This window comes from Glycine max, chromosome 3 (assembly GCF_000004515.6).
Source record: "Glycine max cultivar Williams 82 chromosome 3, Glycine_max_v4.0, whole genome shotgun sequence".
NCBI lineage: Eukaryota > Viridiplantae > Streptophyta > Magnoliopsida > Fabales > Fabaceae > Glycine > Glycine max.
In genome coordinates, this window is record NC_016090.4 from 7,753,391 (window position 1) to 7,825,479 (window position 72,089).

Sequence of the window (72,089 nt, forward strand, 5' to 3'; positions counted from 1 at the left end):
GAAGAAAGAGATGATGAAAGCCCCTTCATGCAATGTACATAGTGTTCATATAAATCAAATGGGTAAAATAGAAATTGTTTTTAGACAAACATTTATTTTGTAATAACAGTTAGGTCATTCAATTAGCATGTCTAACATAATCTGCATTTGGCCACTCGTAATGTTTTTTTTCCTAAATTCAAACTAAATGTGCATGTCTTTGTGTCATTGTTCACATTGTTTTGATTATCGAAATATAATATCCTCCGATAACCAAACAAAGTGCATGCATAAAACATTAAGCCTAATATGATGTTGGGTCTGTGAGTGACAATACAAAATCATTCAGTACAACATAGGAGTTTGAACATTCTTACCAGGCGTGGTGGCTTGACGTGTGGCTAGTGGTTGGTTGAAGCTGCCAAACAGTGACGATGGTGGAACAGAGCGTTGTGGTTGCACGTTAGACGGACCGACTTCGTCTTTCAACCCTGGCTCGATCTTCATCTTTGCTAGAAAGTCATGCATTCTTCACTGGTCAGTGCAGGAGGTCTCTTTGGCTTTGGAAATAAAAAGAAGCAAATGATACTGCGTACGGAGTTTGCGGTTTTAAGAACGAAGCATTCATCACAGTACCAAATTTTCTTCCTACCCCCACCAATATACTTGGACGCCCAAGCCATTGTGGACAATTACAAAATTGTCCTTTGTTGAATCTGATACATATTATGAATCCGTAAAGTCATTATAGATTTGCAATTCGTATGGGTCAATGGTGATTTTGTGTTGATTGTGCATTATTTGAGTGTGTAAAAAATTAATTTGTACATAAGTTCAGACCAACGTAGGACATTAATATGATACTTTTACATAACTTCTGCTTTATTTGGAAAACTACTTAATTGAAGACTTTGATATTTAAAAAGAAAAGTTACAATTTATTTCAAGTGGTTATAGAAAAAAACATGACTCGAGGTAGCATGAATGTATGGAAATTATAGTACATGTGTTAATTCTTTCTTTATAAATCAATCAATTTTGTACTTGGAAGTGTTTTCATATCAGCACAAATGGTCATTATATACACAACAGAGGAAAAGACATGCTAATTTATTGGGTTGCATGAAGCTTGCCATTTTTAAAATATCATAATTGCAAATTGATGATACCTTGCAGATAATAGCCTCAGAAGTTGATTATCATGACTCAAAATAAAAAGATGCACCATTACAGCGCCATACCATTCAACCATAAAAAATGATTTAATACAAAGTCACACTAACTTTGACTTACACCACACGTGCTTAAGATTCTAAGTATAAACATTGCATAAAGTATACATGCATTTAGTGTAAAGCTGAAATCTCGTGGTTGAATGATCTTGTTGCATCAAAACATTAGTTGATTTTAATTAGTCATACAACAGTGATGTTATAATTCAATGAGCAACAACAAACTTTTACACTGTCAGTAATTAATAAACACATGTAGTTTGCACACAATAATTAATAAACACATGTAGTCTTAAATTGAAACCAAGTAATTAAATAAACCATATCTAAAGAACTCATGTTGCAAGCTTAGGATAAGGAAGCTATTACAAATTTTGTCTTGAATGAAATTGTGCAAAAAGAAGATGTCATGAAGCTGTTACAATATATAATGTAGTTAATAACCCTGCAATTAACTTTAGATAATCTTAATCTGATTGCTTTGGAAATGTATTGATATCAAGACAAATGGTCATTACATACTCAACAGACGTATAACCATCCTAATTTACTCGGTTACATGAAGCTTGTCATGTTCAAAATATCACATATGCAAATTGATGATACCTTGCAGATGATAGCCTCAAAAGTTGATTATCATGACTGAAAATGAAGGGTTGCACCATTACATTGTCATACCATTTAACCACAACAGAAAATTTGATACAAAGTCACACTAAACTTGAGTTACACTACATCTACTTAAGACACTAAGTATAAACATTGCATGAAGTATACATGCATTCAGTGTAAAACTGAAACCTTGTGGTTGATAAGCATTGATGCATCAAAATATTAGTTAAATTTACTTAGTCATACAACACTCAAGTATTTATTCAATGAGTAACACCAAACTCTTACATTGTCAATATAATTTTGCACACAATAACTAACAAACACATGTAGTCTTAAACTAAAGCTGCAATAAATAAACCATATCTAAAGAACTCATGTTACAAGCTTAACTGGATGAAACTGAGGTGAATTTTGTTGTGTATGAAATTGTGCAAAAAGTAGATGTCATGAAGCTGTTTCAACTTGCAGATTTGTTAATAACTGTATAGTTAATTGCAGATGATCTTAATCTGATTGCTTTGCAAATGTATTGATATAAGCACAATTGGTCATCATATATGCAACAGAGGTATCACCATGCTAATTTACTGGGTTACTTGAAGTTTTTCATGTTCAAAATATCACATATGCAAATTGATGATACATTGTAGATAATAGCCTCGGAAGTTGATTATCATGACTCAAATTAAAAGTTGCACCATTACACTATCATACCATTTAACCATAATAGAGGATTTAATACAAAGTCACACTAAACTTGACTTACACCACATCTGCTTAAGGCATTAAGTATCTATTGCATGAATACATGCATTCAGTGTAAAACTAAAACCTGGTGGCGGATAAGCATTGCTGCATCCAAATATCAATTGAATTTACTTAGGCATACAACAATGATATTTTTATTCAACGAGTAATGCCAAACTCTTACACTGTCAATACAATATTGCACATAGTAACTAACAAACACATGTAGTCTTAAACTAAAACCAACTAAATAAACCATGTCTATAGAACTCATGTTGCAAGCTTAGGAGGATGAAGCTGAGGTGAATGTTGTCTTGGTGAAATTGTGCAAAAAGTAGATGTCATGAAGCTGTTACAACTTATAATGCAGTTAATAACCCTGCATTTAACTACAAATTTTGTAGTACTTCCTTGGAAATCAAATTGGTTGTTGTATTTAGTGGTTTTGCTTCTTTATCATGAATAAGAATTTTCAATCAACTTTTGCTTTGAACTCTTGAGAATGCCACATAAAGCTGACCATAACTGAAAACTGGTTGAGGAAGATATAATCCAACACTTTGAAGAGATTGGCCTTGAGATTTATTGATTGTCATGGAAAAGGCATGGTTGGATAATCCTTTAACGATTTTTTGTTGGATTGTAATAACTCTTCAATCTCAAACATTGCTAAATTCTGTAACTCCTTTGTTTCCAACAGTAAATCTTTGGACACAAAAAATAAATTGAATTTTTAAGTTCTAAACAATAATTGTAACTGCAAAAGGAAGTAATGGTTTGATATATGTTACTTGGTATGTTTCTTTCTCTAATGATGAATGATACCATCAATTATGCACTCCCATGTTTCAGACCATACATGATTTGGTCTTTCAATGTTATTTGATATGAGCATTGTTACAAACAATTTTCTGAGGAATTGGCTAGAACCCCAATGGTATGCTTCTCTTAAAGCCTCAATATATTCCTTGTCATCAACCAAAAAGCCCATAGCAAAGCAAGCTTCTCTAAATGTAGAATACAATTGACCATTGATTGTACAAATTTGTTCATAAGTGGTTGGTCCTTTAACCATAGCCAACATCATCCTAATATAATACAATTCTCCAGTACTTGGAGGCACCCAATTAAGCCTTCCAATTGCATAGCCTCTTTTACATGGCTTCCAACATCTTTTATTGGAGACGTATGTAAATTTTCTTATGAATTATAGATATGTAAGATCTTTTGCTTGCTGGAAAATGATGTTAGCTTGCATCCAAGAGGTAAACATGTACTCTTTAACAGTTGACTTGGACAACAAAGCATCAATGTCATCACCATCTTCAAATATTATAGATTTTTTGTCAGGAAAATGAAAGTACAACCTTGTGGGAGAAAAAAGTGTTTAAAACACACATTGCAAAATAAAAGGATCTATTTTGTATTTAAACTATATTATAAACAGATGACGTATTAAAAAGTGTACCTTTTGATGAGCTCTTGAAGCATCTACGTGTATCCACACCGAGACTAAATTCTTCAATAGTGTGAAGACTCTACGTGTATCCACACCGAGACTAACCTTTATTCGTCAACAACTTTGACTAGTGGAAAAATAAGAATAGAGAAGTGATATTGGGATTATCTCAACGTGCAGCCTAAGGCTCTATTTATAGCATGCTAAGGATACCAAATTTTTTATCAAATCAAAATCATTATTGATAGTATCCTTTTTTAAGCTATATTATTTCTTGTTACCTTTTATTGCTAATCATTTAGCAATTAAAATTGAAATAATAATTGACCAAGTCAATGATTGGCTGATAGTATCAAAAGTTTGTCTAGGTCTTTGATTTAAAAATGATGGTATTAATGGTCATTGCGGAATCGACTTTAGAAACATTAGTCTTGATTAGAGATTTAGAATGAACAATAGTGAAGCAGGTGGACTCCAAGAAGGTAATTGCTGCAAATACCAAGTATGGCCTGAGATTAATAGAGAGCAACAATACCATTTTTTGGGAGTGAGAGTGGCCAATATATGTACACATAAAGGATGTAGTCTAGTTTAGAAGTTTAAGGGTGAAAGTGCAAATGTAAAATTGAATATATGAGGGGTAGGGAAGTGTGGATGAGAGGGAAACAAACTCTAGCAAGAAATTCTATCAATCAAAATAATAGAGGACATATGAATGTATGATTAATTAAATGAGACATCAAAGCAATGGCATCTGCCCAAACTTTTTTTGGAAATCTCATGTTGATCAAAAGTGATTTTGTTGTTTCTAAGTTATGTATATTTTTCCTTATAGTAATCTTATATTGTTAATTGATAGAAATACATGAAGACTAGTGAGATTGCCTTGTTAAGCCAAGAAATTGGAGAATGTAGAGAAGAAATATTTTTTAGTATTATTGTTTTATAAAATATGAAATAACATATTTAAGTTGTGTTGGAATTTCAGCACAAAAGGTAGGAAAGATAGGAAATTGATATTAAAAAATTTGAGAATGAATTTTTAAAAATGAGTCTAGAGAAATTGATTTTGTTTGTATGTTAAAGTAGAATCACTTTTGACGTATAAATATAGGTATATTTTTTAAAATATTATTCATCTACTCGGTGACTTTTCTCACAATAAATTTTGTTTAGTATTATTATTACTATTCAATTTTACTATCTAAAAAAAGAAAATAAATTTTATTTTTGACTTTTCTCACAATTAATTCTACTCAGTGAATTTTTTTATGGTCTGAATATTTCTTGCTACATTCATCTAATTAGTATGTTACTTTGGTAACATATATAGGAAATCTACACGAAATAATGAGTTTTCAATATTTCTCTTTTCATTGAAATCAATTAATCCTATAAATTTGTGAATGACGAGACCGTTATTAATGCTTCAACATTAGTGTACATTTGATTTTAACATAATATGGCAATGGTCTTAAGTGGAAAATCAAAACTCTTGAGATTAAAAATATTTAAATGTCAAGGTTTGTCATACTAGATTAGATGTTAACGTGCCTGGATTGGATTGGTAGGTTCATACTAGATTAGTATTTCATACGTAGGATTGTAAAGGCTTGTCTTTAGTTTTTTGTATTCACATGTTCATTAGCACTTGAGTACTTGTATTATTATAAGCATTAAGTTAATTTTATTTTAGTATGATTTATGAGAATGAAGTGGTTGGAGATGATGTGATTGAGATCCCACATACAAAAAAGATATATGGCCACAAAATGTTGGATCTCATTTCATAACTTTAATGGAGGAGGAAGTTAAGAAAGATAATAGATAAACAACTACTCTTACAAGGTTGGCATGACAACACATCAAGGAAGAGATGGATTTTTTTTGGCAATGAATACACAAAATATCAGTTTAAGAACAAGTTTAATCAACTGAGAGGAAAGTGGAAAGATTTCACTAATTTGATTAAAATGGAGATTGGATTAGGGTACAATTCAACTACTGGACAAATTATTGCCACAAATGACAAATGGAAGAAGCTATGTGAGTTATGTTTCAATTCAATTTTATGTCTTTATGATATATTATTATGTTATTTTTTTGCAATATATTAATAATTGAAATTTTGATATTGCAGAAATATAACACAACAAAGCAATTTAAGAAGAAAAGTTGTCTTCGTTATGATAAGTTGTCTACCATATTTGGGGACACAATTGCTTCTGGTGCAAATCAACATCCTTCTACAAAGAGTCCTTCAATAAGTGACAATGATGATGGTGAAGAACATGATGATGATCAAGACGAACATAGCTCTCAGCCAAAAAGAAGGCATTTGTTAGTCTTGATACGAAGAAAAGAAAATCAAGAGAAAACTTTCAAATGACATTTTTTAAGGCTTTAACAGTTATGAGTAAAACTTCTAAAAGAAAAGTTGATATTATGGAAAATATCAACACAAGTTAGGATGTAGGGTCATCCTCTAATGCTACGGTGGGGAAGTAGTTGGACAAAACGATGAGGATAGTAACAAATTGTTGACTATAGGAAAAAGGGTATTCAAAAAACACACATTGCGTAATAAAATGATATATTTTGTATTTAAATTATATTATAAACAAATGACATATTAAAAAGTGTACATGTTGATGAGCTCTTGAAGCATAAAAATTCTTCAATAGTGTGAAGACTCTACGTGTATCCATACCGAGACTGACCTCTCTTTGTCAACAATTTTGACAAGTGGAAAAAATAAGAATAGAGAAGTGATATTGAGATTATTTCAATGTGCAGCCCAATGCTCTATTTATAGCATACTAAGGATACCAAATTTCTGATCAAATCAAAATCATTATTGATAGTATCATTTTTTAAGCTATATTATTTCTTATTACCTTTTATTGCTAACCATTTAGCAATTAAAATTGAAATAATAATTGACCAAGTCAAACTTGTATCTAGCCGCCTTTTCAACCCAAATTCCAAATACAAAATCATACATGTTTGTTTCTCTTCTTTCACCAAATCTTTCATATTATTTATATTTTCAGTGCTAGCCAAAATATAATAATATTCCACCTTTTTGAAATCAATTAATCATCAAATATTAAAATAATTTATTTAACAGAGATTAGAACACTCGTTTGTGTGTGACCCCGTAGGTTCAATACTAAGCCGGTAATATATTAATCAAATTAATATACTAATCAAGGTAGGCGTCTAGCAACACTCCTTAACGTCCGGATAGCATGAAGTAACATTTTACTTTCAAGAATCATTAGAAGAGTAGTGTAATAATTTCTTCCATCTTTACAGCTCTGGGTTAACTATAGAGTATGGTATTACTATCAAACTCTTTTGAGTTAACTCATAATGACTTAAGAAACTCATTTCTTCTTTCATTTAATTTTCGTGGCCAGGATATAATTTTATTCATAGAGCTCAAACTCATTACCAAGAGTTGATGGATTCCTTCTTGATTAATCATTAATTCTACAGGTATTTAATCATATCAAATATCCATTCAACAAGTGTTCTAAAGCATTAGGTGTCCGAAATCAAAATACAACAAATAACCTGTTAATTATTATGAGAATCTCAGGTCAAAGAAAACTATTATACCTCTTCTTGAGAATTTTCTATTGACAGTTTATGGTAAATTTTAACCATTAGAAAATTTCAATTGAGTCCGTTCAATGATCACATCAACATGTGACTCATCTATATATGCAAATTAATAAATGAGATCTATTAATATTTATCTAATAAATACTATCACATAGTATAGATGGTACAATTGTTAGAATATAAAATTTGAATTAGTGGAAGACTTTGTACTCTTGATTGCTATGCTTTCGTTGGTAACAACACCTTTTTGGTAGCTGGTAGACTTAGTATAGTTTAAACTACCTTGTAGCCACCTGTTGGCACATTGTGACTCTATTTTTTTATTGCCTAGAAAATACTATAATCACAACATAGCGAATTCTAGACATATTCGATCCAATTGGTAATAGGCTGCCAACACACTTAAAAGCAAACCTTCTTTTGTTTTTGATAATAACCTCTCATGAGTCAACTCCCAACTCTTCCATGATTTATGTTGGACACTTATCTGCTTTGCTGTGATTTGTTTAAGACCATTAAGTTGAAATTGATTTGGTTTTGTCCAGAAGTTACTTCATACAACAAATGATTTTTTTTTTATGATTCTGAAAGGTCTGTAACACATGTTTTACAACACAAGCTAAAATGTACAGGCTACAAATAATTGGAAAATATTGCTTTTTTTTATTTTTGTGGAATTGACAAAGTTAAGTTTAAAGGCATGCTTTGTTGGCCTAAAATGTTCAGTATTCTTCTCAACATTCCACTTTAACAACATTCCATTTACCAGGATCAACATTTTTAATTTGAGCAACAATCTTATGAGCCTATGTAAATATCAAAAACTGTCATATCAGATGGAAATTATTTGACAATGATCACATTTTGAACATACCAAAGATGTTGATTCATCATTATAATTTTTTGTAGCCTGGGCTGCATCGTTCCTACTTCTGCCAAAACCTTGATATCTTAGGTCCTCCCTTTGCTTTTTAATCCATTCAATTAAAACCGCAGGTGGAGCCGACTGTGCAATAATCATCTTAGCATTTTCAATTGATGATCTTTATCCAACTGTCTTTGCACCTAACTGGTAATACCAATGGGTTTAATTATCATTAATAAGTCTCAGTTTTGACACAATTACATCATGATAACACTGAATTTTTGACATACCTCTTGTGCCACAGTTAAGAACTCCTTGGCATGAAACATCGTTAGCACTTGCTTGTCATGACATATTTGATGCACCATATATCCATTAGGATAATTAACAATATCTTGAAGACATCTTCCTTCAACACTTTCTCTTTCTATTAAAAATAGTATATGTTTGCTAATAAGCGAAATCACCTGTGGTGGATACACTTTTGGATTAGGATCCTGAAAAAGTCAAAAAAGTAGGTTATACAACATTGGTTAAAGTATTGAAGCAATCAGAGGTCTATGAAAAATCTATAAGTACCTCAGTTGACAAAATAAGATTTTGGCAGTCCTCATTGAGTAAGTTTGCTACATCAGCATTTGGTAATTTAAACCATGCAGTTTCAGAATTATAAACTTGAGCTATTAATGAGTAGTTGCAATGCCATAATAAACTTATTTTTTAATTCACTATCATAGGAATGATTTGTGTGCAGAACAAAATGTATGAATTACGTATGTTTACCTGGGAATTAGTGGAACACTGACTTCAGTTTGGTAATGTCTTGTGTCATTATATTCTACCAATTGATGATCATTTTCAAACTCCCACCAAGGTGTATTATCCATGGATCCAACGATTTTGGCCCAAACTGCACACAAATCATCCTTCACAGTGAAAATATCATATGTAAATATTAGTGAAGACCATATTAACAACTTCAACAATCCAACTAAACGGTTGTATATGAAGGATTAAAAACACTGACCTATCCAAATAATTGCAGATCTATAATCCTTTTATAGGCATTAAGAATTAGGAATTTGAAATAAACGTCTTTTTGAATTGGTCCAAGATTAATCACATACACTTTTTCAGGCCTGACTTTGTTATGGCACACGTAATATTAATCTTAAATGAATGCATATTTGACCAATGACAAAAGCAATATACATTTTGCCAAAATTGCAACTATAGTAGGAACACATTACATGAATGTATATACCTTATTCCAGAATTAGACATGGTTGGCAAGTTTGGATTCAATATTATGTTAGTGACATTAGCCACCATTTCAATATACATTTACCTTGTTTCATTGATATGTTTTTAGTTAATATATTTACAAATGTATGTTGTATCATCTAGCGAGAACGACATTCAACATTAAAATTAATGCCTATCATGAGTCAACGCACCACATACTTGCAATCTGCTATGTTGAATTACCAAAAAAGGAGCAGGAATATTGCTATCTCTCACTAAGTTTATTATAACTTTGACATATTCATCACAGAAAACACACTCAATAGTATACCTGCACAATAATACAAAATTGAATATTAGACACTGTGTAGTATACAAAACGTAATTTGAAAAAAAAGTGAATCATACTCTCCGTTAGTGACGTTAACAAATATTCTTTGAATAGTGGTGCCATTTTTTACAAAGTTTTGCACTAAAGATATTGCTAAAATCCACCTAGCTATGTCTTCATTACATAAAATATCCAACAAATTAAATCACAAACTTGCTCATAACATTATAACTAAATCCTATTAGAATAAGACAACTACTATACCTATGCAATATGCAGGAATTTCAAAAAGGTTCAGTAATGGCTTCTAATGGAACTGGTTTCAGGCAAAGAATCTTGTTATTTCAAGCTTATATTCATGATTTGTCAAGCTTAATTTAGCACCATTCCTTAGTTTACTAACATTATGCAAAATATAGAGCTTTCCTTCTTCCATATTTAAACTCAGGAGATTCCAAACATCTTCTCTTATAGATGTTTCAATTTGATCACCCTTATTCCATATGAAAATAAAACTTGGTTTAAGACACAAACAGTTTTCCATAAGTATCAAACAAATAAGATATAAACATAATAACTTCATATCTGACTATCAAACAAAATCATTTCAAACCTCCCAATTGCACTTTCATTAACGTTGTCAATTGTTTTCCATAACATACTGACTTGAGCCTTCATAGCCTAATAGGTAATAGAAGAAGTAATAGCCTTCACTAGGATTAACATGTATCCTGAAATTGCCATCACCTTAGGACAACGATATCACGAATACATGTGTGTTGGATTTGTAATGAAATAAACTACTATTACTGGCAGTGTATGAGCAAAGCACCTCTGCTAGGCCTTCACTGCTCTGTGCTTTTTGAATTTGAATTTCTTTCGGCCAAACGCTATGTAATGCCGAGAGTATTAACCTGTCATTTCATGTGCACAAAAATTAGTAGGCTCTACTATTAGCAACTATGTGCAATTTACACCCATCTCGCTAAAATATCTTTGTATGCAACTATGTAGTGCACAAATCAATAACTTTGACTGCAATGTGACTTAAACCATAACGTATATCATTGTTACTGCACAATTCTTGTTTGTTGTAAATAAAAGGAACAACATCTATGTGACAGTCAACCAATAGCTCAAATATTAACATATCAATTACCAACTCAAATACATTTGGTTTGGTTACATTATTATATTCATGTATGTACCATGAACAAACACATTTTGACTATGTTATATGTCAAGAGACTGCCTAAAAATTACTGAATTTATAGCACTATTTTAATTAATAATCCGAACACAGGTGACAACCTTATAATAATACCAAATTGTGTTATATTTTAATGATTCCGTAACGTGTGCAATACATGTTTTAGAATAATGGATAAAATGTAGTGGGTGAATTAACACTAAATATACTTATAACACTAATGACTTTTATTTTTAATTGATCATAACACAACTCTGGTGTATGAGGAAGACACCTCTGTTGTATTAGAAAGTGGTATACAGGAGGAGAAATACATAAGCTCACGTCCAATATGAAACATTTCATAGTCAAGAAAACATAATTTATATCTTAATTTAAGCATGCTACATAGAGCATAAGTGTTAACATATTACAACACCCAAAATAGAGCAGTTTTGGTGAACCATCACCCCTAATATTGACATATTACAACACACATAGGGCAACATTTAACAACCCAAAAAATAAGCAAGCTTCAAAATCTTTTTATCCAACTATGTTTTACTCAGACTTGATATGCTTGGATAGTCTGGAACAGGATAACTAAATTCTCTCTTTGTAGGAGTTACTGACTTAGATGATTCATGATCAAAATCTCCACTGGCTAATAAGGATTGTTGTTGTGGCAGTATATAAATACAACAAATGTGTTGGACAAGTGGCCTCAAATATCTTAAGAAGGGGGGGGGGGGTTGAATTAAGATATTACAAACTATTTCTCAATTAAAATTCTACTTTGATTTTAACGTAAGTTCCAAGTTCCCTTAAAGATGAAATTCTAAATAATGATTCAAATTAAACAATCTGAGTATAAATGTAAAACAACAATAAATAAAAGAGTTTAAGGGAAGAGAAAGTGCAAACTCAGATTTATACTGGTTCGGCCACACCCTTGTGCCTATGTCCAGTCCCCAAGCAACCCGCTTGAGAGTTCCACTATCTTGTAAATTCCTTTTACAAGTTTTGAACCACACAAGGACAACCCTTCCTTTGTGTTCAAATTTCTTTACAACAAGAGACCCTCGACCTCTTAATTCCTTTTTGAGAATTAAAGTGAAGAGAAGAAGAAATCTCTCTTGAAAGAGATAGATTGAACAATTTGAGCACTCAGATAATTCCTTATTGAATTGCAAGTGTATTGGCCAAGGAATTTTTAAGAAGATAAGATGATTTTTCTTTTTGAAAGGATAAAACCTTTTTGTTCTGAAAAACTCTAAGCAAATTCGTATTCCAAGTCACATATAAATAGACCTTTGATGACCATGTAAAAACCATTTGAAAAGTTGTGACTCTTGGAAATAATTTTCTGAAAATCTCCTCTGGTAATCGATTATAAGACTTGTGTAATCGATTACAGGCTTTAAAATTTGAATCATAATGTTTAGTAACTACTGGTAATCGATTACCATCCATGTGTAATCGATTACACAGTGTAAAGTTTAAATTCAAATTTGTAATGGCTGTTGTAAATCATTTTTTGCCACTGGTAATCGATTACATCCTCTGGTAATCGATTACCAGAGAGTAAATCTCTTGAAAAAAAACTTTTTAACTTAAATTTCTTGGCCAAACCTTTTGCTATTTCAATTTGGAATTCCCTTCCTAAAATACTAGACATCTTCTTGATGTTGTATCTTGTATTCTCGGATTGTTCTCTTGAATTCAACTTGAGAAGCGCATTTCCATAAGACATCAAATCATCACGATCATATGGCATCATCAAAACATCAAAGGCAAAGTCTTTGCTTCTACAATCTCCCCCTTTTTGATAATGACAATTTAATTCCTGAAATCAAGATACAAGCAATGTATATGCATGATATATTGCGTTCACTCATTTCATACTCCCCCTATATTTTGGAATTGATGATCACTTGATTTCTAAGCTTCTATACCACCTTATTTCTCTCCCCCTTTGGCAACATCAAAAAGCCAAAGTGCATGGCAATCAACACAAGATAATATAATAAAGTGGACATAATCAATCATAAGTCACAACCAAACATAAGCCAAGCATAAATAAGTCATAACCAAACATAATCGAAGCATTCAGAAGTGAAATATAATCCAAACAGTCATGATTTAAAACCACATAGAATCCAAGCATAAAAGACTAAAGTCCAAATACCGAAGAATAATTTAAAGTTTAGAAAATGATAATGCAAAGAGCATAGCCAAATACACGGCTTATAAGAAAAGATAATAATAATCTAAACACTAAGAGGGTGGTGGTGGTGGTGGAAGATCGAAGCTCTGACGAATATAACTCACATCCTCTTCAAGCTGCGTGAGACGGATATCCATTCCTACTAAGCGACCATCCAAAGAATCAAATCGTTCACCAACATAAGTGCGAAGACCCCGTAACTCTGAAAGAACTTCAGTCATAAGGGCTGAATCATCTCACTGAGGAGCAGGAGAAGGAGTACGCTCGTCTTGTGGAGGGAGTGCATCTTTCTTCAGCCATTGACCATTACGATCCTTACGGTAACCAAATGAAGTGATTGCACCAGCACCTATAGCAAAGGAACGCTTGACTTGAACAAAAGGTTCATCATCAAGAGGAATTTGAAAATGATGGAGAAAGAGGGTGACCAATTGAGGATATGGAAGAGGTGCATTGACCCGTAATGCCTTATGCATTCGGTACCGAACCAAGTGAGCCCAGTCGATCTGACGACCGGTAAGGAAAGCCCATATCAAAATCAAGTCCTCCTCAGAGGCTTGAGCCAAATTTGAAGACCGGGGAAGCAAAATTCTAACAATAATATAATGCATGATGCGATTATCAAAGGTCAATGATCCGACCAGCAATCTACCGGTCATTTCAGTCTGGTCATTACAAACCATACGACGAGCATCATGACTAGAATAATCGAATTTCTAGTCATCAACAATGGTGCCCTCAAAAGGTGCACCTTGACTGGGTAATTTTGTCAATGAAAAGAACAAAGATTGATCAATGATCATAGAAATAGCATGCACCTCAGAAGAAATAATACCATCCTGAATTTTTAAATTGCTGTAAAAGACTTTAACAAGTTCAGGATAGTAAGGCAATTTTAAAGACATAAAATCAATCAATCCAGAGTTTTGAAACACTTGATAACAGTCAAATGTCTCATCATTAAAGAAATCTGTGTCTAGGTACTTAGGATCTAGAATGATCCTAGAAAAAAATTGAGAAATGTAACGTAGAAATCTTTGATGTTCGGAGGTCGAATGTGAACCCAAAAGTTATTCATTTAATTCATGGACTGCATTAAAATTGCAGGCTTTGTGGTTAGGCCTAAAACGACCATACTAACCCGTATACTTAGGCCTAATTAAAACTGAAAATTTAACCATGAAATTCAATAATTCAATGCATGTTAAATTTAAATAAAAAAAATTGTTTATGGTAAATTCAGGAAGAGAATACTAATAGTCATATCTTTCCTGATTAGCTTTTAAGAAAATCTTATGAAAATTATTTGTTTGACATGATAAATTTATATTTTTCTTTTACTAAAAAAATATTTTTTTTATCTATACAACAACAACAACAACAACAACGCCTTATCCCACTAGGTGGGGTCGGCTACATGGATCAACTTCTGCCATAATGTTCTATCAAGTACCATACTTCTATCCAAATCATTAAGTTCAAGATCCTTTTTGATAACCTCTCTTATAGTCTTTTTGGGTCTTCCTCTGCCTCGAATTGTTTGTCTTCTCTCCATCTGGTCTACTCTCCTCACTACAGAGTCTACCGGTCTTCTCTCTACATGCCCAAACCACCTAAGTCTATTTTCCACCATCTTCTCTACAATAGGCGCTACTCCAACCCTCTCTCTAATAGCTTCGTTTCTAATTTTATCCTGTTGAGTCTTACCACACATCCACCGCAACATCCTCATCTCCGCTACACCTACTTTATTCTCATGTTGGCTCTTGACCGCCCAACATTCTGTTCCGTACAAAATCGCCGGTCTTACCGCAGTCCGATAAAACTTTCCCTTTAGCTTGATCGGTACCTTTGCATCACATAACACCCCCGATGCTTTTCTCCATTTCATCCATCCTGCTTGAATGCGATGATTCACATCCCCTTCAATTTCTCCATCATCCTGTATTACAGACCCAAGATATTTAAACCGTGTGACTTGAGGGATAATATGGTCTCCTATTTTCACCTCTGAGTTAGACACCCTCCTTCTTTTGTTGAACTTACATTCCATATACTCCGATTTGCTTCTGCTTAGGCGAAAGCCATGTGTTTCTAGAGCTCGTCTCCAAGTTTCCAACCTCTCATTCAACTCCTCCCTCGACTCTCCAAGGAGGACTATGTCATCTGCAAAAAGCATGCATCTCGGCGCTATCTCTTGGATTTGTTCCGTGAGGACATCCAGGATTAAGGTAAAAAGGTAGGGGCTAAGGGTTGACCCTTGATGCAAACCAATTGTGATGGGAAAATCATCTGACTCTCCACCCTGTGTCCTAACACTAGTCGATACCCTATCATACATATCTTGGATAGCTCGAATATATGCAATCCTAACCCTTTTCTTCTCTAGAGCTTTCCACAAAATCTCTCTAGGCACTCTATCATACGCTTTCTCCAAGTCAATAAAAATCAAGTGCAAGTCTTGTTGGTCCATGCGATATTGCTCTATCACCCGCCGTAATAAATAAATCGCTTCCATGGTCGACCTTCCCGGCATGAAACCAAATTGATTCTCAGTAACTTGAGTCTCCTTTCTTAATCTCCGTTCGATCACTCTTTCCCATAATTTCATGGTATGACTCATGAGCTTGATTCCCCTATAATTTGCACAATTTTGTATATCCCCCTTGTTCTTATAGATTGGCACTAACGTGCTTCTCCTCCATTCCTCCGGCATGCGTTTTGACCTTATAATTTCATTAAAGAGTTTGGTGAACCACTCAAGACCTCTATCTCCAAGAGTTTTCCACACTTCAATAGGTATGTTGTCTGGCCCCACCGCCTTACCGTTACTCATTCTTTTCAACGCTTCCTTTACTTCCTGTTTCTGAATCCGACGATAGTACTTATAGTTCCGGTCCTCTTCTCTTGTGTCTAGACTGCTAGAGTCATATCCATATCCATCATTAAATAAGTTGTGGAAATACGTCTTCCACCTTTCCTTGATATCTTTTTCATGTACTAAGACTTTGCCTTCTTCATCCTTAACACACTTTACTTGATCCAAATCTCTAGTCTTCCTCTCTCTACCCTTAGCAAGCCTATATATAGATCTTTCTCCGTCCCTGGTTCCTAGAGCTTGGTATAGTCCGTCAAAAGCTTGGACTCTTACCTCACTCACCGCCTTTTTGGTTTCATTTCTAGCTATCTTATACTTATCCCAAGTTTCAGAATTTCTACACCTAGACCACTCCTTGAAACACTCCTTTTTTACTCTAACTTTGCTCTGAACACTTTCATTCCACCACCACGATTTTTTTTATCTATAGGAATCAAATAAAAGTATTAGATAATTTACAACAATTCACACATTTTGCTAACCAATTAAGCTAGACTCTCTTTATAATTTATATCCTTTTGTTTTGCTTTTGTTTCTATTTTTTTTCTTTCAAAAAATACCTCTAATATTACTCCATCTGCTCCTTTAATTATATAAGGAACAAATAATTTATTCATCAAGACTCTCTTTATAATTTATATCCTTTTGATTTGCTTTTGTTTCTATTTTTTTTCTTTCAAAAAATACCTCTAATATTCCTCCATCTGCTCCTTTAATTATATAAGAAATAAATAATCTATTCATCAAGACTAATAAAAATAGATAACCTAGAGCACCATTGCTTAACAAATTTATACCATAAATAACATATTTTTCAAGCAAAGTAGGACTGTAAAATTAAGTTAAGCACTCATTTTAGCGATCCTAACATTGGAATGAATTTTCACATAAAGTGCTTAAAGTTACATGGAATTGAAATACTCACAAATTTAAAATAACTAACTCATCTAATCAATTATGCATTGTAGATACCCTTGGTTAATTTAAATCTTATTCCAAAAAATACTCATAGAAAGTAGTAATAATATTTAAGAATACTACACACAAAGCAAGGGATGATGATTCCCACCAATGGATGTGCTTGTATTATTAATAAGTTAATAAATATACCTACTTACGTGGAGAATGAATGAGCATCTTTCTCAATCAACTGAGAGTTTAAATGAAATTTAACAATAATACATCTTAAAATATATCAATATTTTTTATAATTAAGTTCAAAATAATAAATTTATTTGTTTGTTATAAAAAAAAAGACTAGAGAAATATGATTATTTCCTACTCTTACCATGTCAAATGCTACTCAGTTTGTGAGAATGAATATTTCAAGAAAAAAATTTAAAATCCTACTGTATGTCTTTTCCAAGGGGTCAATATAAAGATCATATGTAAAACAATATCACTCTCTCGTGATGTTGTCCTCCTTGCTGTTGCTTCAGATTGAAATATAAGTTTTAAAAAAATAATTAATGTGTGATTGACTAAAATATAAATAAATTTTAAGGTTTAAATATATTTTTGGTTTATTTAAGTTAATTTTTTTTATTTCTACAAATTTATTTTTCTAATTTTTGTTTTTGTAAATTGATGAATTTTCAATTTTCGTCCTAAGTTTTTTTTTTTTTTAGTTTTTATAAGTTTTTTTTCCAATTCTATTCCCTTTAAGATTCAAATTCTTTTATTTATAGTCTACACAAGTTTATGTTTACATGAATCAAAATTAGAAAAATACAAACTTATAGGGATTAAAATTAAAAAAAAAACTTACATTAACCAAAAACATGGACCAAAAACATTTTAAAGCCAATTTTTAACTAATTTTTGCTAATTTAAAGATACCATATCCAAAATACTCTTCATTAACTAGAGTTTTATTTCCAACAACCTTATCTCTTTTTGTGTTATGCAATTAGATGTAAATGATGTTTTAGTAAATGAATTGGGTTTGCTTTTAAGAATACCAAAATTAAATGATGTTATATAATCTTATTAATGGGTGTGAATTATTTTTATTTCTTATATTTCAGTATGAGGAAGTATAAAATCAAATTAATTTTCAGTAATGCAACTCGTCTTAATCTCCATTGAATTACCTTTTTCCATAATTCATAATGTTACTTATGAGTTTTATCTACCTATCACCTATTATGTAATTTTATATATCTTCATTTTTCTTATAAGACAACTATTCTTCCACTCGTTCGGTATTGTTTTTGGTCTGAAAAATTGTTTTAGACTACATAATCTGGTTTCATTTTTCTAAACTAACTAATATAATTACTACTTAGATACTTCTACGATTCACTGAATATATTATTTGAACTTTAATATTTTTTTATCAATAATAAATTTTTAATTTTTAAGTTTACTTCTTAATAAATTTTTATTTTACATTCTTTATTACAACAACAATTTTATTATTTGTCTTTAATATTTTATTTTAGTCTTTGATAAATTAATAAATTTTATATTTATTTCAAAATAAATTAATAAATTTTATATTTACTAGATAAATTAATAAATTTTATTTTAATTTCGACTAATAACAAATAATTTATTTATGAGAAAACAAACACAAAATTCCCTGATTTAAAATAATTAGAAAATATTAATAATAAAAAATAAAATTTTTATTTTATCAAACACTCTACACAAAACAATTTTCTTTTTAGAAATCAAAGAAAAAAATAAAATATTTATTAAGAATAAAAACTCATTTATTTAAGCCTATTATTTGATTCATTTGTCATACTCTTTTACTACTTCTTTAAGTTCAACCTCGAACTTTTTTATAACAGGTGTAATTTTGGTCTTTATCCTTTATGCTTAACCTATCCAAATGCAAAATCGTGTCATTTGGGGTTTCATTCCATGAACCAATTCATGTTGGCCAGACGAGATTTCTCACCTTAGTCCCTTCGCAAGAAAATCCTTCATCCATACCAAATTTGAGGCTATATGGTTAATCATGCAATTTTTTGAGTTTGCTGAAACACAGTTTCATGCAGCATCCTATATCTCTTAAGCAATACCCTATAGTAATTCCCCTCAATTAATTTTAATAATTATGTGGCCTCCACGTGAAGTTAACATAAACCCAACCTTGCAACATTCAGCATCCATATGACAGTGTAAAAAGCACCAAAGCCTCCATGTGTAGCTGGATTAATTTAAAGATCATACAAACGAAAAACGACCTTGAATTATTAGTTTAAAAAATTAATATATTGAAACCTTAATTCAAAATTATAATGAGAAAACACATTATACTGTAAACAATACTTCCTTGAACTTACTTATTCATTCACATGAATTGTAGAATATCAAAATACCGTTGCGTTCATCCCCAATTAAAATACTACTAGCATTTTATGACAACAAACATCCTAACAAAGACTATACAGAAAATCAATTCCTTATAATTTTAATTAGAAAAGTCAAAAGCAAAAAAACACCCAGTCACCCACAATTCAGAAATCAAGAATACTCGTTTCAAAATTCAAAGGCTGGAATCAAAGCAAATCTTAAAAAGTAAAAAAATTAATATAAGAAAAAACATGAAATTAGAATTTCAAAGCCTTGAGTAAATTCATGAAAAGGCATATTAAATATTTATACCCATAAGGCTATAACTCACAAATGTAAAAAAAAAAAAAAAAAAAAAAAAACCTCAAATCTAAATCAATAATAAAATGAATGAAGCCTCAGTGTCTTAGTGTTTGGAAGTTAATCCTTCCATTCATCTCAATATCATTACAAGCCTACGAAAGACATCATTGGCAGTGGCAACAATTTCCCGAAACAGGAAAGGAGTTGAAATACGATAAAACGATTCATTGAAAAACAAAAATTCACAATTTTTCACCTTTTTATGAAAATCAATTAGAGAACACGTCGAAAATAATTAAATTCACTAAAACAGAAGAGAAACTAAAACATCAAAAGTCAACAAATTGGGAACGAACGAAAACTATACCGAGAGCGGAAAGAGGAACGAACGAGAACAAAGGATGATCGCAAGCTTCGACGGAAGTGAAGTGAAGTGAATTGCGGGCGTTAAGGTTCTTTATATATAGGGGAATCGAAATGTAAAACGAGGGTTTCTGTTCAGTGGTAAAATCGTAATTTAAGAGTGTAGAGGCCCAAAGGTTGAATGTCAATGAGCTAGGTTGTTTGCTTTCAGACCCAATAGAAATTCAAAGGCCCATTGTTGTTGTCATCAATGATATTATTAAAACTTTTCAACCACGCCACATGTTTTTTAAATTTATTTATTTATTTTATTCAATTACTCAATTTATTTTTCATTCTTTTATTGTGTTTTTTTTTTCTTTGAAAATTTGCACAATGAATGAAATTCAATGCTAGTTGTTCAAATAACATGATAGAAGTGGAAAAAATGGAAACAATGAAAAAATATTTGAAAACTAATCCTTTTAAAGAGTAGAGATTATTAAAGTAAGTTTTTCTTTAATAATAATATTTTATACCCAACTGGAAATTAAATTTTAATTAGCATGTTGACTTTGTTAGTGAAACACAATTTCTCTTTAAATATAATAGTTACAAAAAGTCTTAATTATCATTAGTGTAACTTTGTTTATGGTTCTTCATAGTCAATCTCAAACCCGAGTTAAGGAGGAGGATTGTGCTAGGTCTTTGTTAGCCAACATAAAACTCGTCATTAAATCAAACATTGATTATTTATGATAGATTTTTTGCTAATTCAAGGTCGTTACTCCATAAGTAATGCATTGTATCTTTCGGATATGGTGTCAAATGAGCAAGGGCTACTGCTTTGGAGCCCTACATTGTTGTACTGGACATCTTTTTGCTAATGCTAGGTCGTTACTAAGATGTAATGCACAGTATCACTTAGATATAATGTGAAATGAGCAAGGGTTGTTGCATTGGTGCCTCAGATGTAGTGTTAAATGAGTGAAGGCCCTCACATTTTTTTGAACGAATGCGTGAGTAAAGAAGCTAGTCCAAAAGTGTTTGATCAAATTTGCTACTTGAAATATTGGTACTTTGACCGGTAAGTCTATACGGGGGTGGCATACACCATGATTCAGGGAATGATTAATATTATGTGCCTATAAGAGACTAAATGGGTTGGAGAAAAAAGTAAAAAATATAGATACTATAGATTTTAAGCTTTGAAACATGGGAAAAGTTAAAGGAAATAATAGAGAGGGTATTATGGTAGGTATAATTAGAAACAAATTGTGGTGGATGTAAAAAGATGTGGAGACAAAATCTTAACAATAAAATTGATGGTGACACAATAGATTATCCATATCATCGGTGCTTAGGAAGAGTTGGAGGTGCTGATTTAAGGCATTCCACTAGAGGAAAAGGTTTTCTTAGGCGGGGATCTAAATGGACATGTTGGTAGTCAGAGAAAAGACAATTTACAGGCGTGCATGGTGGTTGATTTTGGAGATTTAAACGAGGAAGGACAAACTATTATTATTTCTCTATAACCTATAATGTTAAGATTATGACCACTTATTTCGAGAAGAGGAAATTAAAGAACATCTTATAATTTATAAAAGTGGAAGCTCAAGGTCAGAAATTGATTTCTTTTTTGTTAGAAGTGCTAATAAAAGAGTATGTAAGAATTGCAAGGTGATTCTAGGAGAGAGTTTAACTACACAACATAAGGTTTTGATTCTTGATGCTCAGTTCAAAAAACATAAACAAAAATGCAAACACGTTATAAATCTAAGGATTAAGTGCTGACAATTGAATGAAGATAAACTTTTATCTTTTAAGCATAAATTATTCAAAGGTAATTGGAAATTACAAGACAGTGAGAAAAATGTTAACTATTTTCTAAATAAAAGAAAAGAAAATAACCATTTCTAATTATTGGGAGGAGAAAACAAAAGATGGGGACATGTGCTTCATAAGGGAGTTTTAAAATGCCTATTTGTTACTACTTAACAATAAGAATTTATGAAAAACAAATAAGAGAAACTTAAGTATAATTTTTAGTTTTTTAAGTATTATTCTCAACAGCAACAAGTTAGTTAGCTAGTTTGGTAGATTAGTTAAGCTTTCTATTGTAACTAACTATCAAGCTTCCTTGACAAGCTTCTCATCCACTTGTATATATAAACGATTGCTACCATTCAATAAAGCTTGAGTTGCTGTTTTGATCATCTTAAACATTTCGTTGCACGTTTATTTCTCTTGCATGGCTGCATGTATCTTCGATATGATATCAGAGCTCTCCTGATGAAGAGCTTTGTTGCGCACTCACTTCCTTTCCATTCTTCTCTCAACTTCAATCATTCATCATGAATGAAACAACACTCAGCAACACAGAAAGTTACCTGTACCTGCATCCGAGTGAGAATCCAGCCATTGCTCTCGTTTCTCCGGCCTTAGGATTCAACCAATTATCATTCATGGAGCAGGTCCATGATCACAGCGTTGAGCGCCAAGAACAAAGTGAAATTTGTAGATGGAAGCGCACCTGAACCATTGAAAACTGACAGAACGTATGGAGCATGGTGTCGATGTAACAACATGGTAGTATCTTGGATCGTTCACTCAGTAGCTACTTCTATCAAGCAAAGCATCCTATGGATGGATGAAGAGGAAGAAATCTGGCGTGATTTGAAGTCGCGATACTTGCAGGGAGATCTCTTGCAAATTTCTGATCTCCAACAGGAAGCATCGACGATGAAGCAAGGCGTACTCTCCGTTACGGAGTATTTTACCAGATTGCGTATAATTTGGGAAGAAATAAAAAATTTCAGGCCAGATCCAATTTGCTCCTACAGTATTAGATGCTCTTGTTCCGCTCTCACCATTATCGCACAACGTAAGCTTGAAGATCGAGCAATGCAGTTTTTGCGTGGACTGAACGAGCAATATGCCAATATTCGATCTCATGTGCTTCTTATGGATCCAATACCTGCAATATCAAAGATCTTTTCATATGTAGCGCAACAGGAACGCCAATTGCTAGGTAATGTTTCTTCGAATCCCAATCTCGAATCCAGAGATATTTCTATCAATGCTGTAAAGGTTGTTTGCGATTTTTGCGGACGAGTTGGCCATATGGAAAACGTTTGCTATAAGAAGCATGGGATGCCTTCCAATTATGATGGAAAGAACAAAAGTAATAATATGAGATATGGAAAAATATGCACTCATTGCAGTAAGAACGGACACACCATTGATGTTTGTTACAGGAAACATGGCTTTCCACCGGGATGCAAGACTTACAATGGAAGAACAACCGCAAATAACGTAGTGGCAGTGGATAGTAAAGCCACAGATGATCAAACTCAGCATCATGAGTCCCAAGATATCGTTCGTTTTTGTCCCGAGCAATACGAAGCACTACTTGCCTTAATCCAACAGCCATCTTCTGGAAACACAACTCCTAGCCAATCATAGATCAAACAGGTTGCCTCCATCTCCTCATGCTCCACTGATACGACTCCAAACTCAGGTATTCCTCCATCTCTCATAACTCAAACATCTACCTCCTGGATATTAGATTCAGGAGCTACAGATCATGTGACATGCTCACTGAACAATCTCCACTCCTACAGTCGTATCAGTACCATCATGGTGAAGCTTCCAAATGGTCATCATGTCTACGCCACTCATTCGGGAGTGGTGTATCTTTCCACGTCCATAACTTTGCTTGATGTTCTTTATATACCTTCATTCACATTCAACCTTATCTCTATCTCCAAGCTTGTGTCCTCCACCAACTGCACACTAATCTTTTCTTCTACATCTTGTATCTTGCAGGATACGAACAAACAAGTGAAGATTGGTACAGTTGAAGTGAGACACGACCTTTACCAACTCACACCAGATCACATAATCTCCCAAGCCATATGTCCACTATTGTTCATCCTAAGTGTAATATCATTCCTATAGACCTTTGGCATTTTCGAATGGGTTATCCATCATCTGAAAGATTACAATGCATGCAATCTTATTATCCTTTTTTACAAAATAACAAAAAATTTACATGTAACACATGACATTATGCAAAGCACAAAAAGCTGTCATTTACTTCTAGCAATTCGCATGCATCCCACAGCTTCGACTTGTTGCATATAGACATATGGGGGCCATGTTCGAAACCTTCCATGCATGGTCATCGATATTTTTTAACAATTGTTGATGATTACTCACGCTTTACATGGATTCATCTCATGCATACAAAAGCTGAAACTCGCCAGATTATCATGAACTTTATTGCATCCATTGAAACCCAATTCAATAGCAAAGTGAAAATCATAAGAAGTGACAATGGGCCTGAATTTCTCATGCATAACTTTTATGCTTTAAAAGGAATCATTCATCAGACTTCATGTGTCGAAACTCCTGAACAAAATGGCATTGTAGAACACATACACCAACATCTTTTCAATGTGACACTCGCTCTTCTTTTTCAAGCAAGCTTACCACCCAGTTTTTGGTGATATGCTTTGCCTCATGCCGCACACTTAATTAACTGCATTCCTACTCCATTTTTGCATAACATCTCGCCCTATGAAAAACTCTATGGAAGTCCATGTGATATATCTAACCTTTGAGTATTTGGTTGCTTGTGTTATACTAACACTCTTAAAGCACATCGACAAAAGCTTGATCCCAAAGCCCATCGATGCATCTTCATTGGATTTAAATCACATACTAAGGGATATCTAGTTTATGATCTTCATTCGCATAGCATTACTTCTTCACGAAACATCATATTTTATGAAGATCACTTCCCATCTTTTCATGAAACACAACATTCGAACCTCACTCCCACAGTTCCAGCTCCGGGATCATTTTCCAGCAACCACCTCGACCCACCCGTTGAAACCACACCACCACATCCCATAATTCAGGATTCTTCTAGTTACGATCCACCAGCTAACACTTCTTCCCTACAGTTATGCCGTTCCACACGAACAAAGCATGCCCCGACATACCTTCAGGACTACCATCGTGATCTCAGTTCACTCACTGCCAACACCTCTACTACTGTTTGGTATCCTCTAAACTCAGTCTTATCTTATTCTCGTCTTTCACCCTCACATCGACATTTTGTCATGTCTATCTCATCAACTACCGAACCTACTTCCTATGCTGAAGCTTCCCATCATGACTGTTGGATTAAGGTGATGCAGGTTGAGTTACAAGCTCTACAACTGAACAATACTTGGACTCTTACTACTCTTCCTCCTCATAAAACTGCCATTGGTTGTCGTTGGGTATATAAAATCAAACACCATGCTGATGGGTCTGTAGAAAGGTACAAAGCTCGTTTGGTTGAAAAGGGTTATACACAAATGGAAGGTTTGGATTATCTTGATACCTTTTCTCCAGTCGCAAAGCTCACCACCGTTCGACTTCTACTAGCATTGGCTGCTCTTCATCAATGACATTTACGACAACTTGATGTGAATAACGCTTTTCTTCACGGTGAGCTTACTGAAGAGGTTTACATGCAAGTTCCCCCGGGACTTTCAGTCGAAAATCCTCACCTCGTATGTCGTCTTCAACACTCTCTATACGGGCTCAAGCAAGCTAGTCGTCAGTGGTTCACCCGACTATCAAGCTTCCTTATTTCTCATGATTTTCGACAATCTCACTCCGATCACTCCCTTTTTCTACGATTCAATGGTAACGTCACTACAGTTCTTTTAGTTTACGTTGATGATATCATTTTGACAGGTAACAGGATCACTGAAGTTTGGAGTATCACTGCACTCCTTGATCAAACATTCAAGATAAAGGACCTCGGCAACTTGAAGTTTTTCCTTGGACTTGAAATTGCTCGATCTTCTCATGGCATTCACCTATGTCAACGAAAATACACTCTTGACATTCTCTGACCCAGGCATGCTTGGTTCTCGTCCAAATTCAACCCCTATGGATTACTCCACACGGTTACAAGCTTTATCGGGAACTCCTCTATCAGCAGATTCTTCCTCTTCGTATCCAAGGCTGGTTGATTGACTCATTTACATCACAAATACACGTCCCGACATTGCCTATGTTGTTCAGCAACTTAGTCAGTACATGGCTAACCCTACCAACACTCACCATTAGGTTGTTTTTCGTGTGTTACGCTATCTTAAGGGCAAACCAGGTTCGAGTCTCTTCTTCGCTGCTCATGGAACTCCTCAACTTCAAGCTTTCAGTGACTCGGACTGGGCAGGGTGTCGTGGCTCCTGACGATCCATCATTGGCTTCTCCGTTTACTTCGATTCATCCCTAATATCTTGGCAATCGAAGAAGCAATCGACAGTATCCCGCAGTTCTTCAGAAGCTGAGTATCGGGCTTTAGCATCCACCACTTGCGAGCTACAATGGCTCACATATGTTCTTCAAGATTTTCGTGTTCCTTTCATTCAACCAGCTACTCTTTATTGTGATAATCAATTCGCCATTCAAATCGCGTCAAATCCTGTATTCCACGAGCGTACTAAACATTTTGAAATTGATTGCCAAATTGTTCGACACAAGGTCAACTCCGGTCTAATCAAGCTCCTTCCCATTTCTTCCTCCAAGCAACTTGCTGACATTTTCACCAAAGCCTTGTCTCCAGCTGTTTTCCAAGGTCTTTGTTCCAAGCTGGGAATGATGAACATCCATTCCCAACTTGCGGAGGGCTCTCAACAGCAACAAGTTAGTTAGCTAGTTTGGTAGATTAGTTAAGCTTTCTGTTGTAACTAATTATCAAGCTTCCTTGACAAGCTTCTCATCCACTTGTATATATAAACGATTGCTACCATTCAATAAAGCTTGAGTTGCTGTTTTGATCATCTTAAACATTTCGTTGTAGGTTTATTTCTCTTGCATGGCTGCATGTATCTTTGATAATTATTGATCTATTAAAATTAGAGTTTTATCTTAATAATTAACGTTGAGTTTGAATATCAGTTTTTATTATATGAATTATCAAAATACAATTACAATTGCAATAAAGAATATCACTAAAAAAAACTAAAATTGAATTATTGAACAAATAAACAAAGGCCATTAATTTCATATCAGACAATGCGGTGCCTCTCTTTTCCTTGATTCTGTGCATAGGCATTTATTGTTCACATATATATTTATATCACACAAATGCCACTGAATGATGAAGGCACATGCCACACCAATCCACTTAGCTTTCCATACTACACATGTTCATATGTCACGAGAACACAAGGATTGAAAGAGAAAAAAGTTATATGTAAAATATACAATAGTTTTATACTATCATCTTCATCTAATCATAATTGAGGTTGACTTTTTATAATAATTAAAACAATAATTTATAATAAAATAACAGTATAAAACAATGCATCACATTAAACTCAAATTAGAATGTTTTAATTTTTATAATAATTAAAACAATAATTTATAATAAAATAACAATATAAAGCAATGCATCACATTAAACTCAAATTAGAATGTATGGGTGTATATAACATATACTTCCACTTATATTTGTTACAACATTGTCAAAAATATTTGATTCCAAGTATCTGGAACTCCAGGCAAACACCAATGAATGCAATCTGCATTTCTTGGATTGGCCTTTTCCTCCTCAGTCAATAGCTTTCCCCCAGTTTCAGTGTAAACAGAGGAATGTGCATCAATCCTATACTCTGAGATTTGTGTTATGTTGATAAATGTCACTGGAACTTTCATTTTCTTCACCACTTTTTCCACCACGCTCATCATGCCCTTGTTAGAGCCACTTCCCCAATGATTCTTTTTCCCTATTGGCTTTGTCTCGTTGAAACATTTGATACCATCTTTGTTGCCCCAGTCTAAGCTTCTGAAAACATGACACAATATTGATTTGGAATTTTTTAGAATTAATTAATTAATCATAACCATGTTTTTCAGTTTTAGTGTTTGAAATATTGCGTTAAGATACAATTGACTTGGAGGTTAAAACTTGAAGAAAGCTGAAGCTTAAAGTTTAGAGAGAGACCTTGTGTGTGTTGGGGACATAGTTGTGAAGAAGACGCTGGTTTTGTTTGGATTAATAGTTGAGTCAACCCAATTGGCCCATGTCCTTAAACCTAAGTTGTAAGCAATTTGTGCGTCTAATTCTTCATACCCTTCTTCTCCATTGGCAAATGAACCCCATCTGCAATTAAGCTATACATTAGACAACAAAATTTTCCTTTTATTTAAAGAATAAATAATATATATATATATATAGTTTAACAAATAATTTGAAATTTTTTACACCGTCTAACTACTAAGAAATTGTTATGTATGATTTTTTATTAGTTGATACTGTAAAAACAGTTTATTGTTAAAAATTAAACTATTATTTAAATTGATTATTTGGTTTTTATACCCGAAAGAAATATATTTTTTAGGTTATTATGATATTAGTGTGAAATATCTATTAATTTTACTAATGACTAATATTTGTAGTTGAACTCGATTGAATATTTTTAATGCCATCTTTTCTTCAAATCATGTTTTTTATTTATTTATAAGATTCAAATTCAAGAATTTATTTATGAGAATCAACCAATAAAGTCAAATACTATTTGAACTAACGATTTATTTATAGAAAAAAACACATTTAAAACTAAGTTTTGTATCAAAGAAAACCTATATTTTAGTCTGTATAAGAATATATGAAGCCATAATGACTAATTTTAAAATAAATGTGACTAAATAATTAATTTAACCTTTTGTTTTTGTTAAAGATCAAAAGCATAATGACTGAGTTTTGATGAATGAAAATGATCGTGAACAAAAGAGATGAATATGACAAAGACAATGATGGTCCTTTACATAGTTTATTTTAGGTGACATGTGATAGCTATCTAGGTTCAAATTGAAGAGGACTTACAGTGCTTTAACCTTAATGTCACTCATCCACCATACATAGGTATTGAAAACAAGAATATCCACTCCCGTCCAGTTCTTGGCACGATCCATGATGGCATCAACTTTTACTATTTGCTTCTTGGGATCCCTTATGGTAAAAAACTCAGTGTTGGACTCCACAAGCATTGGGGCCCAATAGAATTCTATGGTAGCATTATATTCCTATATCAAGCACAGACAGGATATAGAAAAAAAAAAAATTCAAATTCAAATTCAAAAATTATATATCATTTTAAAAAACATATAAACATATTTAAAAATACACAAGACATCATGAACAAAAAATACCAGTTTTTTATTCACAAACATTGTTAAATATGTACTTTTGCAAACGATTGACCAAGTTAAGAAATGTGTTTAACATTTAATTCACAAAAGTTAATTTTTTAAGTAATTTACTTAAGAATATCAAATATTATTTACTATTGCGACTAGGGCACTTGTTAGTCACATCATTAATTCATTAAGATATCATTGATAATAAGGTCGATTTTGAAGGTATTCAAAGTAACTGTTCCTTTAAATCAGAATCAGAGCAGCATGTGCTTAAACTATTAATGCTTAATGTGCATGTCTCACCCTGGCCCCATCTATTCATTAGATCAATACCTTGGCTTTGAAGACTGAATGAGTCCCTCGTTTCATAGATTTCTGCTTTTCAGGTATGATCCATTCAACCATACACACAAAAGATTCCCATTGGCTTTTTTGCAGTGAATCCCCTACGAATAGCAGCCTCTTTCCTTGAAGCTTTTCAAGAGCTAGCTTTGGATTAAACCTAGAAAATGTTGTCATTTTATAATTTGGGTTATGTCAGGTTAATAAACATTTCAATGACCAAAAAACCAACTACATAGACTTGTGCAGTTTAAAGGTTAGTCAGTTAGTGTAATAAAATCAATAATTTATTTCATTTTTTTTTTATAGAACAATATCAGTTGTTAATCATTAGTTTTTGTGTTAATAGGGATTCGAATCTGTAACATCTATTTTCTTTTATCACTAAGTCAACATTATAACGTCTAACTTGTTTTATATGTATATACACTTTATTTTAACATAAGTTTTTTACATGTCAACTAATTGAAAATCACTCTAAATATGTACCTCAAAAAAACTATTATAAAAGTCAACGATTTTCAATTATATAATAATTTATGATTAAATGATAAATCTCCTGTTATATATGATCATGCATCATCATGATTAGCTATGAATGTAATTTAGAAGAGGAAAATTCAAAATGCAGAAGATAAAAAAGACTAGCTCTGCAATCATAAAAATATATAGGCATGTTAATTAGAAAGTTTGAGACCTACTTGGGCAAGGTGCAATCTTCTGGCTGCCATTCCCAATAACGGTAGTCAGAATCTACCCTCCCATTGTTGACACAAGAATAAGGTCTACTTATGTATGGACAAGTTTTGTCTGAATACAAAGGCTTTATTGAACTGTTAAACACCCATTTTCCATTTGTAAAATCGCACTCCTCAGGGTCATAAACGAATCCATCATGAAACCATAGTGAATCATTAGGAACCACCTCTTGTATCTTGTTATCATCTTTTGGACAATCACAACAAAGCATGAGACATCATTAATGCATTAGAGTCAAACACTCAGTTTGGTAAACACAAGAGGTAAATAGTTACACCAAAAGAAACACTAAGTTTGTGAAATAAAAATTTAATTTTCATTTTACAATTATACCAAAGTTTTGGTGTGCAAAGGATAAATAGTTACACCAAAAGAAACAACATTGCACAGAATAGATGAGGACTTACTGGATTTAGGCTTGGTACTATTTGTAGGACATGGTTTGAAATTGAAAATGGAACCGGAAGAAAGGAACTTGAAACTCTCTGCATACAAGATAATAATGAATATAAGAACACAGATTTTGATGATAGGAAACTTTCCACTGGGAGGCTTCATCATTATTCCTGAAGTGATTCTGATGATGGGGATGAGAGAATTCAAGCTTAAATGTTGCAAGAAGAAGTGCTTTAATTGATGCAGAGGACATACCTTAGAGGAAATTGTTCATAGTCTTTTGAGTATGAGTGAAGTTGAATCATAGAGGCATTGGCTAAATAAAAAAACACTTAAGCTGAAGTATACTGGAGGTAAATAAATGACTTGAAGAGTGAAAAATCTTGTGCTTTTCATCGTTTGTGTCTGTAACCGGAAGATATGCATTTGTTCAGTTTCTGTGAATTATATGTTATTGGAAGGCTTGTTATCTCTCGCTATCCTCTAATCTCTGGCTCCATATGATATTTGCTAAATAAAAGTGCATAATAGAGAAGTTATATTTTTACATTAATTTTCTGATGTTGAGTAGTTTTAATTACTATAATATTTTGATATGAGAAACTTTGAAAATTATACTTATGAGAAATTATTATATGGTATTAGATTACTATAGTCTAAATCGATATCCTTATACATATATATAATTGAGTTTCTTTTAACTATTGTCATTAGGATTTTTGGTTTTCTAGTAAAATCTAGAGATATATTTAAATTTTTTGATCTTTTGAACAGATTACAAGATTGATTTTTTATCCCAGGTTTAATCATACTTAAAGATTTTGTCTCTACCTAAATTATAGATTTTGTATTGCATATTTAAGTTTAACTAACTCCTTCTTTGTTAATTGGAAATTCTAAATATGTATCACGTGAAAATAGTACTAAAAAATAGACTATGTAACAAATTATCCAACATTTTGCCAATCACCTGTGGATTTTTCCAATGTGATTTTCAAGGTAAAAAGAAAATAAAGAATAAAAGTGTGTTTTTTTTTTTTTTTACCAAACCTGATTTTGCTTACAAGCCCACCTAAGACCGAAATTGAAAAAAAGTAGCTTCCTAGTTAAGTTAGATATTTTACACTAAATTTTGGTATAAAATTTCTTTTGAATAAAACTTTCAAGACATTAATCAATTCATTTCGAACTCAATTTTTAACTTAAATGAATTTTGTAATTAAATTCAGGTTCACTTAAAATTAATTAAATTTACAAACATTTAGAAGTCTTAGGGTTTTGGAGAAATAGTTTATGTGTTTTTGAATTTTGAGTAAGAGTGAAGTTGAATTATAGGCATTGGTTATTAATGAACTTAGCTGAAGTATACCGGAGGTAAATGAGCAACTTGATAAAAATCTTGTACTTCTCATCTTTTGTCCCCCAAACTGCTGGAAGCTTTATATATATGTGCTTTCCATATTTCCTGCCTTATCTAAGAATCTATTTACAATATATAATTTTGAAGTATATGTGATATTGATCGAGATGTTATTTCAGTACATAAGTTAGTATTTTTTTTATCACATAATTAATGTTTAGTTGTGACAAAAAAAATTCAATTTAACTGTTTTCTCTTTCATTTTCAATTCATCATGTTATCAGAAGTAAATCTGTATGTTATTTCTTTGCTGACAAATCCTATCTTTTCATAAAAACAAAAAGATTAAAATATGTGTGATCCTAATAAATGTTCAAATTTTATATTTATTTTTTAATATATTTTTTGTTTTTGTTCTCTAGTAAAATAATAAATTTTTTTTTATCTTTGACATTTTTTAGTACCTATTAAATTAACAAAATTTATGCTCACTTGTTCTTTAATAAAAAATTTCTGTTATTAGTCAACAAACAAACACAAAATTTAAATATTTATTAAGAATCATAAACATATTTTAATCAAAACAAAACTCATAAAAGCATAATTTCTAATAACCAAACAATAAAATCATGAATTACAAAAGATATCCAAACTAAAAAAAGAATGATTTCTTGAAAAAATTCTACCTAACTCCGATATTTTCTCAATATTTAAAAAAAATCACAATAAATCACCGATAATATTTCCTATCTCTCTCCTCCTATTATCTATCTTGCTTTCATGTGCTCTTTCTTGATTTTATGACTAATCGATTATATTAGCTAATTGTTCATGATATATATAATTAATTGGTTATTCTCTATTATTATTATTATTATTATTATTATTATTATTATTATTATTTTATTATTCTCTTTTAATGATTATTAATTGGATGTTGTGATTCAGTGTTGACTCATGTAATCTTTTTTATGTAATTTATTCTCTGTAGGTTACTATATATTGTTGCTATTGTGTTCGATCCATTCTTTATAAAATTATTTCCGCATAACGATAATTGGTTCTTTTATATTCTTTCCATGAACTAACTTTGGTTAATATCATGCATTAATTACCCGATATTTACGTAAAAACGATAATTTCAAAATTTTAGATTAAAAAATTGATGGAAGGACGAAACTTGATTTAAAACTAAACGGACTTAATTGATCTATAAACAGTTAAGAAACCAAAATTACAGATAATCCAAATTAAAATAAGTAAAAGTGTAATTAAACTTAAAGATTACAAAATAACGTGTAAACTGTAAAGGGAACCGGCTAGTTACTTACTCAATTAGTTAATTAGAGTTAGTTAATTGACATGTCATCAATGCTCTGCATGACAATTATACGTTTAATTGGCGCTCTTCCTGTATAACAAAAGCAATAATGAATAGATTTTTTTAGTATTAATATTTAGGCTGTTATAATTTTAACCTTGTTTAAATTTGATTCGTGATTTTAATTGGCTGCTTTATTATTTTTCCATATTTTAGTCTTCAGATTTTACAAATTTGTAATTTTTTTTGAATCCTTAATTTTGTATACATTTTATTTATGTTATTTTGGTCCAATTAAATCATAAATCTAACATATTTATTTAAGATATCAATAAAAAAATAACTTAATTAATTAAATAGAAAAAATAAAAAAGAAATAAACATATGAAGAGTAAATCAAAATTACATATTTTTTTTAATTTAAAGACTAAAATTAAAAAAAACAAAAAATTGAAAATAAAAAATTAAAAAAACTAAAATTATAATTTAATCAAATAATTATTTAAAATTTATTGTCATGTGAGATACATCTAATTTTGAAATTTTTTACAACACAAATAACTACTTTTGATGTAGTTATATTTAATTTCTTTTGTATAATAGTTATATTTACTTTCACGTGATTAGAATATATGATTAGGGGTGTTTGTGGGTCAGTTTTAATCGATTTTGATCAAATTTAGGACTCAATCCAATCAAATTTGATCGGTTCGGTTTGGTTCGATTTTTACAATTTTTGTTGATCCAACTCATCCCATTCATGAACGGTTTGGTTCGGTTCAGACTAACAGATTATCCATTTAAATTTGGTCTTTTCTTTTTCTTAGAACTACTATTTTATATCATGATTTTCAAATATCTAATACAATTAACACAATATTATCAAATGTTTGAAAGTAGTAAAATTGATTCATTTAGCACCATCAACATAATATTCTAAAATAGACCAATACAAATTAAAATAAAATATTATTCAACGAGATTTACTATAATATCCTGAAACACAGTTATTTCCTATAAACTAATTTCTTGCAACCAGATTTGCTATAACCATATTTGTTGCAAACAGATTTGCTAAAACAAATAAACAAAATATGATTCATTAATATTATAAACTTGATAAAAAAAATATGAAAAAAAGGTGAAACAAATAATAATGTACCTAATAGTAATACTTTAAGAAGTTTCAACACTATGTAGTCCCAACACTTGAAGTCCTAATGCTCATAGTATTTGAAGCCAAACCAAACAACTCTAAAAATTTAAGCATAACCCTATTAGCACAAAAACTAATTGATATTTGATACAAATATAAAAAATGAAATAAGAGATGTGTTCAATCTTTTCCGTTTCATTTATTTCAACTTGCAAGTCATTAACATTTTGCTTAGTAGATCTAAGCCAATTTTGGATAAAATTGAGAGCTTCAACAATAGTAGGACTCAAAGAACTACTAAATGCAGATTCAGATTATACAGTAGATACAGGAATAACCAATATATCTCTAGTCATACAAGAAAAAAATATAATATTTGGATGTTTTCAATTTCCACCAATTCAAAATGTCAAACTTAGTGTGATCATCTTCAACATCATCCTCCAAATCTAACTCATTTTTTTGCACCTCACATATGCATGAACTCCCTATTTAACGAAATATGCCGATTTCAAACACTCGTTGCTCTAGCTAAATATAAAATAGTCAAGTTATTAGCACTTGCATTATCCATTGCTACACAACAAACTTTTGAAATCCCTCTTTTAAACAATTCTCTAGGGTTATCTTTATGGTTTCACCTTTGTGGTAAAAAATCAAACAAAATTTCAATATTTTTTTTTATTCAACTCCCTCCCTTCATCAATGTAATGAGCTATCAGACACATGTAATTCATATTTTGAATTGGCGTCCAAGTATTTGTAGTAAGTGAAACCATTTGTTTATTTTCAGACAACACATGCTTCAACTTCTCATTTTAATCATTAAACACATGCATGCAATGTCTAGCAATAGTGATATGAGAAGGAATTTTAAATTTAGGTTGAGCATCTTCCATGAACTTCCTAAACCCTTCATTTTCAACAAAATTAAAGGCAAGTTCATCAATAGTTATCATCTTTGCAAGTGCTATTAGAGTCTGCTCTTGATTAAAATCAACAAGTTTCATACTAACTTTATTAGGGTCACTTTCACTATCACTTCCAAAAACAATTATCTTTTGCTTTTTATCAACCTGCCTATGTGGGTTTTTCTTACATTGTTGGAACACATGTTTGCTCAAGTTAGAGGTTCCATAGATAGAACTAGATGTTGCATACGATGCATTACATTACTTACAATAAGTCGTACCATCTTCCTTCTTAATAAAATGTTCCTAAACATTAAAAGGGGTCTAGCAGCTTTTTTTTTCCTTACATCTGGTTGTGCAAATTCAGGTTGTTGTCCTTGCCCTTATTGTGGTGGAGTTTCATGCTCTTGTGGTTGTGAAAGAGCTTTTGTCCTTTGTTGTGATGGACTTTCAGTATGACATGGAGAGAGTGCTAATGGGTGGAATGGAATTAAAGATGAATCATTGACTACTTTTCTTCTCCAATTGTCTCATTTGCAAATTCTAAAGAACCTACCCACAATAAAATGTTACACGGTTTATTTAATTCCAAAAGGCTCATGCTAACCACTAATGCCTAGATCCTCGAGAAAATCATTCTAAGAATCAAACTCAAAATAAATAAAACATCCAGATAAATCAATTCTAGAGAATAAAAAATATGCTACCGATCTGGAATCTAAGATCAAAAGGTTGTCGCTCAAGATAAAATAACTACATCTTGATATAAAAAAATACTAATATGGATAAATATTCATATCAACGCAATATATTTTTCCAAAAACTAAATTAGGGTTCGTGTAAATTAGACAAAATAAGCAAATTTTATCTAGACATCGAACATATCAACAAAAATGAATCTCAATAATCTAACTATAATAGTTACTTTGATACCACATAGAGTTTTAATAATATTTGTAAAAATAAGTGACGCGCACAACACATAATAAAAAGAGTTTTTAATTATGTTGGTTAGCGAAGAAAATTCGAGAATTAGAAGTGGATGTAAAGAAGCATGAACCATGATTTGTTGTGAAGTGAAGGGATTGTTACCTGAGAAAATAAAGCGGCATGACACCATAACGCACCGAGCGCGTGTTCTCCTTACAATCAGGATTTGGATGATTTTTGTAACTATTCAAAAATTAAGTTAAATTCAATTTTTAGTCCTCTATTAGAAAAAAAGAATTTTTGATTTTATCCCAACACGAGAAAATATTTTAAAATTAATTCTTGTTATATATAAAGAAAAAGCAGGATAATTTTATGAGTTATTTTTTAACGAAAGTATTTTTATATAAAAAATCTTCGACTAATGTTTTTTTTTGGATTATTCTTATCTCTTTCTATCCTTTCCATTTTTTTAAGTTTAATTTCAATATTTTTTTAAAATAATTTATCAATTGTTAAAATTAATCTTATATCACAATATAAGTTATTTATCATAAATTTTAATTATATAAAAAACATTTATCACAACGTGTTCTTGACTTTTTACTGTGACAAGGTGAATTTATCCTCAACTTATTAAATTGTTACTATTTTATTAAAAGTACTAAAAGAAATAATGCATTACTACACCTTCCTTAATTGTCAAATTATTTTTTTAAGTTTTTAATATATATATATATATATATATATATATATATATATATATATATATAATAAAATTAATATTTTAAGTACGAGTTCACGAATCGATTCAACGAATCAATAGATCTATAAATTTAAACTTGTGACCCAACTTTATCAATCAATCAAATTTGTTTGTGGGCTTCATTGAACTACCACACGCACAGGCATTTGTGATCCATGTATATATAAATCACAAAATTACTAGCAAAGGATGAATTAGGACACATGGCTTTACAAGGTTGACATCTTTATGTCATGAAAATGAACCAAAAGATGATATAAATGCTAAATGTGGTGGACACATGATTTTACATAATTGACATCTTCATGTCACTTAAAAAACAAAAGCACAGGTCCTTGTTACAACATCGCCAAAAATATTTGATTCCAAGTATCTGGAACTCCAGGCAAACACCAATGTATGCAATCTGCATTTAGTGGGTTAGCCCTTTCCTCCTCACTCAAAATTTTCCCCCCAGTTTCAGTGTAAACTGAGGAATGAGCATCAATCCTGTACTCTGAGATTTGCGTTATGTTGATGACATTCACAGGAACTTTCATTCTCTTCACCACTTTGGCCACCACACTCATCATGTCCTTGTTAGAGCCACTTCCCCAGTGATTCTTCTTCTTTACAGGCCTTGTCTCATTGAAACATTTGATACCATCCTTGTGGCCCCAGTCTGCGCTCCTGAAAACATATGACATTTGAATTCTTAGAATCATAATAAGATTTTATAGTTTTAATGTTCACTAAACTTCAGGATTTATGTAACATGCTTTGAAAACCTACTTGACATAAAAGTTGGTGTGTTTGGGGTGAGGTTTGCAAACTTCACTTTAGATGATATTTTTTTTTTCGAGAAGCCACTTTAGATGATATTGATTTTGAGTTATTATTATTTTTTGTTAAAATTGAATTTCAAATGAAATAATTTTTATTTGGAAAATTTATGAGTAGTGAGTGATTTTAGTCCACTCCAAAATGGGGTGGATAGAGAGGAGAAAAGGTAAAGAGAGAAAGTGATAAATGATGTGAGAGATAAAAAGAAAATGAGGTGAAAATGAGATGGAAAAAGGAATTTTGATATGTAAATTTTTATACTATTCTTAATTTATTATGGAATGCCAAAACTTGAAGTTTGAGAGAGAAAGAAACAAACTTTGTGTGTGCAGGGGACATGGTTGTGAAGAAGACCCGGGTTTTGTTTGGATCAATAGTTGAGTCAACCCAATTGGCCCACGTCCTCAAACCTAGTTTGTAAGCAACTGGTGTATCCAATTCTTCAAACCCTTCTTCTCCATTGGCAAATGAACCCCATCTGCAAGCAATTAATTAAGCTAAAGGTTAGGCATCATTTTCCTAATTTTAGTTAAAGATCAAATGTTGTCATAGACTGACTTTGGTAAATGAAAATGATCATGAACCAAAAATATGTTTGACTGAGACAATGATGATCCACCAAATATTTCTGTTTTTTATGGAATGTTTGAAGTTTGATGATAGCTAAGTTCAAAGAGAACTTACAGTGCTTTTAATCTAAGACCACTCATCCACCATACATAGGTGTTGAAAACTAGTATATCCACTCCTGTCCAGTTTTTGGCACGCTCCGTGATTTGATCCACTTTTATTATTCTCTTCTTTGGGTCTCCTATGATACGAATGTCAGTGTTGGACTCCACTAGAAATGGGGCCCAATAGAACTCTATGGTAGCATTATATTCCTAAATGAAACATACATAATAAAAGAATTAGCCTTGGTTCTTTAGTGTCTTTGATATCTAACATATAGCATCTTCCAATAGTTCAATTCAAAGAAATTTCTAGGAGTCCTCTTTTGAGTTTATTTGGTAATTACATGATTCAAAACCAGAACTTATGCTACGAACTATTTAAAAAATTTACATGATGTTACATAATGAACACTCTAAGAAAATTGTTACCCAAACCATTACATGTTTATGATCTCATTTAATATTTACATGACAAATGGTCAAATTGAGTTACATGTCATGTAGAGATTGAGAGGGACCATGATGATGGTGTACTATGTAATAATTTCTTTGCCATCTATTATTAGTTCTTATTGTGTCATTACCTTAGCTTTGAAGACCGAATGAACACGCCCCCTTTTCATTGACTTTTTCTTTTCAGGTATGATACCTTGTACCATACAGACAAAAGATTCCCACTGATTTCTTTGCAGTGAATCCCCTACGAATAATAGCCTCTTTCCTTGAAGCTTTTTGAGTGCTAGCTCTGGATTAAACCTACCAAATATATTTAGTAAGTTCAAAATGTGACTTACATGAGTAACACACTTACATACACCTCAATGAGAAAAAAAAAGTAGATGAATAAAACAAAATGTTGAAGTGTGACACTTACGGAGGCAAGGTGCAATCTTCTGGTTGCCACTCCCAATGGAGGTAATCAGAATCATTCCTTCCATTCTTGACACAAGAAAACTGCCTGTCTATGTATGGACAGCTTGTGTCTGAGTACAAAGGCTTCAATGAACTGTTAAACACCCATTTTCCATTTGCAACATTGCACTCTTCTGGGTCAAAATCGAACCTATCATCGATCCACGAGGCATTTGCAAACACTTCCTCAGATTTTTTATCATCTGTTGGACAATCACATAAGACATCATTGAATTAGAGCCAAATTGGAAAGAAACAAATCATATGCAAAGATTCTATGAGATATGGTTATGACATTTGTGAAGCTAATTAACTTACTAGACTTTGATTTGTTGTGCTTTCTAGGACATGTTTTGGACTTGAAAATGGAGCTGGAGTTAAGGAAACTTAGTCTCTCAGCATACAAGACTGCTATGAAGAGAAGAACACAGATTGTGGTGATAATGATTGGCAGAGGAAGCTTTCCTCTGGGAGGCTTCATTGTTCCTGAAGGTATCATGGGAATGAGGGTTAGAGAGGCTTAAAGCTAACCAAATGGGAAGGAAGAGTGTGAACTAATACACAGCACAACAGAATGATAGTGACATTGTTGAGACTTAAGAGGGTTTTAGTTAGCTTTTGGAGTAGGAGTGAAGTTAAAGCATAGTATGCTTTGGTTGTGAATAATCTATGTTGAAGGATATTGTCATATTTGAGTTTAAGAAATGACTTGGAAGGTTAACATCTTGAGCTTGTCTTATATGTCTATACATTGATTCAATCACTTTTCTTATGTAGGCCATGAGGAACATACATGTGGTGGGAGATGTGTATTATTAGAAGGTTTGTTGAATCTCTAGATCTCAAGTTCACACTCTTTTATGGCTTGTGTTTTAGCATGATTGCATATTTGTTCATACCTACGGGTAGATGTGATGTCGACAATATAGCCTAGAGAAATAACTATTCTTGTACATTATTTCTTCTTACTCAATATTTTCACATAATCTTTTTATTAGGGTGTGTTCTTCATATGCCCCATATTATACATGGTGAGTCTCTTGGACTAAATGAATTGAACCAATTCTTATGAAGAGTTTGAATGGACAACACAAAAATGTGAGAGTTGCGGCACGGTGTGTAGCAATTTGTCTTTCTCTATGTTCTATATATATTGACCTGAAGCCAGATATTTTTCTTAGGAAGTACAAACATTTGACAACATTCCGATTGTTTCACATAATTGTTTTGAAACACATGAAAAAGAGCTTCCTTTGCACTTTCCTCCTTTGTTAGGTGTCTAGTCATTTTATCCATTTTCAAAAGAGCCTAAAGTAATATAAAATGGATGGTTTTAAAATAGGAAATGAATGTTTCTCACTCACCATGTACTCCGGGTATAATTGATTTTCTTAAATCATAACGAATCAACGAAAAGGAGTCATCAAGGATTGGATATTATTTTGGGTTTAATATAATTTATATTTTTTTTAAAAAAAAAAAGTCATCAAGGATTGGTAATAATAATAACCAAAATTTTAAAAAGAATAAGAGAGATCACATGCACAAACAAACAAAAAAAGATTTATAGAGATTCATCAAATATATCTACTTCACCGGCAGTAAAGTGATTTTTTTTTCTTATTCATAAATACTGGAATTATAATAAAATATATAATATATGTGAACATTATCTTAAATTACATTTTTCCCGTCCATAATTACATTTTAAGATGAAGTTACATTGTAATCAAGTCGTTCATCCATATAACGCACCACAGAATGCTTGATATCATACCAGATAACATTTCAGAGAATCCTCATCCGATCCTTTTTTTTTCATGTTAAAAAATATAAAATAAAAAGTTTAATTTTTATGTACCTTCAGCTTAAAAATTGTTAACCAACAAAATATCGTGTTAGCTATAACTTTTAAGATAATTATAAAATTTAACAAACTTAAAATTAATAATTTATAGTTGAATGAGCGCATTTAATTAAATTATAAAATAAATTTGTTATATGTGCTTTTTTCAGCCTTAGAATTACAACCGCGGAACTTGTAATTGAAATTATGCAAAGGCGTGCCCATTTCCATGTCCTACCTATCAATTTCTCAGTATTTTCAATGGGGTCAAATCCTCTTTGAATTACAATTTTTCACGGTCTAATCAATTATACACCCCAAGTCCCATGAACTAATGAAGTGTTTAAAAGTAGGGTGTGAGAGTGACCTTCTTTCATGGGAAAGATGAATAGCTTGATGATATAAAATCTTCAAAAGGAAATGGACTCACCCTAATGCATTGTAGCAGTAAAAATTTCATCGCTAACCACCCAAGTTCTTGTCTTTAAAGATTACATAATTTAGATATAAACATTGCAAGTTAACAGAGTGGTTAGTAACCGAACCTCACATGAGCTGAACATCCCTTAAACTGACAACCACCACATTAAATAAAATTATCGCCTCAATCAACCATACAAAAATTGATTGGGCAACTGGCATGGAAGTTGACAACTACCAAAACTATCACTAATCAAATCATTATTCAAAACAAACGTTCAACATCATCCTTCATCATCGACTCATCACCAGCATTGTTCACAATCACAACTAGTACTTAAGGATGTCAAAGGGATCCCAAATCGATGAGTCAACTTAACTCATCATGAATCTGGGTCAGATTGGAAAAAAAAATATAAGTTTCACTAACAGAAAATGGATTCAACTCACTTAATTCAAGGGTTAAGTGGGTTCGAACTAGATTGGTCCGTTAAACCCATTTAAATAATAATTGATAAATAAACTAATAAATTAATAATAGATTGTGTATGTTGTTGAAATATAACTAAGACTAATGTTTGGATTTAAGACTTTGGGGTTTTAAGACTTTTGAATGATATTCTATGTATTTGAGAATTGAGTCATTTGATTTCAATGGTTATTTTCATGATTATATTATATGCTTAAATGGTTATTTACAACATTTATCTATTATTTGTATTTGTATTGGAATCATTGGAATGTTTTTGATTTAAAAAAATGTCACTAAAAAAAGAGAAAAAATGTTTTTAATTTTTAAATTTTTTTTTTTGGATTTTTTTATTATAAAAATTTAGTGAGCTAACCCACCAACCCGTGGGATGACAAGTCGGGCTGGTATTTTCATGGCTCATTTAAAAGTGAGTTGGGATGGTTCGGCTCATTTAAGTCTTAACTCGTGGTGGGTCAATCCATGTGGGCCAGGTTGATCCATTTTGACAGTCCTACTTATACTATAACACGATTGATTCAATACCTAAGAATTAATCAGGATTTGAATACTGAACCACTTGGTTAAGGACACAAATCTCTATCAGTTGTATCAACTGTTGTTGGTTTAATAACCCGTAACTTAAAACATGGATTTAACCTAATGTCCTTACATTGATTTTTCAACTACACATTAACTTTATTCCCTTGAATTTTCTCATTTTCTTACCTGGTCATTGCTATTTGCACTCCCCTAGTTGTTAATCCACTCCCTTTTTTGTTCTTTTTCCCAAAATACCCCCCTTTTTCAAATCTTGGGCTTGGTCAGATACTACAATATCTAGACAATAGGTCGTGAATTTTAAACCAAACCACTACGATTAGTATCCACCATTTTGCCTCCTCTTGGGTATTGGTAAATCGAATTTGAAACCAAACCTCTAGCCACAACTGCAATGTTTTTTTAGTATTCACTGTCAATAACCTTATATATAGTGGTGATCTTGAGCACGGTTAAGGTGAACGACTATTTAGGAGCTCATTTTTAGAGGGGCATCAAAATTTTGTCAAGATACTCAACAAAATTTAGTTTTGCTTGAGTGTTTTGACAAGATACTTAACAAAACCACTATGACAAAATTGTGCCAAGATCATCAAAGGTTAGTTTTTATTGTATATCTTGAAATAATCCAAACTATTTTTTTTCTTATCAGGGACATGCAAAAAAAATGAAAAGTATCTAGTGAAAAATCACATGGAAAAAAGCTATAGAGGATAGCAAAGAATGATGCTTATAAAAAGAAAATGAGAAGATGTTTATGGAACTTGAGGAGGTGGGGCGGAGAGGGTGGGGGAAAGGGGGTGCTTGAAGAATGGGGAAAGGGGATGGTGAGAGAGGGGTATAACAAAAATTTCACAAAAAAGGTGGTGAGAAGATCAAAATGAAGAGTGTGTGTGTGAATAACATAGGTCAAAATTCTTTCTTTCTCTTTCATTCCTTTTCGTTGGCACCTTTCTTGTACTATATATAGAATGTGTAATGTAACATCCATGATTGTTGATTTTTCGATGATTCTCACATTATGACACTTCACACGGTGGTACTTCACTCAATTCTTTGCTAGTTAGAATCCTTTCCAAGACCTTGACAATCTGCTTCTCTTGTTTCCAAGATCAATGATTGTCCCCACAAACTAACACGAGACTTTTCAGTGGACTTTTTTCTTACTCACATGCTTTCTAATAAACTTTCCAAAAAGTTACCCATATCATAGGTAGGGGTGGATAAACGGACCCAGGTCCATGGACTGGCCTGCGGTTTGCGAGGGTTACGGACCAATTTTTTTAAACGGTCCATGGTTATGTCATATTTTTGGGTCTGCCCCGCTTAACTCGTGAACTATGCGAGTTTGGCCCGCGGGGTCCACGAGTTGCCCGCAGCCCGCATTAGGTTTGATTTGTGTGACCCTGACCCAATTATATTAGGTTTGATTTTCTCTTTTTCACTTTAAATCCTTTTAAAATAACAGAAATATATTAGATAAGATAAAGATTTAAAGATAAAAATAAAAGATTTAAATTAAAAGATAATAAAGATAAAAAAGGATAAGATAAGAAAAATAAAAGATTAAGATAAAAAAGATAAGTGATAGCATGCTAAAAATCTTCCTTTTTGATATTTTTTTTTTATCTTTTTTTCTTTTAACCTATCCTTTTCATATATGCAAGCCATAAATAATAAAAATATCAATTCTTATCATTTAAGCTAAAAATAATTGTTAAATAAATATTTTTAAAGATATTTCAATATATTTTTATTATAAAAAATGGCTCACATCATATTTAGCAATTATCATTGTAGCAGGCTAAGAACACTTTTTCTCCTCACATTTTTATCCATCACGCAGTCACGCACGCGCGCAAGTCATACGACTATTTCCCTTACAAGGAAAACAAAACACGACTCACACTCACGCAGTCACGCGACACACCACAACGGCTCAGCCTCGATCCACCACCGCGCCATCATGTTTGTACTCTTAAATGTATAGATGGAGAAGACTCAAACTACTTCAAATATGGAATCATTTGTTATTGGAAATGTTTAAATTTCATATTTTAGATTTATTGCTTGGATTTTCTTTTGTTAAGACATTATTTATTTTATTGATGTAATTGACTAATTATTGAGATTTTATTTACATCTGTATTGAACTTAATTTGATTGTATTATATTTTTATTAAAATTGAAATTCTTTTAAAACTAGGCCCGCAGACTGGCCCTTTTGACCCACGGGGTCCGCGGAGTGGGGACGGACCAATTTATTTGGTCCATGTAAGAAGCGGGGTGGACTGGCCCGGTCCGTTGCCAATGCGAGCTTATGTGGGCGGGCCTTACGCGGGACGGGCCAGCCCGCTTACCCACCCCTACTCATAAGTACTCCAAGTCAAACACACTTAATTGTGGAGTTCTTAACTGATAAGGCTACCGAAAAGTATATGCATCTTGTTGGTATATATAATACAAATTAATTCCTTTAAGTCATCATCAATTGTATAGTCTCATATCTACATAGCCTTTGGACCCCTCTCGATTTTTTGTGTGATTTGTCAGGATGTTACATGCCCACCAGCTTCCACTTGGTTAATCCTCGAACCAGACCATATTGGAAGAGATATTTTCTCTCATAAAATTTTGTAATGTCCCTAATTCTCAATTTCTTGGCGGCTCTCACACTACGACACTTCACATGTGACACTTTACTCAACTCCTTGTTTGGTTAGAACCCTCTATCAGTCAAAATCCTATGTAGGTAGCTCTTTTCGAGACCTCGACAATTTGCTTCAGTTGCTTTCAAGATCAATGATTGTTTCCATAAACCATGAAAATTAAGTTGCTTTCTAGAATTTCTTAAAAGTAAAAGTATGGAAACTATTTTCAAGACATTTACTTATATCTAAACATGAAAATGTTAACAACACTTTTTTTTTATACTCTCTTTCTAAGATTCTCCCTATAATTTGGTGAAGCGTAATGGAAGTTACCAATTTTGGTGGCCTCACTTCTAAATTAGGTGAGAAAATTATTAAATGAAAAGTGACACCTACTCAAATTAGTGATTTGCAATAAATTTTTACAAATTATAGTGTGTTAGAAAGAGAAGGTTAGAGAGAGTGTCACTGACCATCCTCCATAAACATATGTCTTCGAAATTAGTTTTCAAAAAGGATATTCTTTACAAGAAAAAAAAATACAAAAATGCAAAAAGAGAATGCAAGGAAAAAAAAGTTTGCAAATAGAATCCCAAAAAATATTGGGCTTTGGCCCAAATTGTATCTTTTTTTATTTTTGAGGCAACACTCACTCAAACAAACGCTGAAACGAAACAGATAGCTGCTTCTTTCTCTCACGCAACCGTCGTCGTTCATCAATGGCTACACTCAACCTCTCTTCGTTGCAAGCTCTCGCCTTCCATCGTTTATCCTCTTCTTTTCCCCAAAGTACCCCTACCCTTTCCTTCAATTTCCAACCAAAACCCTTCGCTAACCCGCGCCCAATTTCTCTGAAACCCTACGTTTCCGAGAAACCTCGCGCGCGCGTGGTGGCGCTGGCCGTGAAGAGCCTCGGCGAAACGGAGGCGGTGGCGGTTTCGCCGGAAGATGGCCAATCCGCCGGAGAACTGCCGTCTGGATCCGGCGTCTACGCCGTGTACGACACGAACGGCGACGTTCAGTTCATCGGTTTGTCGCGGAACATTGCCGCGAGCGTTGCCGCGCACTGGAAATCGGTGCCGGAGCTTTGCGGTTCCGTCAAGGTGAGGGCTTTTTGGTTTTATCTGGTTTTGGTTAGTGAAAAAAAAAATTATTGCTTGGAGAATGATTCGTTTTGTGTGGTGCAACCTTGGGTTGTTGGATTATTGATTTTTTTAAAACTTAAATTTACAACCTTATGTTAATATATCAATTTTTTTTAAAATTATTAGGAATGAAATCGTGGACTAAAGAAATAGAGAATCCATGCATGGTACATGTGGTTTTCTAAATCTTGCTTGTAGAAAAATTTTCACTCTGATTTACTAGTTTGGTCCTTCCACTGTTTCTATGAAGCACACTTATCTTCCCCCATCCCTTTTCACTCTTCATTTCCTTTCTTGGTTTATAATTTTAGTGCTTTGCGGTAATAAAAAGACATTTTTCATCATTGAATGGAGCATCTTCTACATGAACATGATCTTTTAAAATGTGCTAGCTCAAGATTTATTTAAACCCTCATAAAACAATGCTTGAGAATGTGGATCTTCCTTGTACAATTGGATGGCTCTACTAGAAACTATTAGTTTATACATTGTAACATTGTGCTATTCTTTTTTCCATTCTTGTGGTCGGGATGAGGTTAGTTTTGATCCAACCTTATGATAGAACTTCGATGAGGTTCTCCAATGATGTTTAGATATTTTATACCATGACCAATGCCATCTCAATATATTGTTGTACTTTTTCTCCTAATGAGTTATGTGCTTTGAGAAAGGTGATTTACTCACGTCATTACACTACTTGGGTTAAAGAAATGGAAAACCCGTCTAATGTTCAAAGTAATAATCTTAATCATAATTCACTATCCATGTGTTCTTTAAAATGATTTGAAACAATGTAGAAAAAAAGCAGTTAAAGCACTGATGACAAACAGTATAGGAAGTGATATAATCTCCTGAAAACTCCTCTTTCTTTCTTTTTTAAATACATCACAATAACTTGCTCTGTTACATGCATTGACTTTAATCTAATTAGGATCACTATTCTCCAGATTTCCAGTGATAATACTTTCCTGATGGTGTGTTTTTCTTGGTAAAATTGTCTGCTGTAGGCTGGGGTAGTGGATGAACCAGACAGAGAAACTCTAACCCAAGCATGGAAGTCTTGGATGGAAGAATACATAAAAGTTAGTGGAAAAGTTCCACCTGGCAATGAATCAGGAAATGCCACTTGGGTCAGGCAGCCACCTAAACGGAAGCCTGATCTTCGATTAACGCCCGGTCACCACATGCAATTGACCGTCCCTCTTGAGAACCTCATTGATGCGTTGGTGAAAGAGAACAAGGTAGTGGCATTCATTAAGGGCCCTAGAAGTGCACCATTATGTGGATTCTCACAGAGAGTAATAGCCATTCTTGAAAATGAAGGAGTAGATTATGAGAGTGTAAATGTGCTGGATGAAGAGTATAACTACGGATTGAGGGAAACACTTAAAAAATACAGCAATTGGCCAACATTCCCTCAGATTTTTGTGGATGGTGAACTGGTTGGGGGTTGTGATATATTGACCTCAATGTATGAGAAAGGTGAACTTGCTAGCTTGCTCAAAAAATAATTGTGCAAGTTACCTGCATTTAGGCATTCTTTTGAAGTTGGGGGATAGGAGTAGAGAATGGAGAGTGAGGGAAGGGTGTAATGCATTCAAGGTCATTTCAACTCTGTTGTATGAATTAATCTTTTAGATCCAAGGGGAGAAAAGAAACAAAAGAAAAAATTAGTTATGTATATTTGATTTTTATCATAGTACAAAATGGTTCTTTTTCATTCACGGTATGTGCATCAATCTGATTTTCATTTTATCCAGGACTTTGAAAGAGCAATGGGACCCTGGTGGGCATTAGTGATTTGCTTTCAAACTGATGTGTGCTGCTCACGTGTAGTATGTTACTAAGATAGAGAGATCTTGATCTAACATATCTGCAGATGATTAATGCTTCAAACACTATGAACTTGTTCGGATATTTTTTTGATGAGTATAGTTGTACAGGAAAAGAAAATAAGAAAACAAAATTAATTGACCTTCTCTACAAGATACCTTCAGGAGGAAAGAGTGTAAAGTAAATCACACGACACACCTAATATGTTTGTTGTAAAGCGATTATCTTTGAGTTGATGGTACGAGATTTTTAAATAACTAAAAGTTTCCATATTTTATCCTTTATAATTAATACAAAAGACAATCATTTCAATTTTTAGATTTTGGTTCTTGAAAGTGTAACGTGTTGTCGTGTTAATCCCTAAACCGAAAGAAATGGCGAAAAAGTTTCTGAAACTGAATTCTGCATGTCACATTAATTTAAAATTGTTTTCATCCTCTATGTCCTTACTTCGTCCTCATGCATAATAAGGAAATTGTCGATCCCAACACTCTTCTAAGGAATTCGAGAATGGAGTTACGAACTGTGGTGGATACTGTTCGAGTCTATGATAATATGATGCAGTGGTAGTATCTTGTTCCTTATTCAGTGAAAAATTCAGTACTTACATCTCAAGAACCTGTTGCCAAACAATCAATTCGGATTATAATACATAAAGATTATAATTTTCAAATCAAATTCCATTAGCCATCAATGATGTTTATTGTCTGTAAAGTGGCAATCTTTACAGACAATAAACAAAAAACAGTAATTAGGGGGAGTGTTTAGTGAGTTTGAAAAGCTTGTTAAGGAGGGTATCAAGAAGAATTATATTAATAAACTTTTCAGAAAAATTTAACCAGTTTAGAACTATTTTCTGTTACACAATAATAGTACGTAGTTATTATATCCTAGCACCCTCCTCAAGCCGGAGAGTGTATATATAGATAGCACTCCCCGCTTGGCAACAACTGCTGAAATGGAGAGAAGTCTAGGGGCTTTGTAAAAAGTACTGCAAGCTGATTTGATGAAGAATTTGAGAATTTAGAATAGATGAAAAGATGAGACTAAAGGTTCTCATGAACTATATGACAATTGAGGGTGGATTAACTATCACAGTAAGGAAAAGTGAGGGTGATAAGGGGAACCATGAGGTCTTGGAGAAAGTAGGTTGTGGAAGCTAGAGCTCAATATTCGGCCTCAGAGGAAGATTGCGCTACTATAGTTTGTTTCTTTAGGATTTCCAGGAAATCAAGGAGGAACCTAGAAAAATACAAAATCCTATAATGGAGCAACAAGAAACAGGACAGATGGCCCAATCAAAATCAGCCGGGAAGAATAAGGGTGTGTTTGGTTTGATGTTAGGTTGAACGGACACACATTCTCATACACGTTTTGTGAGAAGTGGAATTCCTAGTTTTTTATTCAACAGGCCTCCAAGCGGAAAATCAAACACGCACTAAACCATGTGCTGGTGGTGCTGGGTAGCTGCCTCATATTGATGAATAGTAGGAGCTTGCATAAACTGACTCAAAGTATGTACGACAAAACTGATGTGAGGCCTTGTGGTGTTGAGGTACTAGAGGCGCCCAATTAATCTTCTGAATGAAGCAAGATCATGAGAGAACGCATCAGTGACATGTAGTAGTTTATTGAAGAGAGGAAGACAACTTGGCAAATCACTGAAGACTAGGTTGTTTTAAGCCATGCAATGATTTGGCACGTAGAAGTGAGGCCCAGAGGCAGCTCCAAACTTCCTCATGTAAATCACCGTGAAGAAAAGAAAGGCATTATCCACATCTAACTATTGTAAATGCCAATTCTGAATGGCAGAAAGAGCAAGGAGAAGGCGCACAAGTTATAAGCTTTGCCACAGGGAGAAAGATGTCCAAAAAATGAAAAAATAAAAAATAAAAAATAAAAAATCAACTCCCTCTTGTTGTGTGTAACCCTTGGCCACAAGCCTAGCTTTGTAACTTTCGATGGCGCCATTAACACAATGTTTGATGTGATAAACCCACCTATAACCAATTGAAACTTAGCTTGGGGAAAATCAGTTAGATACGAAGTATGATTTGCTTCAAGAGTATGTAATTCATCCTTCATAGCTTTTATTAATACAGTTTCATACTTAACAGCTTATGCATATGTTTTGGGTTCAGAAATTTTTGAAATGGCTAAGGTATATATTTGAGATGACTAGGAGACAAATGATGATAGGACAGAACAGTGGATAAAGAATATAAAGCAGTACCTGAAGTAGAAGAAAGGAACCTGCTGAGTTGAGAAGATTGCATGTAGTGAAAAATGAAAATCCTTGAGTAGATGGACTCACGGGTGCCCACGAACTCCCATTTTTGCCAAGGCATTATTTTCTGTAGGCTAAAATTAATAACAAATTAAACCCTTTTTGCTGATGGAAACTTGAGAGTATATATTGTCAACAATTATATTTCTTTTCATTTTTCCTGGGCTAACATTTTTCTTAGCTTTAAGTTTTACTGTCTTTAAATTTATAAGAGATAGTGAATGCCAGTGTCGTCCAGGGGCTTCTTTAATGCTTTCTAAAAAGGGAATCAAGTTAAGCATATGAAAGTATCATGACAGCTCTCGTCCTTGTTAATCTTGTATATACACTAGTATTCAATCTGTGCATTGAGAAATATAACTTTGACATCTTAAAATAATACCATTGCATATTTGTAAGTTCAATAAAAAGAAAATCTTCGTTCAAACACGGTTAAGAGCCAGGTTGATTGTGGCTTGCTTCCCCTACATTGACGGAGACATGGAAATAAATTCTTTTTAGTCGACCGTTCAAGAGATTAGGATATTGATATCATATACGCTTGTTTTTCTCTTTTGGTGCACAGTGAAAACATCATATACGTCTTATAATTTCTATAGCACAATGCCCCCACAACAAAGAATAGATGTAAATGTGAAAAAATATCTGGATTCAAGAACGCTAATTTTTTTCTCATTCTGTTGCCATCAACACGAGCATTTGTATAATTATTAAATTAAATGCTTCTCATTTCTCAAAATACAAAACATTAACCAATACACAGTCACAGTCACATGCCATACATTGAAGTTGCCTAATGGAGTCTACAAAAGGAGCATGTAATGTGTTTCACTTTTACAATCGACTTCTTTGAGCAACTGGCTTAAAGCTGGCAAAACCAGTAACTTCTCTACCTGTAACCAAGGTGTTAATGTCATACGTGCCTTCGTAGGTATAGATGGGTTCTAAATCACAGAATGCCTGCAACAGAAGAAAAGAAAAACAAAATTAATGTTATAAAATATGTTGGGCTAAATTAGGTTATAAATTATATATAACTGCCATGACTACAGAATAAAACAAAGATCATTAGAGCATTGTACTTAGCCCTCAATGCTAGACAATCCATACTCATCAACATACCACCAAATTACCCAGTTTTAATCTTTGATCAAATTTGAGGTTCCACAGAAGAAATCTTGAATTAAGAATTAAACATACCTTCGCCACAAGGAAATCGGCCAAAATTCCATTGCCACCTAGCAACTCTCGCCCCAAAGCAGCTGTTTCTCGTGCTCTCAAAGTGATCCATGACTGAAAGGTGATGACAAAATTCATTAGCATACATCTACCATAATGAATAGTTACAAGTAGTATTACTTGAATTTGGTTTTAAGAAAGAAAGCCGGGGTTACAACTATGACATAAGTTAGAAACTACCTTTCCCAAGCTAGCTTGACCTGGAGTCATTTTACCACTCTCATACAATTTGCAGAGGCGCCAACCAACAAGTATCATAGCTTGAATATTACCAAGCATCTGAACAAGTTTCTGCTGGCTGATTTGGAAAGCTGCTAATGGTGCTCCAAATTGTTTCCTCTCCATTAGGTACCTATTGATCAATACAGGTTCAGAAATATTTGCAGTGAAAATGTAAGTATGATAACATTCTAATTAAGCAATACCTGTGACACATATCGTAGATGCCCATCGATATACCAATGGGTTGCCAAGCAACCATTACGCGTGAAACAGCAAGTACCTGTTTTAAGAGTGTTAAACAAATAAGCAATGGTAATGATGTAAATCAAGACATGTGCATGACAGATGACAAACACATATTAAAAAATTAACTGATGCAATCAAGATTGACGCAAGGATAGTAATTGCATCTAGGTTCTTAACCAGATTTGTCCTATCTCTGCATCAAACAGAACAATGAGGACGGAAGACACAGATTGGTGGAATTTAAAGTTTCCTTGAATAAAACAAAACAGTTGTTAAAATGAGAACTGAGGACACACCAACCCAAGATTGATATATCACATATCTACTGCTTCATCAGGTAATAGAATTTTTATCAACAACGACCAACTGAAAGCAATTTTGTTGATTTCATATTGATTTATTGAAAGAACAATAAAGAAACACCACACATGGCCCTACCTTGTTTGTGTCCTGAAAAGAGTTTACTCCTGCAATTCTGTCCTCGTCAGGGACAAAAACTTTCCTCATAACAATGTCTCCATTTTGTACAATCCTGAGTCCAATTTTATTCTCTATTTTTGTGACTGTTAAACCAGGAGCATCCTTTTTAATAATAAATCTGAAATAGCAAGTACAAGGAAAATATGTAAATAGAATATTACTTATGAAGCAGGACACAATAGGATCACAGTAAATAGAAGCTTGGAGAGGAGAGAGAGAGAGAGTATGCGTGTGTATCTTAACATGTTATTATCATTACTACCTAGTACCTTAAACTTTCATTTTGACCAAAAGGCATTCTTTACTGTCTATTGTGTAACCATAAATAGAAAGAATTCACTCTTCATTGATCATTGTGTATTGTGTGAATTCTATATGCCATAGAAGGCACACATGTGGTCAGACTAAAATTTCACCACATCAAAATATATGTCAGTTATTGTATTCATTTCCCCCACTTTTTTCTTTTCCCTTTTGGGAAGCAGTGCAATGGTATAAAAAAAGTCCATAAAATTTCAATAAATAACTTGATTGCTTTGGCATTTAGATGAGCCAGTATATTACAACTAAGCTAACATTTTATATACAAGCATGCAAAGACTAAATAACAAAAGGACTCATCCCATACCCATTTATCTGATTAGCTGATGCATTCCTAGCAAAGACAACCAAAACATCAGCAAATGTACTGTTTCCTATCCACCGCTTTTGACCCTCCAGGATCCAACCTCCCTCCACCTGATCATTTCAAATCAAAGCAAGACCATAATATCAGCACTACTGAACTTTGGAACAATTGAGCACATAAAAATATGACTGATTAACAAAACAAACAAGGTAAAAAGAATCAAAGCAAATAGTAGTTAAGGTCCACATAAGTAAAGCACCTTTGTGGCAGTGGTCTTCAAAGCACTAGCATCACTTCCATAGTCAGGTTCGGTCAAAGCCTGATGTTAAGAAAATAATCCATTTCAGAAGTGGTTCTTCAGCAAAAACATAAAATAACACAATGCCTAGAAAATCAACTAACCCAACATGCTACAGTTTGCAATTGTGCCAAAGAAGGCAGATACTTTTGCTTCTGAGCTTCTGATCCACATAATGCTAAACTTGACAGTCAAAGTTATAAAATATCAGGAACTATTAACATCATATCATCTAATACAAATGGAACAAAATTTAGGGAATTATTTACAAGAAATGAAACAAGGTTATTACCAATAGTGAGCATTGCCAAGGATGAATGGACCAAAATAAAAGTTGAACAACTTGCATCAACTCTTGCAACTTCTGCCACAGCTATAGCACTTCCAGTGATAGAAAGACCAGGACAACCATAATCCTGAGAATCAGAGCTAGCTAAGAACTCCATAGACCATAAAATATCTAAACAACAGAGGAAAATATCCATAGAGAGAACCTTGATTGTGCCACCAGCAATGCGCAACGCACCAAGCTTTGGAATAACATGAAATGGAAACTTGGCCTTCTCCCAGTACTGAGAAGAAAAAAAAATTGCATGATGATGGGATTGAAAGAAAGAAAAAAGATAACATTATGGGAGAATAATTTCACATCGTAATTGTTTCCATCCAAGTAGTAACAGCATCACAAATACATGCCTCGGTCATTATTGGAGCAATTTCTTTTTCCATACACTCTCTTACTTTCTTCCTAATGGCTTGCTCCTCTGTTGTCAATAAGTTGTCCAATTGAAAATAATCTGAAGCTGTACTTTTCAAACATCAAGACATAAAAATGAAAGTGAATTCCTGAAGCATATCTTGTTTAACTCAAAATATTAAACAAATATATATATCTGCTTGCCAAGTAATGCACATGTTACTTGTAGCATGTCCTAAATAATCAAAGAAATTTCTTACCACAAGGAGGAAACGTTGATGCTGGTGTTGCTTGTGGAAATGCAGCAGAAACATCTAGTGGTGGAGAATAAAAATACGAAGGCATTGCATTTTGGACAGAACCATCTGCACAAACCAAAGCATTCATTAAAATGCACAGTACAACAGCTTAATAAAATTATTACATTTAGTAATAAGTGCTAGAAAAATTCAACCAATAATAGCACATATTAATTACCACATGTGATGATTGAATTCACAATATCAATTGCGTATTAGAAGACAAGAATAAACAAATTACTGGAGCAAATAATAACAAAATAGTAACATGTTTGACTGACTCTTTCAGTTCCAGGTAAAACAAGAACTGTGCACCCAGTGATCAAACATTGCACCAAGGACAGATCCTTGAATAAACCCATTACTAATTAAATGTTAACACTATTAATACAGTAGAGATCGTAACATCAAATAAATAAGAATTAATATTGTGTCAGTCAACCAAGCTAAGAATACTGATCAATATCTTCTAAACAACACTGATCGCTTCTAAACAACTCAAATAAATAAATAAAAACTCAAGTACTTGCAGCAAAGAACGTAATGCTTCACTAAATCACAACGACACTTCAATTTTCTCATATATTAATAGTATAGTTCAAGCAGTAAACAAAGCAATATGAAAAATACAGAAGAAGAAAAAACTAGCAATAGCTAATCCTTCTCGAATCAAAGAGGGCTTGATTATGCTTTTAGATTTCCGTTTCAAGTAGGAAATAGTGTATTCGTATATCATGGTAACAATAAAGGAACAAAATTGTACAACAACAACAAGTCAACAACAATAATACTCAATTAATCTCCTGAAGCGGATTCCTAGTGTATTCTTAACAACTGGATTCAAAAATCAAACTAGAAAATCAATCTCCGTGAAGTTTGAATTGAACGCAATGATTGAATGAAACGAACGAAATCAAAGAGTGACAGCAAATAAAATTGGGAAGGTGAAGAAAGAACGGACCTGGATTCTTGGAAGAGTTGATCGCCATGGTTGGAGAGAGGGATCGAATAAAGGGAGTGTGTGTAAATTAGGGTTCAGAGAGAAAGAGCGCTGCGAAGGTAAACGTGAAAGCCAAGTGGTAGATGGAGAAGAAACTGGGCAGTATGGTATGGTAGGAAGGAAGGAGGGTATTTTAATAAAAAGCACGACGGAAAGGCACGCAAAATAAGGTGATAACTACAAGTTTGTAGATAGTCGTAAAATAAAAAAGATTACTAGTTTCCACATCAGCAAAATAATATGATGTTGATGATTAACATGAAGATTGAGGAACGATATTTAGGAGTCGACTCAGCCTAAAAAATTAAGGGGCCAAAATATAATTCAGATTATTTTGTAATTAAAAAAATTAACTATTTTTTTTTATAAATTTTTTATACAATTTAATATTTTTTTTCAAAATTTATATAATTATGTTTAGTTTCATAAATTTAAAATTATACTTATACATTTAACGACAAAATTAGATTGGAAAGAAAAACAATGACATTAGAGAAAAAATCATTATTAGCGTGAATTAAAGTTATCAATTTTTTATCTAATGTAAGTTTATCTCAGACAAAGTAATATGAATCCAAAAAAAAAAAAACTTAGAACATCAAGATTCTTTGACATTTTTTTGACTTTGTAGATTCATATAAGAAAGATTAATTATAAATAACATTTTTTTTAATTTTTTTCAAATCAATTATAACCAAATCCATATAAAAGAAAGGATAATAAAGTCATTTGGTTACAAAGGTAAATATTTATAATCTTTGAAATAATAATAACATATTATAAAAGGAAAAACATTAAATAAATAAATAAATAAATAATATCGAATATTTTTTTAAAGAAGGAAAAATATTATTATTTCAACGATGAAAACTATAAAAGAAAATTAGTATTTATAAAAAAATAGTATATATGTCTAAAAAGAAGAAAAATCATTATTTTGTAATGAATATTAAAAAAAGAGAGTAAAATATTTTGTCAAGATATAAAATAAAATAGATAATTAATACTTAAATACCACTATTCTTATAATAAAAGTTTTCAAATAAAAATAATTAATTATTAAAATATTATATTACATATGTATTATAAAAATTAGAATTAACCCCTCTCCTCCCATACACGTACGTATGCCCCTGACTATATATTCAGAAAGAAAAACTCATGCACGCTGTGCCAGAATGAATAATTCTAACCCAATGAATTAAAGAATGATTTATTGAATTAACCACAGTCAGTGAGGGAGATTAATTTATAACACAATAGATTGGAATACTTTCGATTTTTGACTCAAAACCAAAAAACACTATATATAATTAATTCACATAAAATATAAAAAAAATAATGGGCTAGATGTTATAAGTTGAAAGTGTTTATTGGCTCATTAATAACTAATTTTTGTCTAAAAAATTTTATCTAAAAATTTGACTGACTATTTTTCAATAAAGTCGCTTTTCTTTAATCATATTTATATTCACTAAGACTTAAATTAAAATTATATTACAAGAATTTGAACTCAATTCTACTTGCACCAATGTATAATTGATATAACTACATCAATTAAAGAAACTTGATTGTAATAATAAATTTATTAATAAATTACATTTTTTTAAAATTATTAAAATTGATTATCTCACTTTTCTATTTAATTCATTAATTTGAAATGACAAAGTAGTTATTATACAATTTATCTTATTATTTTTTTATTAGTTTTCCAGAATCTTCACACGAGGAAAAAAGGTTCTTGTTAATTTATAATACTTATTATTTATTATTTATAAATTAAAAAAATTATACGATGATTAAGAGTATCCTAATAAAAATAAAATAATATAATTGATCATTTGGAGAAAATTCAGTAAAAAAAATCATTGGGAAAAATTCTATGCAAAAGAATTAACAAAATTCTGGAAAAAAAAAAATCTTATATAGAGTAACCAAGATATCCGAATCAGTGCAGCAGCGGGCTGATAAGCATATAGCAAAGGCAATCATTTGGACAAAAATTAGTACAGATCTTTGGGACATTGACATAAAAGGAAAATAGAAATTAAAAAGAATAAATATAATAGAGAATTATTCTCTGTTTTATTATATATATATATATATATATATATATATATATATATATATATATATATATATATATATATATATATATATATTCTTTTACTAAATAAGTTTTGAGAGTCGCACACAATTTGGTGGGCCATAATTTCCATCAATTCACGACCTTTCTTCTGATTATTGAGTCAATAAGATAAAGATGAACATATAAAATATATGTATAGATGTATCAAGCTGAGTAATTTCTTTTGTCGTTTTGGTGCTCAATTTAATATAAACATTTAGTTTAGCAAAGCAAATAAAATATTAATAGGATAGAATTTACTAATTCAGCGAGTTAACAGTGAAAATATTTTAGTTTTTCAATATTAATGAAAAAAATATTTATAAGCGATGTCTGATTAATTTTTTATAATTTAAAAATATTTAAAATTTAAAATGAAAAAATTAATAGGTTCTGGTAGTTTTATCTTCCAAGTATCTTTAAAATAAAAGTTGTATTTCTTTATCTCACATTAATTATTTTCGGATAAGAGGAAGGCTTATTTTTCAATTTTTTTTACTAAAAAACAATTGAAATCCCCAAAATTACTATGTCCCAAACATATTCTTAGTGTGCACTTCATTTTTTAAATTTATTTCATTTAGCTTTTTTTAAAAAATTACTTTTTCTATTTTCTTTCATAAAAAATAAGTTTCTTAATTTTTTTAAGAGTTTTTTCTCTAGGTATATTGGATGCAACTTCTCCTTTTAAATCAAAATAATCCAATGATCTTAAATTGTATTTTGTATGTATGTATTGAGAGAGGTGAACTTTTAAGTTTGGAAAAAATTGAATTGAAATATATATAAATATAAATAAAAGATCTCAAAAACCTTAAACATTTTCCTTTGTAGTAATCATCTATTTAATTTGTTCATGTTTGTAAATAGAGGAATAATATTTATGAAATTTATCTGTGATCTATCTATTACTTATAATAAAAGAAGGTTTGACCCACACACATGCCACTCTCTTATTGAATTTTTTCCCCTCTAAAGTTCCTTCTTTTTTTTGGTATAGAAATCTTCTTTCTCTTTAGCTTTCCTCTCTTTTATTTTTTATTTTTTTTTTCCTTTTTCAGTTTCTTTTTTTCTTTTCTATAATCTATATAAGAAATCTATCCATCTATTACTCTTAATAGAAGATTTTGATTGGACAAATGTCTTTTTCTGTATTTTGGAAAAGTTAAAACAGTTAATTATGTTTTCTTAAAGTATATTTAACCTTTTTATGAGACTTGGCATTTTTTTTATTGTAATAGATTGAATTTATGTTATGAATCATTGCATTTTTATAGCTTATTCAATTTAATGACATCTAAAATTAATTTTAAATTTAAAATTAGACAAAAAGTATCTGCAAATATATTAATATAAAGCATTAGCCATTTATAGTTGATGGGGACATGACAAATATACTTGATCCCGAATCGAAAAGAGATATGTACAAGTTAGAGTTTGAACTTATGTTTTAAAGAGACAAATTATTTGAATTTATGCTTTGGAATTATGCAATTAACATATTTTAAAGAATTTATTCTCATGTAGTTTTTTTTCTAGAGAAATTCTCATGGAGTTGTTGAACATTAAGTATTTTTCTTTCTTTCGCTAAACAAAATATATAATATATTGTTTTTCTTCATTTTATTAGTTTTTTAATATTCATGGATACTCATGAGTATCTAATGTTTACAAAAATTTGCGAATATTCATGAACTCACAAGGTAGACATAGAGGAATATTTTAACTCGCGGCATAGGTAGTAGTTCGACACTACCCATGCCCTGATCATGTTTGTTACCATTCCCAGGGGGATGGGGGTGGGGACCAGGAACATAATATTCATCCCCACCTTATTCCATTATCATACTTATTCGTAATCATTACTTTTATATATATATATGTTAAATAGTTAAAGATTTTGATGAGATTAAAATATCTTTTAATCTTTTAATTATTTTATGTTTTGGTTTTAATTTTATTAAGTGGGAATAAGAATGAGAAATGACATATTCATTCTTGTTTTGATCCATTGTTATGTCTATTCATAATCATCACTTATACATTTTTTGGTTTTAACTAATTACAAATTTGAGTAAGATTAAAATACATTTAGTCTCTTATTTATTTTATTTTCTAAATTAAAAAAAATACTTTAATATACTCACATGTCTTTTATTGGATGAATTTATCATATAATATTATATACAAAATAATTTGTCTTCTCTGTCTTCTTATTGTTGCTTGTATACAAATTTGAATGCCATCCATGACTAATCCTATCTTACATGATATCATATTTTTCATTATAAAAATTCACATCATATTTGCTCCTACCTAAAAGTTTTCATTTTATTATGTTCTTATTGATCACAATTAAATATAATTTATACTCGTCACATAAAACAATGATTCCTTTAACAACAACAACCTTATAATAAATTGAATGTATATTACATTATTCAGTTGTCTATAAAACGTGCAAAAGTAGCCGAGTCACCGGTATGAAGGCACGGGTATTATGCTAGTAATTAGAAAAAGAAAGGGGATTCAATAGTGAGAACCGGAGAAAAATGCTTGCTCACCTAACAGTGTACAAAACAAATTACACAAACACTAACTAAAAATTTAATTCTTTAACATCCATTTTGCAGGCTTCAATTTGTGTGATGTATCTTCTCAGGGTCTAACTAGAGCCCAACACCACCTTCAATACCACTGACAAATCTTGTATTAGCTAATCTTCTCCCAACAAGTTCCCTCAACTCAATTTCACCAGGAAATCTGTTCTCTTTCAGTTTGGAGAAAACCTATGATGTCAAAAGGAACAAGATGATCATAAAGTCATTAAAAGTATTCAAATAATAAAGGTAAACACTATTGCAATAGTATGCTCTGAAGCTGAATGCTTCAAAAGATTTACATGACTTAAGTAAGTTCCAGAGTTTCACCCTAGCAGATATACATGTAAACACCACCATCAATAAAGGACACTAACATAGTGGTTTTTTTAACAATACACTAACAGTGTATTTGGATAGAGAATTTTAACTGAGGAAAGTAATTTATAAGAGAATTTGAATTTCTGTAATTTAGAATTCATTGTTTGGATGTTTTCTTGTGAAGAATTTAAAATTTTGAAATTTTAAAACAGAATTTTAAACAACTAAAAATCTGGAATTTCAATTTCCTTCTAAAAGGTGAGAAATTGAAATTCTCTTCTTACAGTCTTCTTCAAGAAACACCTTTGAGATCGTGGAACATTGATCGGGTGTGAGTGTAGAGGAACACGTATAACTAACACACCAACCATATCTTCTCTTTTTTTCATTCATTTTTTTCCACCCTCATAATTTTAATTTTTTTTATCCAAACACAAAATTTTGAAAATAAAAAAATTTCAATTGAAGTATTTGAAATTCTTAAAATTTAAAATTTCCCCATCCAAACACACTCTAACAGTGTTTGAGAGGAAAAGTGGTTTATAATTTTAAAAATGTGATGACTAAATTTTTTGCAAATTTTTATTCTCCTCCGTTAATATTTATAAGGATATAGTAGTATATTCTTTCCCTCCTCTCCCCTTGCAAACCAAACAAGTGGACCCTTCCACTCCCTACCCGCCCATTCTCTTGAACCAAACCAAAAGAAGGGGATCCTCCCGTCCTATGACCCAGAAAGTATGTAAATAACTAGCCAGCACAGACCAAGTACTCACCAAGTCGCCATTGCAATATACTTCAAAAGCACCAGAGCTTTGTAGGAAGGATTGAAGAAAATTTGTAAGAAGCCAGGTGCTTGCAATACTTCTAAACTTATTGGCACGCAAGGAATAGTACCATGGTGGTGGTGTAATTCCCAATCTAGGGAATATTTGGTCACCAGCAACTATAGCTACAATAATTCCTGTTTGCACCACTGGAACTACTTTGCCAAGAATCCGCTTTGGAAGAGGAGGTGGATAGTTAGCCAAAACAACATTAATCCCAGGAAATTCAGATTCCAGCATGTTTTTAACTGTTACTGCATTTCCCCTGCAGAAAAAGCCATGAAAATTACACAAGATAATGGTTTGTTCTACTTGTGAATATGTGGATTCTATAAGTGAAACAAATTAAGGATGAATGCAAACAAGTAAAGTCCAGTCCAATTTCTGAAAACTTAATAGTTATAAACACTACTTAAATTTTAATACTGTCATAGATAGATTGATATTACCAATAGTCCAGTACCACCATTTTAACTCTTTGGCACCAATAGTGAAAACTTTTAGAATAAATCATACTCCCCTCCTCCTTCCCTTAAAAAGCTTAAACTAAAAATATATTGCCCTCCTCTCCAATTTTAAGGAGTACATTCCCTCCCAAGGAGATTCATATGCACTACACTAAATTCATTCTAGTGCAAACAAGATTCTTAGGTGTTAGGTTCAATTTTCTCTTATTGGCATAGCAACAATTGAGGAAAAGATGAAAGATCTCAGAAAACCTGTTAAGGTGGCTTAAACACATACAAAGAAAGCTACTGAAAGCACCAATGAGGAGAGTAGATTGCAAGGTTTTCAGTCATATGAAAAGGGGAGAGGGAGACCAAGAAGGACATAGGTGAAGTTGTTAAAAGGGATCTCGTGGATAATATTAAATAATCTCTCTGAATATTGGGTTTTTAACCGAACTAAATGGCATCGTGTGATCCATGTAACCTTGCACGGTGGGATAAGGCTTTTGATGTTGTCGGTGGTGGTAAATCTTGTTATTGGCAACTAGTTTTGAACCTCTACTGTCAGTTTTGAAACTTCAAAAATTGAAATAAAGATTATATATATGAAATTCTAAAGCATGTTGTGTGAATATTTAAATCACCATTTAGTTATCGGTAACTTTAGAAGTTGCAGAGGAAAGAAACTACTCCTAGCAGGCTTGCTCATAGTTGTTCACCACCACTAATAGACTCATTCACATTAAAATGAACTAGCACATAACTAATCTCTTAAGGAAGGTGTGAGTAATTTTAAAAGGAAGAAGCAAGGGCAGTGTAATATAAGCTTCTATCAATGGAGGGGAGTGTAAACTACTCAAATTTACACAGGACTAATGGAGGAGTTGACCATTTACAAAGTATATACAATCTCACGAAATGAAAAGCAAGAACTAGAATATACATGAATGATTCTTAAATGAAAACAAAACACAATTTCCATCTATTGGTGACTAAATAATCAGAGTCATTGATTAAATAGACCTGAATCAGAGAGGCCGAGATAATTGAATACCAATAGATGTTGTAATTATAACAAACTAGTAGAAAGTCTATCTGTATTTTTTAAAATAAAAAGTAAAAAAGAAAAAGCAGTTGAAGAAAGTAGTGACAATAATTATATTTTGAAGGTTCATGAAAGAAATATAAACAGTTATATATTGAAGAATAATTAATGAATAGGAAATGTGTACACCAAAAGGGGGCAATTGCTTTTATTAATAGTTATAGATAACTAACACTAGATAGATACAACTTAGATATGCAAGACATTTGTTAACTAAGAAGCTGCAGAAGTAACATTTTCTATCATCCAAATTTGCTTTCTAGTCCATCATTTCCTTTTCAATACCAAGAAACTAAGAGGTGTTTGGAAATGCATTCTATAGGCAAAAGCTCACGGTCATGATGTGAAAAAACGCAAAAAGTTAGAACTAGTAGTGTTCACTTTGATGTTAAAAATTACACACATGATCCGTTTCCAAACACACCCTCAAACCCAAAATAGTAACAAAAACAATACGGCACCAACTTAATACTAACAATAAGGGAGGGGAATAAAAACCTTATTGTTCCAACTAGGCACATATATATATTGAATAAGAACCCAACAACCGCAACTTAAATCAAACAATTAGATCGGAATTGAAAAAAAGCAAGGAATTGAACAAACTTGTAAGAGCAGGAAGTGCAGAAGTCAATGCTCACGGTGTTGCCAATTCCAATAAGGCCAATACCACTTTGTTTCTGTACAAAATTGAAAAGGAAAAAAACGGTCAGAAGAAACCCAGATAAAAGAACAAAAATTGGCACGAGGAAGGGATTCAAAATCGTAAATTTCGAAGAGGGTAATCGAGAAACCTGCGTGGGGAACTCGAGGGGTTGTTGAAGGTGCGGTTGAGGGTGCGGTTTGGGGTGGATGGGAGGGAGATGATGATGGGTTGGTTTGGGAGAGGGTTGAGGAGAGAAGAGGTTGAGAATGTCTGAGAAGAAGAGGAAGATTGGTAATCCAACGAGAAGGATTTGGGTTCGATCCATTGAAACTTGAAAGAAGAACAGGGTGAGAGAGAGAATATGATGTAGCGGTGCTTTTGGGGGATCAGTGTGTGAAAATTTGATGTAACTGCCAACAGGTTTACTTGCAAATTTGCAATGTCTTCTCACGATGGGGGAAAAACCAAAGCTTTGTTCGAATATGCCAATGGCCATCCAAATTCGTGGACTTTCTTTTCCCTTCCTTTTTAAAAAAAAAAAAACAAAATGCCTTTTTTTTTTTTTTAATTATACCATACTAGGGACGGGTAAAATGGACAAAATGTGTCCACACCCGATCCATATTCTTTTGGGCTGAAATTTTGTAGGCACTGGGGACCATCTGGATTATTTATATTAATTTTAAAATTAATAAAAAAAATAATTTTACATAAAAAAATGTATAAAAAATTATAAATTTAAAAAATTATTTAATATGTATTTATTCCACCTAACAAGTATGGATAAAGTCATTTAAATTATGTTTAATGAATACTCAAATTAATAATATTATTTTTGTCACTTCTTGTGGACACTTAATTTTATATTCAATAAATATGTTTTTCTCTTAAAAAATATAAATTATAATTTAAAATTATAAATTATATTAATAAGTTACTATATTTTACTTAATATTTATTAGCGAAAACAAATATGTTATCGCATTTGTGTTCGTATCTTTGTTGTGCTATTGTGTCAAAACTTAATATAGTACAATAATTTCCAATTATAATTTCTGAATTTTGTTCAATAAATGGCACACTTTAGATGAAAAAATTAAAAACAAATTGAATAGCTTACAACTAAAAATAAAAATAATTAATTTTCCATAGGAAACCACAATAATCTTGGCTTTGGAAAAAAATTTCTCCCTCCCTTTTTCCATAAATTGCTTCCTTGTTGGCAATGGCAGTTTCCAATTGCATATCCCATGAAAGGTCTCTTAAATTAATTGAAACAGTAATTAATAACAAACAAAGGAAATGAAATATAGAAAAATCTGTAAGAATGAATTGTAATAAAAAAAAATTGGGGATAAATACATAAAGTGATGAGAAGAACTAGAGGAGAAGGACCGTGAGAGAAAAAAATGTGTTACTTACCAAAATTCTTGTCATTGAAGGAAGTGTCTTTGATCAAAATTGTTGAAAGAACATAAAATATAATAACACTAAAATAATAGGAAGAAAAAAGAATACAAATATGGCTCGTGAGAGAACAAGAGTGAAAGCAATGATAAATTGATAATAGGAGCTTTGAGGAGCGGTTCAATTATGTTTATAGATAATGTGCATTACAAAGAGAGTGTGCAATTTTCCATCTTTGAAGTGATGGAAAGTTATAGTTGGGCAACTTCTGATAGCGAAAAAATGGGTAGATGAGCAAAATTGGCTAGATGAAAGTAGAGACCATATTAAAGATTTTTTTTTTAATTTTCCATTTGTACATGATTGTTGTTATTTTTGTTTTAAACATGTAAAGAAAATGGGCAAATAAAAGTGGAGACCAAGGAGCAGTTACAACAATCTATGTCGCCTTTATCTACCTGGATCGAGTCTGTTTGGCCCATTAGGCTAAATGGGCCGGGCAAAAAAAACTTATTTCTATTCGGGTGGACTCTTTTTTAGCCTAGCCTAACCCTAATTGTGGGTCGACCCATTGGGACAAGTTCATTTTGTCAACCCTATACTATACTATTAATAGTGTGAAATGTTAATTGGATTTATCAATGACTAATATCTAATGAGTTCGATCCTTGTAGAATATTACACATTTAGGCCCACCAATAATTTTTTTTTATTATTAGTATTTATAAAGTAAAAAAGACCTTGTACAATGATAAAAAAAAGTTACATATGTTAACATAAAGATCCAACATATTTAAAGCAAAAAATTCTTTTAAAATTTATTTTAGGTGTCACTTATCATTGAGTCATCCTGTACTATACTCTTGGGGAGGGGCTTGAAGAGGGACAATGAACTTTAAGTCTAACTAAATTCCGACCGAAAATTAGTCTCATAATCAGTCGAAAGGACCAAAACTTATGGAGATGTCTTGGGTATATCTAGGGAGCCTAAGACCCTAATTGTAGTGACACTAAATAATAAAAACAAGAGTTTTGGTAAAAAAAAATAGTTTTACAAAAAAATAAAGTTGGAAATATTTGTTTTCATGTTTAGTTTATTTAAGAAATAAATAAAAAATATTTCTAGAAAACAATGTTTCTCAATGGTGCTTTTCTAGCTATGTTTCTCATTGGAGATGTATGAATATATTTTTTCAGAGTTAGAAAAAAAAAATTACTATGAAAAAATATCATATTACTCTTATTATACTATTTAACATAATAAATAATAATTTTTTTAATGAAAAATATTATGTAATTTTTTTATTCCTAAGAAACTTAAGGAGTGTATTCAATTAGGAAGTGTATTGAATTAGGATTTTAAATAATTTGTAGTATTTGGTAAAAGCTTTTAAATGATTTAGACAAAATTTTGCATATTCAATCAAAATTGTAAGGATTTTTTTTATAAAGAGCAACAAATATGGGTGGTATTTATTTAAAATTATAAGGGTTATTTTCGCTCTCCTTTGCTCTCTGCCCTTTCTCTCATTTAAAAAATATATATTGAATTAGATTTATTTGCAATATATATTTGATGCCTTTTCAAATAATAATATATTTGAGTAAGAAACAATGGGGTGGGGATGGGTTTATGGTTTCCCATCCTTATATCCGATTCTCCAAGGTCATCCTCATCCTTGTCTTCGATAGGTATGAAATCTCTTTCCCATTCCAATTTCCGATGGGGATCGGGTATACCCTCCCCAATCTATCCCCACCCAATAATTTTAAAAAATATATATTTTTTACAAAAAAATCATAAAAATTAATTTTAGAAAAATAGAACAAGTTAAATATATCAAGTTAGTCAAGTTTAACGACTATCTTGTTATAATCAAATATAAAATTATATCCTAGGAAAATTTTTCCTATGAAAATCATATTCCCATCATTTAAAAACTATCCTAAGACTTGAGACTTGACAAAGAGAGAGCATAATTCCTTATAACTTATGTTTGTCTTTAGAGTTTTAGTTTCCGTCTTCAAAAAGAATAGAAATAATAGACAAAATATAGTGAGTATAAAAGTCTAACAAAAGTAATTAAGTAATATACATAAAAATCGAATATTCCCCATACCCGTACTTATACCTGGTTAAAGTGGAAATTATCAATCAAAATCAGGGTAAGTATGAGATGATACCCACCGATTCAAATTTAATTGTCATATCTTGATCAAAACACTTGATTTTTACGACACTCTTAATAAACCAAAATTATGTCATCAATGGTGTAAATACCAACAAGATTCTATATCCTATATTATAAAAGAGAAGTATAGGAAAATTACTGGTGTGCCCCTGCTTAGAAAATTGGCACTTGTCCCTTTTGCTGGGTTTATTGTCATTTTGTTGGCTTTTTGGTTTTTGCTGGAGGTTCTACACGTGTGTGGTTTACGTGTTTGTTTTTTCATCAAAAAGGAATTGTTGTGCCATGTGTCTGATGACTAAGCTAGCTTGCACTCTTTGATTGGGCACGTGGTTTGGGTGTTTTGTAGAATGTCATTGGTTGTTGTTGTGTCATTTTCGTTTGTTTCATTTTCAAGTTTGAAAGCAAAACTGGATTTGAAGGTGTGAGGCTCTGCCTTTGTCGTTTCTTTTCTAACTTTTATGTTGTGCATGGCTGTGATTTTCCTTTTTGTTTTCCAGTTTGGTTTTGTTCTGTTGTTCGGCTTGGCTGTGAGAAGAAAAGGTAATGTTTTTTTGTTTAATGTCTTTGCATTCGGTTTGGTTTCAGTTTGTATGTGTGTTAGCTTTTCCAGGTGATTTTAGAACTCTTTTTCGGTGTTTTTCTTCTTTGGTGCTTTGTTTACTAACTTTTATATTGTGCATGGCTGTGATTTTACAATTTTTCTTTGGTTGAGAAGTTTCTTTTGGAGTTTTCTTTTGCTCCGTTGCTGGGTTTGACTGTGAGAAGAAAAGGTAATGTTTATGTTGTGCATGTCTGTTTTAGCTTTTGTTTTTTGGTTTTTAATGAGTTACGTTTGTTTTACAGTTTGCCTTTTGTTGGGTTTGTTGTCATTTTGTTGTCCTTTTGGTTTCTTTTTCAGCTACAACACGTGTGTGGTTTACGTGTTTGTTTTTCCCCTCAGAAAGCAACTGTTGTGCCATGTGTCTGATGGATAAGCTAGCTTGCATTGTTTGGTTGGACACGTGGTTTGGGTGTTTCGCAGAATGCCGTTGGTCGTTGTTGTATCATTTTCGTTTGTTTGATTTTTAGTTTGAGAGAAAAACTGTTTCTTTGCTTGCTTCTAGATTTCAAGGTGTGAGGCTATGCGTTGGTCGTTTGTTTTCTAACTTTTATGTTGTGCATGGCTGTGATTTTCCTTTTTGTTTCCCAGTTTGGTTTAGCTCTGTTGTTCGGTTGGTTGTGAGAAGAAAATGTAATGTTTTTTTTATTGAATGTCTTTGTATTCGGTTTGTTTTCAGTTTGTATGTGTGTTACCTTTTCTGGGTGATTTTAGAACTCTTTTTCAGGCTTTTTCTGATTTTGATGCTTTGTTTTCTAATTTTTCTATTGTGCATGGCTGTGATTTTACAGTTTTTCTTTGGTTGAGAAGTTTGTTTTGCCGTTTAGTTTTGTTGCCTTGCTGAGCTTGATTGTGAGAAGCTAAGGTAATGTTTATGTTGTGCATTCTTTGGTTGAGAAGTTTGTTTTACAGTTTTCCTTTGTTCAGTTGTTAGTCTTGAGTGCGACAAATGAAAATTATACTTTTGTACCCATGTTTGGGTTTGGCTGAGAGAAGTTGAGCTTTAACTTGAGGATGATTGTTTTTTCTATGGTTTGTTAAGTTTGGTGTTAATGCATTCTTATATGTTTGTCGCCTCTTTTGTTAATTCTGTTTACTCACATGACCAAGTGTTTATTTTTACTTATTCATATGCAGTTTATTGTGGTCTTATGTGTGTTTTGTGAGTTTTCTTCTTTGTTTTTTTGGTGACAGGTTGTTAACTTTGGTTTCCAGTGGTTGAGGTGGTAGTTTAAGTTTTTCGCTGTTTGACTATATGCTTGGTTTTTAACTGATGTTCTGTTTTTCTTGGTGGTGTTGTTCAGGCTTTGCGATTATAAAGTTATGGCACGTGTTGCTAATAAAATTAAGTTGATAGATGGATCAAGGGAAGCTCTTAAGCTTTCTATAAGGATCACTGATCTTTGGTTCATTGGGATTCCCAAAAAGTCTGAACAAGCCGAAATGGTGGTTGTTGATTATGATGTTTTTTTTTTTGTGGTTTTTTTTATTATATATTATATTATTGACCATTCAATCATGTATTTATATGCTTTCTATATTATAGGGAGATGAAATCCATGTTGTTTGCAAACAGGATCAGCTGAAGTCTCGCAAGGTTGGTTTGAAGGAAAATTTGACTTATGTGATGCATAATTTTAAAGTTATGAAGAATGACGGGAAATTCAGAGTTTGTGATCATGAATATAAATTATGTTTTACTAGAGTTACTGTTGTTAGGCAATTTGATATGGAACACTTACCTTTTAGGAAATTCAAATTTATTGATTTTTCTAGTGTCATTGCTGGTCATTTTCAAACTGGACTCTTGGTTGGTAAGATCGTTTTTTGCAATTTGTGGATTGATTTTGATTGAGGTGCTTATGACTTTTCAAATAAGATGCGTTTACCTTGTGGTTGCTTTAGATGTTATTGGCGTGGTTGATGAAGTGGTATTCCGATATGTGTCATCGAAAAATACGAGGGTTGTTTTCAAATTAAAGGATTTGAGGTTATCTTTTACAATTTAAGTTTTGAGTGTGTGTGGTTTTTGTTTCTATCTGATGATGATTAGATGCTGATATACTGATACATTAATTGTTGTTTCCTTATGATAGTGGACAGGTGCTATCCTGCACACTTTGGGAAAATTACTGCTTACAGTTTTTGTCTTATTTGAATGAGGTTGAAGATGAAAGGCCGATTGTTATTCTTTTGACACATGCCAGGATTAAGGAAGCGCAGGGTCAGTGTAATGTGAAATTTCTCAATTTTCATGCTTACTAGATAATATTTTTTTTTGGGTCTAATCTGTAGGATCATATCCGCCATCGGTCACTAATTCTTTCAAGGCATCTAAACTCATGATTAACAACCTTGTGCTGGAAATTCAAGAATTTAGAGAGAGGTATTTTGGCAGTGTGTTAATTATGTGATTGTAATTTCAAACCGTTAAATATGTAAGTAATCTTTGCTGGGTTTTGTATTTGTTCTATTCTTATAGCCTTTTAGATTTAGGGATCGAGGTTAGATCGGTTTTGACGCCTATTGGACAAGCGAGTTCACAGGTTTTAGGGTCATCTCAATTATCATCAAAAGATGCATTTCTGTCAAAGGCTGAAGTGAAAAATATCTCTCAGATTAATGCCATTTCCGAGGTGATGTTCTTATTCATTTGTAGCTTCTCTTTGTAGAAAATCTAATGTCAGTTTCTTCAAACAGGAAATTGTTTGTGTAACTGTCGACAAGATTACAACTATAGTGATGGACAACTATTCATGGTGCTATCCGGCTTGCGATCAATGTTATAAAAAAGATGACATAGAAATTGTGCCGTTCACATGTCCGTGTGGCAAAGAGAACGATCAACCTGTACTAAGGTGATTGATTCACTGCTTAATTGGTATGACGTTCATCAACTACTTTTTCTTATACTGGTATCTATATTGGCAGGTATAGAGTTGAAGTGATGGTTAATCACAAGGGTGAACAAACCAAATTTTTGATCTGGGACCGTGAATGTGCATAGTTAATTGGTCAATCAGCGGATGAAGTCAACAGGCTCAAAATAGAAGTATGTTATTGTATTGTCATGCAATGTTTTTTAATTTACAGTGAAAATTTGTTAGGTTGCTATCCATTTTCATTCTTATTTTTTCATGCAAGGATGGCGATGTTGATTTAAATGCCTCTCCTCAAGCACTAGATAGGCTATTGGGTTGTTTCCTTGCATTCAAAGTGAAGGTGCAACCAAGGTTCAGGAATTCTATTGTTCTTAAATATTCAGATGAATCAGACTTGGTCAATGCTGTCCTGGATATGCTTCCCGATAGTGAGGTTGTGTTTCGTCAAATGTATTTTAGTTATTGTGAGTGTATGCATATATTCCATTTTTTTAGTCTTAATTCATATATCATGCAGCCATGTTGCAAGATCGAGAATTCAATACTTGAGTCGACCGATCCTACAGAGCTTGAATCTGTAAGCTAACATTGTCTTTCTCTGTTTTTCTTGGTGTATGTAGCAATGATGGCAACAAAATTTAGCTGACTCATCAATCAATATTTTATGCAGCAATTTGTGTTTGTTACCACTGATCATGATCGTTCA

At 32.2% G+C, this 72,089-nt stretch overlaps 5 protein-coding genes across 7 annotated transcripts; 1 reads left to right on the top strand and 4 right to left on the bottom strand.

Moving 5' to 3' along the window:
* Positions 1–27,813: 27,813 nt before the first annotated feature.
* Positions 27,814–31,264, bottom strand: LOC100816250 (protein trichome birefringence-like 3). Its single transcript, XM_003522018.4, has 6 exons — positions 31,067–31,264; positions 30,602–30,845; positions 29,892–30,060; positions 29,245–29,444; positions 28,363–28,521; positions 27,814–28,203 (listed from the first exon to the last, which is right to left on the bottom strand). Exons 1-6 carry the CDS (start codon positions 31,218–31,220, stop codon positions 27,873–27,875), a joined length of 1,257 nt encoding a protein of 418 aa, XP_003522066.2. The 5' UTR covers positions 31,221–31,264; the 3' UTR covers positions 27,814–27,872.
* Positions 31,265–37,730: 6,466 nt separating this feature from the next.
* Positions 37,731–40,475, bottom strand: LOC100790014 (protein trichome birefringence-like 3). The gene is made up of 6 exons (XM_006576460.4): positions 40,226–40,475; positions 39,870–40,110; positions 39,580–39,751; positions 39,006–39,205; positions 38,641–38,799; positions 37,731–38,168 (listed from the first exon to the last, which is right to left on the bottom strand). Exons 1-6 carry the CDS (start codon positions 40,404–40,406, stop codon positions 37,838–37,840), a joined length of 1,284 nt encoding a protein of 427 aa, XP_006576523.1. The 5' UTR covers positions 40,407–40,475; the 3' UTR covers positions 37,731–37,837.
* A 5,653-nt stretch (positions 40,476–46,128) lies between these two features.
* Positions 46,129–48,723, top strand: LOC100792650 (bifunctional monothiol glutaredoxin-S16, chloroplastic). The gene is made up of 2 exons (XM_003520381.5): positions 46,129–46,957; positions 48,007–48,723. The coding sequence occupies exons 1-2, from the start codon at positions 46,574–46,576 to the stop codon at positions 48,508–48,510; spliced, it is 888 nt and encodes a 295-aa protein (XP_003520429.1). The 5' UTR covers positions 46,129–46,573; the 3' UTR covers positions 48,511–48,723.
* A 3,024-nt stretch (positions 48,724–51,747) lies between these two features.
* LOC100125585 (acyl-CoA oxidase) lies at positions 51,748–56,381 on the bottom strand. Of its 3 annotated transcripts, none has more exons than NM_001250062.3 (13): positions 56,190–56,334; positions 55,190–55,294; positions 54,929–55,035; positions 54,727–54,804; positions 54,525–54,648; positions 54,337–54,410; positions 54,194–54,253; positions 53,935–54,044; positions 53,265–53,424; positions 52,784–52,860; positions 52,539–52,710; positions 52,320–52,412; positions 51,748–52,079 (listed from the first exon to the last, which is right to left on the bottom strand). In NM_001250062.3, the coding sequence occupies exons 1-13, from the start codon at positions 56,215–56,217 to the stop codon at positions 51,954–51,956; spliced, it is 1,314 nt and encodes a 437-aa protein (NP_001236991.3). In that variant the 5' UTR covers positions 56,218–56,334; the 3' UTR covers positions 51,748–51,953. The 3 variants fall into 3 exon arrangements, with proteins under 3 accessions (NP_001236991.3, XP_006576136.3, XP_040869682.1); XM_006576073.3 differs by having other exon boundaries at positions 51,818–52,079; positions 54,929–55,040; positions 56,190–56,343; XM_041013748.1 differs by having other exon boundaries at positions 51,818–52,079; positions 54,525–54,804; positions 56,190–56,381.
* A 4,352-nt stretch (positions 56,382–60,733) lies between these two features.
* Positions 60,734–64,802, bottom strand: LOC100527643 (uncharacterized). The gene is made up of 4 exons (NM_001248438.3): positions 64,453–64,802; positions 64,265–64,338; positions 62,054–62,369; positions 60,734–61,145 (listed from the first exon to the last, which is right to left on the bottom strand). The coding sequence occupies exons 1-4, from the start codon at positions 64,627–64,629 to the stop codon at positions 61,026–61,028; spliced, it is 687 nt and encodes a 228-aa protein (NP_001235367.2). The 5' UTR covers positions 64,630–64,802; the 3' UTR covers positions 60,734–61,025.
* Positions 64,803–72,089: the final 7,287 nt, after the last annotated feature.

What these genes read in the sequence shown, in the direction of transcription:
- LOC100790014 (XM_006576460.4), bottom strand. Translation starts at nt 40,406, where the DNA reads ATGATACCTTCAGGAACAATGAAGCCTCCCAGAGGAAAGCTTCCTCTG. An exon ending in GAAGATTGCACCTTGCCTCC is followed by an intron (nt 39,752 to 39,869) that starts GTAAGTGTCACA and finishes TATATTTGGTAG; the next exon opens with GTTTAATCCAGAGCTAGCAC. An exon ending in ATTCGGTCTTCAAAGCTAAG is followed by an intron (nt 39,206 to 39,579) that starts GTAATGACACAA and finishes TGTTTCATTTAG; the next exon opens with GAATATAATGCTACCATAGA.
- LOC100792650 (XM_003520381.5), top strand. Translation starts at nt 46,574, where the DNA reads ATGGCTACACTCAACCTCTCTTCGTTGCAAGCTCTCGCCTTCCATCGT. An exon ending in AGCTTTGCGGTTCCGTCAAG is followed by an intron (nt 46,958 to 48,006) that starts GTGAGGGCTTTT and finishes TGTCTGCTGTAG; the next exon opens with GCTGGGGTAGTGGATGAACC.
- LOC100527643 (NM_001248438.3), bottom strand. Translation starts at nt 64,629, where the DNA reads ATGGATCGAACCCAAATCCTTCTCGTTGGATTACCAATCTTCCTCTTC. An exon ending in TGCACTTCCTGCTCTTACAA is followed by an intron (nt 62,370 to 64,264) that starts GTTTGTTCAATT and finishes CTTTTTCTGCAG; the next exon opens with GGGAAATGCAGTAACAGTTA. An exon ending in TATATTGCAATGGCGACTTG is followed by an intron (nt 61,146 to 62,053) that starts GTGAGTACTTGG and finishes TTGACATCATAG; the next exon opens with GTTTTCTCCAAACTGAAAGA.
- LOC100125585 (XM_041013748.1), bottom strand. Translation starts at nt 56,217, where the DNA reads ATGGCGATCAACTCTTCCAAGAATCCAG. An exon ending in TCAGCTAATCAGATAAATGG is followed by an intron (nt 53,425 to 53,934) that starts GTATGGGATGAG and finishes TTGCTATTTCAG; the next exon opens with ATTTATTATTAAAAAGGATG. An exon ending in CTTTTCAGGACACAAACAAG is followed by an intron (nt 52,861 to 53,264) that starts GTAGGGCCATGT and finishes CTCTTAAAACAG; the next exon opens with GTACTTGCTGTTTCACGCGT.
- LOC100816250 (XM_003522018.4), bottom strand. Translation starts at nt 31,220, where the DNA reads ATGATGAAGCCTCCCAGTGGAAAGTTTCCTATCATCAAAATCTGTGTT. An exon ending in ATTCAGTCTTCAAAGCCAAG is followed by an intron (nt 29,445 to 29,891) that starts GTATTGATCTAA and finishes TGCTTGATATAG; the next exon opens with GAATATAATGCTACCATAGA. An exon ending in ATGTCCCCAACACACACAAG is followed by an intron (nt 28,204 to 28,362) that starts GTCTCTCTCTAA and finishes TCATGTTTTCAG; the next exon opens with AAGCTTAGACTGGGGCAACA.